At 32.9% G+C, this 69,631-nt stretch overlaps 10 protein-coding genes and 1 long non-coding RNA gene across 15 annotated transcripts in view; 3 read left to right on the plus strand and 8 right to left on the minus strand.

Moving 5' to 3' along the window:
- Window positions 1–4,069: 4,069 nt before the first annotated feature.
- LOC148202890 (uncharacterized) lies at window positions 4,070–6,103 on the minus strand. Its single transcript, XM_088108612.1, has one exon. It carries the CDS (start codon window positions 5,820–5,822, stop codon window positions 4,347–4,349), a length of 1,476 nt encoding a protein of 491 aa, XP_087964738.1. The 5' UTR covers window positions 5,823–6,103; the 3' UTR covers window positions 4,070–4,346.
- Window positions 6,104–7,659: 1,556 nt separating this feature from the next.
- Window positions 7,660–8,946, minus strand: LOC124836236 (uncharacterized). Its single transcript, XM_088108705.1, has 4 exons — window positions 8,771–8,946; window positions 8,442–8,564; window positions 8,247–8,349; window positions 7,660–8,167 (listed from the first exon to the last, which is right to left on the minus strand). Exons 1-4 carry the CDS (start codon window positions 8,863–8,865, stop codon window positions 7,925–7,927), a joined length of 564 nt encoding a protein of 187 aa, XP_087964831.1. The 5' UTR covers window positions 8,866–8,946; the 3' UTR covers window positions 7,660–7,924.
- A 1,980-nt stretch (window positions 8,947–10,926) lies between these two features.
- LOC124836235 (phosphate transporter PHO1 homolog 10-like) lies at window positions 10,927–15,712 on the plus strand. Its single transcript, XM_088110455.1, has 13 exons — window positions 10,927–11,396; window positions 11,835–12,192; window positions 12,313–12,361; window positions 12,525–12,596; window positions 12,941–13,070; window positions 13,198–13,318; window positions 13,472–13,730; window positions 13,887–13,991; window positions 14,228–14,272; window positions 14,342–14,491; window positions 14,837–15,115; window positions 15,213–15,349; window positions 15,423–15,712. The coding sequence occupies exons 1-13, from the start codon at window positions 10,928–10,930 to the stop codon at window positions 15,523–15,525; spliced, it is 2,277 nt and encodes a 758-aa protein (XP_087966581.1). The 5' UTR covers window position 10,927; the 3' UTR covers window positions 15,526–15,712.
- Window positions 15,713–16,445: 733 nt separating this feature from the next.
- LOC124836231 (uncharacterized) lies at window positions 16,446–22,728 on the minus strand. Its single transcript, XM_047311358.2, has 4 exons — window positions 22,568–22,728; window positions 22,159–22,248; window positions 20,374–20,641; window positions 16,446–17,127 (listed from the first exon to the last, which is right to left on the minus strand). The coding sequence occupies exons 1-4, from the start codon at window positions 22,608–22,610 to the stop codon at window positions 16,815–16,817; spliced, it is 714 nt and encodes a 237-aa protein (XP_047167314.1). The 5' UTR covers window positions 22,611–22,728; the 3' UTR covers window positions 16,446–16,814.
- Window positions 22,729–27,759: 5,031 nt separating this feature from the next.
- Window positions 27,760–28,518, plus strand: LOC148202891 (uncharacterized). 2 transcript variants are annotated; one of them, XR_015785235.1, is made up of 2 exons: window positions 27,760–27,897; window positions 27,978–28,518. It is a non-coding gene; the product is annotated as an uncharacterized LOC148202891 (long non-coding RNA). The 2 variants fall into 2 exon arrangements; XR_015785234.1 differs by having other exon boundaries at window positions 27,785–27,897; window positions 28,069–28,518.
- Window positions 28,519–29,797: 1,279 nt separating this feature from the next.
- On the minus strand, window positions 29,798–35,443 carry LOC124836232 (rhamnogalacturonan I rhamnosyltransferase 1-like). Of its 2 annotated transcripts, XM_088111007.1 has the most exons (9): window positions 34,957–35,443; window positions 34,543–34,857; window positions 33,565–33,632; window positions 33,397–33,485; window positions 33,149–33,311; window positions 31,817–32,106; window positions 31,214–31,418; window positions 30,794–30,951; window positions 29,798–30,483 (listed from the first exon to the last, which is right to left on the minus strand). In XM_088111007.1, the coding sequence occupies exons 2-9, from the start codon at window positions 34,811–34,813 to the stop codon at window positions 30,207–30,209; spliced, it is 1,521 nt and encodes a 506-aa protein (XP_087967133.1). In that variant the 5' UTR covers window positions 34,814–34,857; window positions 34,957–35,443; the 3' UTR covers window positions 29,798–30,206. The 2 variants fall into 2 exon arrangements, with proteins under 2 accessions (XP_087967133.1, XP_087967134.1); XM_088111008.1 differs by lacking the exons at window positions 34,543–34,857; window positions 34,957–35,443 and adding an exon at window positions 33,977–34,522.
- A 4,563-nt stretch (window positions 35,444–40,006) lies between these two features.
- LOC124836234 (transmembrane emp24 domain-containing protein p24delta7-like) lies at window positions 40,007–41,797 on the plus strand. The gene is made up of 4 exons (XM_047311360.2): window positions 40,007–40,239; window positions 40,745–40,957; window positions 41,293–41,369; window positions 41,460–41,797. Exons 1-4 carry the CDS (start codon window positions 40,015–40,017, stop codon window positions 41,602–41,604), a joined length of 660 nt encoding a protein of 219 aa, XP_047167316.2. The 5' UTR covers window positions 40,007–40,014; the 3' UTR covers window positions 41,605–41,797.
- A 907-nt stretch (window positions 41,798–42,704) lies between these two features.
- On the minus strand, window positions 42,705–49,292 carry LOC148202892 (serine/threonine-protein kinase VIK-like). 2 transcript variants are annotated; one of them, XM_088111009.1, is made up of 11 exons: window positions 48,814–49,291; window positions 48,625–48,699; window positions 48,246–48,362; window positions 47,729–47,823; window positions 47,012–47,132; window positions 46,824–46,903; window positions 44,931–44,990; window positions 44,660–44,781; window positions 44,050–44,135; window positions 43,829–43,944; window positions 42,705–43,217 (listed from the first exon to the last, which is right to left on the minus strand). In XM_088111009.1, the coding sequence occupies exons 1-11, from the start codon at window positions 49,081–49,083 to the stop codon at window positions 43,091–43,093; spliced, it is 1,269 nt and encodes a 422-aa protein (XP_087967135.1). In that variant the 5' UTR covers window positions 49,084–49,291; the 3' UTR covers window positions 42,705–43,090. The 2 variants fall into 2 exon arrangements, with proteins under 2 accessions (XP_087967135.1, XP_087967136.1); XM_088111010.1 differs by lacking the exons at window positions 46,824–46,903; window positions 47,012–47,132 and having other exon boundaries at window positions 48,814–49,292.
- A 1,514-nt stretch (window positions 49,293–50,806) lies between these two features.
- Window positions 50,807–53,016, minus strand: LOC148202893 (uncharacterized). Its single transcript, XM_088108660.1, has 5 exons — window positions 52,594–53,016; window positions 52,191–52,290; window positions 51,958–52,096; window positions 51,222–51,317; window positions 50,807–51,134 (listed from the first exon to the last, which is right to left on the minus strand). The coding sequence occupies exons 1-5, from the start codon at window positions 52,877–52,879 to the stop codon at window positions 50,997–50,999; spliced, it is 759 nt and encodes a 252-aa protein (XP_087964786.1). The 5' UTR covers window positions 52,880–53,016; the 3' UTR covers window positions 50,807–50,996.
- Window positions 53,017–54,266: 1,250 nt separating this feature from the next.
- On the minus strand, window positions 54,267–59,654 carry LOC124823961 (vesicle transport v-SNARE 12-like). Its single transcript, XM_088111012.1, has 6 exons — window positions 59,463–59,654; window positions 59,262–59,369; window positions 58,531–58,589; window positions 58,241–58,429; window positions 54,908–55,078; window positions 54,267–54,662 (listed from the first exon to the last, which is right to left on the minus strand). Exons 2-6 carry the CDS (start codon window positions 59,356–59,358, stop codon window positions 54,510–54,512), a joined length of 669 nt encoding a protein of 222 aa, XP_087967138.1. The 5' UTR covers window positions 59,359–59,369; window positions 59,463–59,654; the 3' UTR covers window positions 54,267–54,509.
- A 7,217-nt stretch (window positions 59,655–66,871) lies between these two features.
- Window positions 66,872–69,631, minus strand: part of LOC148202894 (uncharacterized) — a 5,934-nt gene continuing 3,174 nt past the window's right edge. For both annotated transcript variants that reach the window (XM_088111014.1, XM_088111013.1), the window contains 2 exons: window positions 68,581–68,635; window positions 66,872–67,498 (listed from right to left, as the gene is read on the minus strand). In XM_088111014.1, the coding sequence (XP_087967140.1) occupies window positions 67,430–67,498; window positions 68,581–68,635 (124 nt within the window). In that variant the 3' untranslated portion in view covers window positions 66,872–67,429. The remainder of the gene's footprint in view (window positions 67,499–68,580; window positions 68,636–69,631) is intronic.

The raw sequence follows: 69,631 nt of genomic DNA on the forward strand, positions 1-69,631 counted from the left end.
TGTTTTTCTTCTCTATCTATCTTCATTCATTCACTCCAAATCTGAAGAAGAATTTTCTGAGGTTGTGGTCCATCACAAATGGAAGTTTGTAAATTAAGATAAATTGAAATATGATGGTCAAATTTCAATATCTAGATAAATCGAATTACTTGATGATGGGAATCTTGAAAGATATGAGGTCTCTTTCAATGATAAAATTTATTTTATGAAGATGGTGATGTGTTGCATGATGGGATGTAGTTGTTGATTGATGATAAAGGGTGCAATGGAAATGTTAGATATAGCTTGGAAAACGGTAAAGTGTTTTTGTTTAACGAGATTACAATAATTTTTGTTGTGCATTTAAGTAAATATTTGAAAATTGTAAAAAATTAATAGGAAAGCGTGAGAATTTTTTTTAATATTTTCTTCTCTCCAATCTGAGTTATCTAAAAAAACATTTCCTTTTCTATTTAAAATATCTAAAAATTTGTTGGCTTTTGTCCATTTTTTTATCCTTTATCAACTCATCATAGTAAATTCTATATCACTAAGAAAGTCCTCATGTCTATCAAAGAAGAAATCAAATAAGAGATGAGCAATATTATGAAAGAGTATTGTGATATATAGGAAAATTGAATAATGAGTATCTAATATGCGAACATAGTTGTTAGCATACATGTGAGTAGAGTTACCTATCCCTCGGACCAACCTAGAAATTCCCTTTAACAACATTCTCCTATTTGTATAAGCACAAAAGGGAATTGTGATGTTTTTCCTTAAGAGGCTTCTCCCATGGTTAATGCAAACTACGAGTTGTTTAATGATGATGCCCTCTAGTGCATGGTGGCTTTAGGTAATTTGTCTAATTATATTATTTGGCATGCACTTGTTTATTGAGTTATATTCTTTGATGTATTTTACAAATATTTTTTGGTTACCTTAGATAACATGTATATATTGGGATCAACCATACACCATGAAACCATTACAATTGATATGATGAAGATGATGTTTGTAGATGTTCGAGAAGCTATAGTGTGAGTTTTGTTGCCTACTTAAGAGGTTGAGACAGTGGGGTAGAACCTTAACAAATTTTATCCTTTGGCCAATTAGATTAGCAAAAACAATTGTAAAGGAGGTAATTGTTCTTAGTTGTTTTAATACACATTTTTTATTGGTGTATACTAGTTTTATTTAAGTTTTTAAATATGTATACGAGGTTGGAGCACAAGGAGAGGAATATGTGAATGAATTGTTGCTACAATTGCCACAGTCACCACAACTGTCACAATAGATAATTCTAGAACAACATTGTGGATTGACAGTGAAGATCTCCAGACACCTGTAGGCTTAGAAATGCCTCTTGAAGTCACAAACAAGACATCTCACCTCTCTTTTTTTATATGTTCGATGGATGTTTTGAAGTTCTCTCTGGCATTAATATGTTATGTATAGGCTTAATTGCTTTTATGGTTCCTACATTCAAAGTTTTTTGTCTCGTTAGTATTTGCATTTAAAAACGCCTCAATTGCGTCCACATATAGCATAATTGCACCAATAATGTTTCTTCCATTAAATTGACAGAAACTGAGTTGACTCCATGATGACATAATAAAGAAATCTGTAATTTTCTTCTTTCTCCTCTACTCTTACGGCCATGCACTCAGTTTTTTCTTCTAATCCATTATATAATATTTTAAACCATTATAAAAAAAAAACTTTTCTACGTTACTAACAAAGCATAAGACACACCTATATTCAATGGTATGTGTACAACACTTTGAAAAAGACATGTGAACAATGTTTCTTAACGTAACCGAATAAACATTAAACAACACTCATCAAACTATACAAACAAATTATACATGCCATATAATTAACGATACAACATTGATCGTCTAACTATCATTCTATTCATATAATCTAGTGCATATACAACTGAATCGTCTAACTCATTCCAATAGTCTAGGAACCTCTTAAATAAAATTATATTAAGTCAATCCTATAAACAAAGAAAAATGTCACGATTTTGTGTTTATAATAGACAAAGTTGTAAAACACAACATACCATTGTGTTTCCACTCTTTTCATTACACTAAGAAAAGGAACAAACCACACCTCATGTTTCCATCTCCTCATGTTTGCATCTTTGCATTTCCACGTCAATCTACTGTCCAAACACAAACTATGCCCTGTAAATTTATAAATTTACGCATTCTTTTCCCATCAACAATACATTAATTGATCTAAATATAACATAAATTTCATTTTCATTTTCTTAGTACAATTCAAATTAAACTTCTTGTTCCAAAATCAATTGTAAATCAACATACCTAAAATAAAGTATTTCAAAAATCCTATAGTGCAAAATAGTTTGTCTGTTTTATGGATCGTTTTAATTCAGTGAATGTACATAGATGGTCATTAAATTATATTTTCGCAAAAATATTGAAATGAATTTGGATAAAAACGATAATTTGTGCAGTTAAACTTTTAAATTATCACTAAAATTGATAAATACTTTCTAAAATAATAAAAGAAAAATATTGACAGCAATGTTTAGTCCTACATAACCATTCTTTATTAACTTCTAATCCAGTGCAATAATCCTCCACACAGAATCACAAAAAAATTACTTAAATATGCTGCTGCTTCTTTTGCATTCCTTCCATAAACCAGGATAATGGACATGCTATTTGAAGAATAATTGTCTTTACATAATTTAATAATTCTTTAGTGACGGCACAAAATAAACAGAACTTTCCTTGAACAAGATAAATAATTGGTATTCTTGTTCATCAAGGAAAGGAGCATAGAACATGAACCAATCTTTAGTTTTCTTCATGCCCTTTTTGGACCAATTTATTCAGTACAGCACACCAGCAGCCTTGTTTTCACACCCACGTAGAAATATTCATTTCTTTTAAGAAACTCGATACTTTTTCTTTTTCAAATTAGTGTTTTAATCTTTATATGAATAGTACCATTGATTCCAAAGAATTATAAACTAATGACCCATCAAAGTTGTTCATTTTTTTATTCCAACAAGAGATTTGGTTTTAGTTTAATATGCTGCTTGCTGATCAACGAGAAGGGAAACAGAGTAAAGAGATGATAGAAATAATATACTTAAAGAATAATAAAAGTATAACACTGATGTGAAAAAACTATTCAGAGAAAAATTCACATCACAGGAATAGGTAAAACTAAAAATTGAAAATTGATACAAGTGGTTGTTACTATAATACAAAACTATCATAATAGTTCATCTAAATAGCAAAAGAATAAAGCTCAAACAAATCTCACAAAAATTCATTAACCATTTAAAGAACTGTTGCTGCTTCTTAAAAACATGTACCAAGACTGAAACGAATTAACAAACATCCAAAAAGATAGAGCATGCTGGGTAAAATTGGCCTCACTAGATATAAACCCAGAAAAGAATTCCAAAATGTATTAAGCAAAAACAAGAAATCAACATGAAATGACAATAACATGGCATAATGAAGCTCAAACACTTTGTTAACGTAAAGCCAAATTGAAGAATACTGGAGGAAAAGAAATCAACTTCTACTTTCCATGGCTTTGAACCAGGTAGGTTGTGTTTGTTGGGCTACATGTTCAAGAAACAACCAAGTTTACATGGTAGGTGCAACAGAATCAACATAAAGAATTACATGGGAATTTGATGTAGAGTCCAAACATGACTTTGGCCATTTAAAGGGAACAACCAACCATTAAACATTAGTTACAACTAATCATTAAGATGCATTTCATCAAAGAAAAATATGCATAACTCTAAACACACGCATACCAAAGCAGATGAAGTGGTAAACAAAGATGCAATTCTTGCATGAATGTCTAACAAATCATAACGTTGGGATTACATGATGCAAGAGCTCACCTTAAAAGACGAGGGATTATAGAATTAAGTGGTCATTCATTGAGGTGATTTGTACAGCACAGTTACTATACAGAGTTAATTCTCAAGCATGGCATTTACTAGACAGGGGCCGCATTGCAATTTTGGAAGTTCTTGAGAAGAGATTTTGTTACATCATAAACCAAATGATCCATCACAGGACAATAAAACAGAAACAGAATGTTAGATTGTGTCTTACATATTTGCTCTCCGGCATTGTATTAGGTGACAAGTTAATTTTAAGGCTTGGAGATTCCTGCTGCTCTTCAGAGCAATAAGGCTTACCATAATTACAAAAATTAGGACAAATTCAAAACTTACTGTACAACAATAAGGCTAAATACAAAACTACTCATATAAACCCAGAAAAAAAGTTCAATTCACAAAGAATAGAGACTATGTTTAAATAACTGTAAACGAAACATTGCATGCACCTAGCTTATTATACCCGGAAAACTTTCCATCTTCTAAAACTTCCAATGTCCTTCCCTTCTGAAACAGCCATTCCTATTCCAATTCTTCCTCCATTGGAAACACCTCTATAATACAATCTCCACTCATTTCCTTCAGTATCCATTTCAACTAAACATGGGGATCCAACATCCTTATCATCCCAGCAACCTTGGTCTGAAGGCCTTAAAATTGCCTCATCCTGAAGCCTCATCCATTCCTTCAATCCATCAGGAGATACAGCCATACCAATGCTCCTCCTCCCATCAGCAGCAACACCTTCATATGCCATCACATAGTTCCCGCCACTCCGGTTCCTTGTCACGTACGGGTTCATTGCTCCAAACTCATCAAAGGAGCCATCTCTACCTCCCCCCATGATTTTCCCCAACTTCACCCATCTAATTCCATCCCTTGATCTGGCAATGCCTATACCAAAATGCCCCTTTTCTACATCAAATGAGTGATAATACATCCTGAGGTCACCATTCCCATGGTAAACAACTTGTGGGGAAGAAATAAACAAAGAATCCCACTCTTTTCCAGACCCAACATCAAGCAATGCTCCACTGTGATGCTCCCCTTCAATCCTAGCCCAATGCCTCCCATCCTGACTAATAGCCAAACCAGGCAAGGACTTCAAAACCTTCCCACTACCACAACTCACATCACCATTGATTCCATCAGGGTTTTCCAAACTGAACTCCAAAGACTGATCAGAAAACTCCACCATATCAGAAACATAGCCAGTGTAGTAAAGCCAGTAAACAGCACTGGAAGCCCTAACCCTGTAACTAGACATGATAACCATCTCAGAAGGCCTGATGCCACCAGTGTCAAAACCCCACCAATCCTTGCCACAACTCATCACAAACCCCACATCAGAACTTGACCTAGCAGGCCCTCCTCCACGCTCCCAATGAACCCCATTTTTTGAAATCGCCAACCCTATCAAATCGAAAGAAGGGTGCCCTTTGGCCCTCCCATGGTACCACATGTACCATCTCTCTTCTTCGTCACTCAGAAACCTCTTCACCACTGGGGACCCAATATCTGCACTGTCCCATGCGTTTGAAGGACCCAAATCCAACACCAACCCTCTTGAGGAAGAGGAATGTGATGATTCTAAAGGTGGTGAAGAACAAAAGGCTTCACTTGCTGCTGAATCAGATTGTGATACACTTTGGGAGTTGGAAATTGAATTGGGTTCATTGTTTGACTTGTTGTGTTGCGTCTCGCTATCAGCGCTGGTGTCTGGTTTTGTGGAGCAGCGAAGGAAAGACGGGAACTTTGAGGACACCGGAGAGATGGTGATGCTGGGTTTGGCGGAACATGCCCGTGATGGAAACAAGGTTGTCGGAGGGGTTAAATGTTGGAAGATTGAAACTTTTGAAAGGGTGTTACGGAGTTGCAAAGAAGGAAGTACCATTGATGATGATGATGATGATGATGGTGATGCCAAGTCCATGGCTGTGAAACGAGCAATGTGGGCCTGTTGAATAGTTTTGCACGCGGAACACGACTTTGAGGACCAATTGAATGGACGGTGACAGGGGAAGAAGTTGAAGAGGGAATTTGAATGAGACAAAAACGGATGTGTGTTTGTGTGGTGCAAGTTTAACAAAAAGAGTGGAAAAGAAATGCAGTGAATGAGAGGGTTCTTTATTTTTATGTTAATAAATAACGAGTCATTGGTGCTGTGTTTGTAATCTCTGAAAAAATTGGGTTTGTGCTATGTTGGCAAAAGACTCAAATGGTGGTGGTGGTGTGCATTTACCCCCAAGAAAATCAGGATTTATTTTGGATGGTTCAGATGGGTTTGTCCCACTTTCCACGCATGAGGTCACCTTGTAAGGAAAGGAAAGGAAAATGGTGTTGTCTGAAATATGATCCAATTTTACACATCACAAATTCAAAGCATGGTTGGGAATGACTTTATTGGGTCTCACTTGTTTCTCTTCTTTCGGAATTGGATGCAAATTTGTGTGGTGTAGTTTTGCAGTTCCAATAAAATTTTTAAGAATTTGCATACGAAATTTAAGTTTCATTTTTCTATCACTTTATCCTCCCATTCAAAGTTTAAACACACACTAATATATATTATTTATTTCAAAAGAAAGCATAAGGATCAATGTTTTGTCCTCTGATATCATTGGATGGGGACATATGTAAGAAACTGATATATGTGCATACAAGCTACTATTTTTTTCCTTGGGGAGAGAAGGACATAAAACCAATCATTTCTCTGAGCTTCTTTTCGTTTGATTTTGCTGCAGTCCAGACATTTTGTAAAACCAGAACTGTGAAAGTTTCCACTAATAAAAGAATATCTTTACGTACAATAACATTTCTTTTATATTCTTTACCTAATATAATAATTCTTTTAAGCGGCAGAATAAACGAAAGCTTGGAAAGAGATAAAGGAATGGCATCGCTTTGCTTCCAAGAAATCAGAAACGAACAGTAAGCAATCTTTTAGTTAGTGTACGCCACCCCTTTCTGCTGTTCTATATATTTACTGACTTCACACTTTGCATAGCATCTGCATATTAATATTCTACATTTGTTTTGACCTTGTAATAACACTTCATTTTTAGTATACGACGAATTCTCGTTGAGGTTGAGATTTTTTTTCCTCGGGTGCTTCTCTGCATAGTTGATACGACTTCACCCACACTTTCACATCAACATATTGATTCTTCTGAAGATCTTCGTAATTTACGATTTTGACTGAGTTCTACTTTTTCGGTTTCCGTCTTCATTATTTCCTTTTTCAAGTACAGTTTGTTTGATACACTGTTGTCCTAAGCCGAAAGGTTCCACAGACCAACCCACTTTATATCATCTTCGATATCATAAACTAATCAAATGATTCATTTATTTAGTTTTATCTGATATAACTTATTCTACAGGTAATATATCCAAAACAATCATAAAAAGCTTTCAATGATTCAGCCATTGGAAGTTTTCTCAGGAAGCCAGTCTTCCAAATATTTTAGTGCAAAACCGACAAAGTTTTACTCACTTAGCTGCGCGCGAGATAACACTCCAAATCTTCGACCAACAATGCAACTGTTAGAACTGGAACCTCGATCTGGATGAAACCGGTGAATAGGAAGAGGAAACAAATTATACCAGATTACAATGATAAATTCATAGCTGATGATTTAAGGTTAGTCAAACTCAAATAATACTAGCAAAATTTGGTATCAATAATTGGCGCTGTAGATACTTTCAAACCCTGTGTAGCAAGTAATCAAAGTATGTTTATCAAGCAAATTCGAGTGCTGACAGTGCTAAGACACTCCAAGAAAAACCGGTTAAGGTTCAAATTCAACAAAAGAGAGAGTTCAACACAATGCAAATATTTGCTGCTCTAACAAAACTTGAGTAGCCTGGAAAAAATGACCTTCACAAGAAATTTTGTAAAGCTTTCTAGTGAAATTTATCTATTACAACAAGTAAATATTTGACCTCATATGAGGAAGAAATAGGCAGGTTTCAATGGGTGAATGATAAACATTATCGTGAGAGGCAAACATTGAATGTAGTTTAAGTTTCCCTCAAAAGTCACCAATCAGCACCAGCACGGGCACTGAATCTCTCCATTGCCTCGGCTTTCTGTTGCTTCACAATTTCGAGTATCTTTGGATTAAAGAAACGATCACGAACATATTTCCTCTCCTCGGCTTGTATCTCCTTGATAGCACTAGGATATGGGTTTGGAGGAGGTCTCTTTCCTTGAAGACGTGCAATTTCCTTCAAACGGCTATATGCTTTCTTCTTTGCTTTCTTCTCTGTCAGATATTCCATCTAAGAAAAACAATAAACTCATTGTTAGAGAAAGAAATTGTAGAGATAAGTTGTTGAGGAAGCAAAGTAGGTTACATACATCAGCTATAGCCATTGCTCGGTCCTCACTAACACCATGGTCTTTCAATTGAAGAACCCTCAAGGCAAAGATACGAGAAGGAGGAGGATCAAAAGCATGAAACCTGTGGAAACACGAATCATGTATCCGAAAGAGCAACAGAGAAAGAAGAATAGGGCGAACATAGGAAACAGAGAGAAGGAAAAAGGAGAATACTTAATGGGGTCATGGTGTTTGGATTCCGGATACTTTTTATAGAACTTCTTCACATACACATCCTCAGGAAGACTGATGGTCGGAATTTTGCCACCAACTGCAGGAAATGTTGCAGGTGGCGCCCTGGTAACACAGTCAAAAATAAAACATCAGACAAATTTGAAAGCTTTGACAAAAATAAAAAGGAATGGAGATGGTGAAATAAAGCTTGAATCGGAAAAATGAAGAATTGAATCGGAAAAATGAAGGAAAAAAAAGAAAGAGATTGATAAGATATGGAAATTAGGAAATGGAAAAGGGAAAAGATGAATCTGAATTAGAAGACTAACTGCTCCATCGCTTTCAGCCATACGGGTTCTGCCTTCGCTAGACCCTTCACCACCTTCCTCGTTCGACAAAGCAAATCTCCCCGCATAAACGACATCGTTTAGCTTCTTGGTGTTGGGTGTTGCAGTGTGGAATATGAATATAGCGAAAGACGAAGGGTTTTAGCAATGCATTGTCACTGGGTATTTGCTCCAGCAGTTAAATTGGAGTTCAATTTTATATTTTTTTAAGATTTAAATATTTTTATTCTCTGAAAAATTGCTGAATTTTCATTTACTATGTAATAACTTTTTCCTTATTTTTTAGTCTTTCAAATATTTACAAATTTTGTATTTGGTTTTTAAAAAAATATCTATTTATATTTATTATTATTATTTTTAATTTTCTTAGTAAGTTTTTGAAATATCTTTCTAAGCTTTTAATTCTTTTATTTTAACAATCAATACATATTTTTATAGTATAAGGAAATATCTTGTTAATAAATAGAATATCCTTAGAAGATTAAATAAAATTAAAGAAAAATATTTATTAGAGATTAAATCCAAAATTTCTGAATTTAACAGGAATAACAAATAAATTTAAGCTTTCATTTAATATATTACTAAAACATAATCTCATTAATTAAAACATAAAAAAACATACAAAAAATTAATAGTTAGGCTAATATTATTACTTTTTTTGAAAATCTGAATGCTAAAATACACAAATCTAAATCACAAATTAGAAATAAAAAAATAAAAAATAAAAATTATAACTTAGGAATATAAAAGTGAAATACCCAGGAAAATAGGACCATCCAAGTTTTTCATAAGAATTTCTAAATTAAAAATAATAATTTGTGTACTCACATCATTGTTGAAATACAATGCCGAAATAATCTTATTATTTAATTTATTTTCAATAGTTATATTAATACAATCTAATTCTAATTCTAATTCAAATATTTATTTTCAAGTTAACATTTGAATTGTTTAATACAATCTAATTCTAATTCAAATATTAATTTAAAACATAATTTAACACCTAAAAAATTATACTATTAAATTAAATAATTGTATTTATTTATTTTTAAAATTTAAAAACTAAAATATATCAAAATTTTAAATAAAAAATTTCAAGATACTAAAATCATATTTAATACTTTATTTATAATAAAATTTAATCTGTTCAAAGTATAAATTAAACATTTATTATCCTTTGCAACATGTCACTATCTTGAAACACAAACAATCAAGTAAGATATGTTATTTACTTTGGCCCACGTGTAAGTTCAATAGTAAAGAAGACATGCAACACTGTCTAGGAGCATTCCTTTTGCCAACACATCATCAACATTACTTCAAATTATGTTCTCCTAAAAAGTGTGGAGTATTCTTTTTTTCTTACACATACATACATAATATAAATATATAGAGAGAGAGTTTCTGTATGAGACAAAGAGCTTAAACATTTAAGTTGGCTTTGTTATAGTTTTGTTGTTGTAGCTGCTAGTCTGTGTATATTTCTGAGTTCCCTTTCTTGTAATTTTAGTGTACGAACTTGTTACATCTACTAATTATGAAGTTCTTGGTTTTCATGTGTTACTTTTTGTTCTTATCCTGACTAGATTGTAAAGTCCCTTTCATTTGCTTTCTGTTGGACACTGAAATTCTAGTATCTTGTCCTTTTATCATTATTATTAATTGTTAGTAATAGATAGGATAATGCAATGATGATTGATAGGTTAGAAGGATCAATTTGATAATCTAATTAATTATCATTATTATTATTAAGTAATAATCTTATATTAGCTTCATCAAATATCATTCTTGAATTACTGAATTTTGGAACTCATATCAATCATCAGTCTTCCTTCTTCCAGAATTAGTGTAAGAAGGGATGAATATCATATAAGTCCAGATTTTGGGTCATAATCAAACTCCAAATTCTAATGATTAAATAATTTTGGATTTCTATTTCTCATCATAGGAATGAATTGTTAGAATTGAGATGTTGATGAGAGTAGCTCTACATATCAGGAAAATCTAGGCTGCATATTGTGTTAACTCCTGTTTCAGTGTATCCTAAGATGTTTTTTCCTTGTGTATGTTACGTGTTGAATTTTCTTGTATGATCTGTTCTTTGTTATAACATATTTCAATGTTTCTTACACAGGAAAGATGACATTTAAGAAAGACTTTAAGCAACAAATGGTGCCTGAGTGGGAGAAAGAGTACATGGACTATGAGGGCCTCAAAAGAATATTGAAAGAGATGAAAAGTAGCAGACAAACTAAACACAACAGGTCATTGCAGCACAGACTGAAACTTGAAAGAGCATTCAGTGGACTTCACTTGAAAGGTAGCAATCAGCAGAGAGAGGAGGATAATGAAGAGCAGGTTATAGAAGTTAAGACATTAGAAGAAGAAGGTGGTTCCAAACAGTTATATAAGACCAACTTTCACAAGCTCCATGAAGAAGGAGGAGAAGCTGAGGCAAGACTCTTTCAGAAGCTTGATGAAGAGCTCAACAAGGTCAATGCATTTTACAAGGATCAGGTGGAAGCAGCCAACCATGAATTCAACCTTTTGAGTAAACAGATGGAGGCTTTGGTTGCTCTAAGAGTAAAGGTGAAAAGTCCTGATGCAGGTAAATTCAAAATTCAAGCAGTAGTTTCATAGTTTCTTTGGTAAATAATTATACTATTGGGTGACTTGTAAGCTTCTTGAGGAAAAATCTGAGATGTGTACATCCACCATTTTTTTTTGGTTAAATATGTTTAGTTTTTCTGAGATTAAATATGTTTTTAATCTAAGGATGTTATCAGTTCAAAAGTCTGAAACATCATTTAATCCTATATTTAATCCTAAAGGGAAAAAATATAGTATATGAAAGAATTTGAGACCACCTAAGGTCCAAAAAATATACATTCAATATATGATTTCTATGTCACCATGCAGGTGAGAATGTTTAGGATGTTTGATTCAGAAGAACTCCTTGACACTCAGTGGTGGTACTGTTAATCAGTAAAATTAAATTTAGATTCAATGTAGTGTCTAGAAGACTGAGTTTGACCTCAATTTGTAGAGTTGAAGCAGATTGTCTCCTCACCTAAAGAGACTGCTGATCAAAATCATCAGCAAAAAGATTCTATGATAGGCCCTGAAGTTGATCCTGTTCAACAAACCAACAGAAATATTCATCATCATGAGGAGCAAGCAGAAGAACACAATAATTACAACAGAAGAGATCCCTTGGAAATCCTTGAGCATGTAAAGGTTGATGATTCTCTTCAATTTCCAAAATCAACAATTAAAAAAGCTTTTACTGATTCCAGTGATAATGAATTGAGCATCAGCAAAGAGGAGCTGAAAAAAATTGAAAAGCAACTAAGACTTGTGTTTGTTGAGTTCTATCAGAAACTCCTCCATCTCAAAGACTACAGGTAAAATAAACAAACCATCAAACCATGGAACCTTATAAGTTCTAGTAAAACCAAATGGTCTTGCATTTTCTAAAAGAAGTTTTCTAATGTGCTTTGGTATTTATTAAATGGATGCGACAGTTTTATGAACCTGTCAGCATTTTCCAAGATCATGAAGACCTATGAAAAGGTTAGAAGCATACTTCCTGAGTCCTTGAGAACTTCAGTTTTCTTGGTTACATTCTTCCAAAATTTAAATTAGACTGAAGGCATTTTAAAAAGCATTTTTTTTTCTGTTCAGAAACACAATTCTGACAGTTTTTGTTTAACTTCATTTTATTTTCTTCAATAAGCGTACATCAAGAGCAGCATCTGCAGCCTACATGACAGTAGTGGATAATTCCTATCTGGGAAGTTCTGATGAGGTTGGTTTGAATCATATAACATCAATCATGATTATTTCTTCCTAGTAGTGCTTAACTAGTTAAGTTAGTCTCAAGAAGCAAAACATGCCCAAAGATCAGCACAAAATCATAATTGTTTCCTTTGCGCCTTTTCCTAATGTATAATCAATCATAAGATTGGCACATTATTGCTATAACTTATTCCTATATTTTAGAGACTGTGTCGAACTGTACATGTCAGTATCAGTGCTACTACATAGATGGTAACACATTTTAAAATGAAACTCCTACACAAAACCACAAGTTCTTTTGTTGCATTCTGTCCCAATCATCTTATAGATCCTATCTGTTTCATCTGATTTTAGGTTAATTTTCTATTGGAGAAAGTAGAGTCTACCTTCATCAGAAACTTCACACGCTCAAATCACAAAAAGGGGAGGAAGTTATTAAGGCAAAAAGCAAAAACAGAAAAACAAAACATAACATTTTTTACAGGTAAATACTAAATAACAGAATGTCTGTGGGTTAATGTTATGTAAATGTTTGAATTGAAGTATTTCTCTAAGCTATGTGTTGAGTGTTGAGTATTATTATATCGTGTACCTTGCACTTTTACTTGTAGGTTTCTTTTCTGGTTGCTTTGTTGCTCTATTGGTTGCTACTATATTTAGAATAACATCTCAGCAATTCATAAAGAAGAAGAAGGGAACATTTTACATGGAAAACATTTTCCCATTGTACAGGTGACTGCATTTTAATGAACCATTTTGCATATCTATCTATTGATATGCAGATCAGAAAATAGACTGTTGCTTTTGTTCTGTCTCCATGATATTCACGATTATTTGATCTGTTCATTTCGATATTATTTCTTAAGAGGGGAGTATTTTTTGCAGTCTTTTTGGATATATCACTCTACATATGCTTGTGTATGCTGCAAACACATATTATTGGAAGCGTTATCGGGTCAATTATCCATTCTTATTTGGCTTCAGGGCTGGAACTGAATTGGACTACAGAGAAATTTTCCTTCTGACCTCTGGTCATGCAGTGGTAGCACTGTTATGTTTCTTGATAAATTTGCAGATTGAAATGAACTCAAGTAGTCAACAGTATAAGACAGTCACTGAACTTGTTCCTCTGATCTTAGTCGTTGTAAGATTCCTAGTTTGGATTTAACCAACTAGTTGACCATTTCCAATACAATTTCTGAAGTACTTCTTGCCTTAATCATTGAAACTTACCAAAAATCACCCTCAATTGTACTCAAGCAATCCCTTCAATTTATTGAACTTTTGGTTTCTTGTGCAGCTTGTTCTTTTGATTACCTTTTGCCCTCTCAACATCATATACCGCTCAAGTCGTTTCTTCTTCATCCGGTGCTTATTTCGCTGTATATGTGCTCCTGTTTTCACGGTAATGGAAACAGAAGAATTCCATAGTCCATTTGAATGAAAAAGAAAAGTAGTCTATTTGGATATTCACTTGTATTAGAGTAGAATAAGATGAAGAAAGTGAAGAGTTGTTCCATAAACTATAGCTAACTTACATTTTAAAAATCTGATATAGTTTCTATAAATCATGTTATCCATAAACTAATTTCACTTAATGGAAAAGTTTATTTATAACACAAAACTGAGTTATCTTTGCAGGTTCGTCTTGCAGATTTCTTCTTGGCTGACCAGCTCACTAGCCAGGTAGATTCATATTCCACAGACATTAGTATGTTTCTGATATATCATTGCATGTTCTAATTTTGACTTCAGTTCCAAGCATTCAAGAGTGTGGAGCTTTACATATGCTATTATGGGCTTGGAGAACACTCAAGGAGGCAAAAGAAATGTCACACTCGTGGTATCTATAACATACAGTATTTCATCGTTGGCATCATTCCTTATTGGTTTCGGCTAGCACAGGTCCATATACAATCTTTTCTTTCCATATGCATTCTAATATCTGTGATTGTTTGTTGTGACAAATATACAAAATATCTTCTCCTTTGAAATTATAAGGTGAAGGTGAAGTGTTATGCACTTAAAGTATCATCATTGAAGATTGAAGACACCACCTATAGAGTAGCTAAAAAAGGAAAAATGATTATTTTACATACCTAAATTTTTTAATATTCATTTAATACTATCCTACCATTTTACCCTTCCCTTATATTATGTATCTGGTAAAAATGTGTTATACCGTACCATTGTTTTTAAAAAAATCATCTCAACTATACTGACAGAACTGAGCACATGATGTTTGTGCAGTGCATGCGTCAATTCTATGAAGAGGAAGACATCAACCGTGCATTCAATAGTTTAAATTATCTCTCAACAATTACTGCCATGGTCTTTCGGACAGCCTTTGAACTAAAGAAGGGAAGAAGTTGGAAGGTGTTGGCACTGGTAACTTCAGCGCTAGCAGTTCTTCAGAACACATATTGGGACATCGTTAAGGACTGGGGGCTCCTGCAAAGGCATTCAAAGAACCCCTATTTGAGAGATAAACTAATACTTCCCCATAGAAGTATCTATTTCATAGCCATGGTAACTATAAAATTTACCAGAAAGGTGTGTTCTTCTGCATATGGTTCTTGTATACATATTACATTGCTAATTCAATCTCATGTGAATTTACTCACAGGTTGTGGACGTAGTTCTTAGAATTTCATGGATGCAGTTGGTGTTTGAAATGAATTGGAGTCCCCTTCGAAAAGTGACAATAATTACAGTTACTTCCTGCCTTGAGATTGTTCGTCGTGGCATTTGGAACTTCTTCAGGTAACTTTTTTGACATAGAAAACTTCAATGGCATTGGCTTTATTAGATTGCATGACACATTGTGATGGCTCAGGTTGGAGAACGAACACTTGAACAATGTTGGAAACTACCGTGCCTTCAAATCCGTTCCTCATCCTTTCAGTTACTACGATGACGAAAAGGACAAGGATGAGTAGGGAAACAGTACCTTGTACTGCATGATTACACCCACAGTACAAAGAAACAGCGTATTTTGAATTGGATATGAAACGTTGTATCACAGAAAATTCACCATAGAAATCAAGAATTGATTTGACGTAGTTATAAAAATATATATTTACTAGGAAGTCGAGAAATTGTGAAAAATTTAAATTCCCCTCAAGTGTGTCGAATAAAGTATTGATTTTTCAAATTTAAAGATTTTTTTAGCTTTTATTTATTACGGTATTTAGAGCATACCCGGGATAGGTTATTAGAAGAAGTCGTGATACATTTAAAAATTCTTAAACACTTTAGTTACGAAATATAAAATTAAAAAGAAAAGGAAAAAAAGATGATTGGATTATTCATTTAAAAATAAATTGCGAACTTCTTTAGCGTAACAAAAAAAAGCTACTTAATTTCAGGGTTTAGGATGATCTGGCCACAATTTATTAGGGACAGCTATGCTTTTCGTTACGAAACTTCTATAATTTTAAAAAAATCATGATATCTCATTTTTTATTGTTACCTTTTATATTAGGCTTTTGGAACGTATTAAATGAACCTTTCGAATTGTATGATTTGAAAAAAATTGTGTTCCGAAACATTTTTTATTTTAAATTAAATAATCCGAAACATGTTTAATTTAATTAAGAGACGTTCTATTCATGGTTGGATTGCTTTTCCCCATGAGTCTTAAAAGCATGATATTCTAAAATGAGGTTAAAAAAACAAAAAGATTATTTTTACTCTTTCTTGTGCCTACTCAATTTGAGCAAGTGATTGAAGAAACAAGTTTTGCAATAATTACTTGTCATTTTTTGTTGGGATAAAACATCCAAACGTGAACCTGATAGGACTAAAAAGGCAACAAACAGGTGTGCAATAAGGGTTCCAAAGGAAGCAAAACCTATACTTTCACATAAAGAGAACATAACCTTTCATGAAAGCTAAATCAGAAGCGTACAAAAGAGTAAAGAAAACAAAGATTTCTCTCTCCAAGAATAGAGCATACTTGCATCTCTAGAGAGATGATAGAAACATTGTTCTTGGCTCTAAGAGGGAAGAGAAAGACTAGGCGAGAACTCGTGATATAATACAAACACAAGTGACTGGCTTCATTTCCCTTGATCACAAATTCCAAATTTAACGAATGCCTGATTGTCAGTGCCAACATGCAGGCCATTAGGAACCAATTACCAAGATACACCATCCATATTCATGGAACTAGAAATAAACATGCTAATTCACATAGAAGATGACAACACACACCCCCAGAAGAAATTCAATCTGAATCATGTCTCCTCCTCTCCTTGTCTTTCTTGTGCCTCTTCCTGTCATCTGAATCACGAGAATACCGTTTCTCATGTTTCTCACGTTTCTCTTGCTTCCTATCCTCCCGAGAATGCTTCTTCTCACGCTTTTCATGTTTCTCCTGCTTCCTCTCCTCTCGTCTTCTCTTTCTTCTATTTTCCTCTTCTGAAGCATCTTCAGTCTTCGTTGAAGGTTGATCTGGAATAGACACATTTTCCACCTCAGCTGGTGCATCATCCACTGAAAGCTTTGAAGAACCAGGTTCCTCCCAAGGGCGTGGTTCTCTACATAAGTAACAGAATATTGGTAGGGAATTCCTTGAGGATAAACATGATTGTTTTCATTTAGAAGGAAAACAAACTCCGTGTGGAGTATATCTTCAAGAGAATAAATCTGTTGAATATTCTAAAATATCAGTTTTCAAAAACGAGTGTGAAAAACTACACAAGTACACCAATCTACCATTATAGCCAATTGCAACTGCCAAAGACAACTATAACAAACTAGGACAGTAGATTGGTATTACCGTAGTAGATTATTGACCATTGTATGTGTATATTTCATACACCACAGCAATAAATGTTGAGTAAGCCTCACATTCAGTGATAGACCAGAAAAGCCAAAGAATGAAAGTGCATTTGTAGCAGGAAAACTTTCTCTACCTAAGGTCCTAGGTGATTTCACAATATACAATTCTCAATCAGCCGTTTTTTAATCTTTACCGCTGCACTGCAAAGATCATGGTTGGTTGAGCAAAATACAAAGAATGATAAGGACAAAAAGAAGAAAAAGAAATATCCAAAACACAAGTTCACTATGTTGCATGCCAGTTCTTCCAAATGTCATTGGGTTATCACTTTTTGACATGTGCTAAATAAAGCTACTAAGACCCCATCCTTTTCTACGAAATAATAAACAAAGGAGTCCCATTTTGTGATAAAAACCATGAATTACAAGGACTAGACTATTTTTGGTCCATCTGATGCTTCAACAAATATAAACTCTGATAAATAAAAATTTACACAAACGGGTGGCAGCTTATTTTCTGATAAAACCAACTAAGTAACTAGACAATTTTTTGAGGTGATGTGGTCCTAACACCATGTTATCTCATTAATAGAATGTCTTCTTCTTCTCTTGAAAATAAAGTTCATTATTTCATTCTATTTCCAAAAGAGCCCCTCTTTCATATAACTCCACATGTTTTTGGTTGGGTATAGTTTGTCCATGTCTCCAGGTTAAGATAAACTCCAGGTTAAGATAAACTCCAGGTTAAGATAAACTCTCAACCAGAGGGTTATTCTTGTCTTCAAAAAGGATATCGATGTTACTCTCCCAAGATCAAGTATTACATGACTACCAATGTCACAAGTTTTTAGCAATCTCCTTTCTTCCCTACTTCTACTCAAGATTCTAATTTTGTTCAAAATGTTATACCTGTCCCATTAATTGAGTCTTCTACTCCTATAGTCCAAAATACTATACCAAATCCTACTAAACCATTGTCACCACACAGAAACCAAATGGCTAGCCCAATACCCAACGGTGAGTCCTCTTTCGAAGGTCATTCTCCATCATCACCTGGTACCACAACTCCTGATCATGATGATTCGAGTTGGCCCATTATCATCCACAAAGGTACTTGATCTACTTGAAATCCTCACCCTATTTACATTTTTCTTAGTTATCACAACATTTCCTTCCTATTTCTCTTTTATTTCATGTGTCTCTTCTATTACTACTCCTAAAACTATGAAAGAAGCACTTGATCATCTTGGGTGGCGACAAGCCATGATTTTAGAAATGCAGGACCTTGAACACAATAAAATATGGGAGTTAGTTCCTCTTCCTTCTGGGAAAAAGACAGTAGGTTGTTGATGGGTCTACACCATTAAGGTTGGACCCAATGATGAAGTTGATCGACTTAAAGCACAATTGGTGGCTAGAGGATACACTCAAATGTATGGGCTTGACTAAGTGATACTTTTTCACTAGTAGACAAAGTGACTATTGTCAAACTCTTCGTTGCAATGGCAGCCATTTGTCAATGGCCCCTTCATCAACTAGACATTAAAAATGCTTTTTTGCATGGCAATCTTGAAGAGAAAGTTTACATGGAGCAACCTCCTAGGTTTGTTGCTCAAGGGGAGTCTGGTTTGGTTTGTAAGTTGTGCCACTCTCTCTATGGTCTCAAGCAATCTCCACATGCTTGGTTCGGGAAGTTCAGCAACATTGTTCAATCCTTTGGGCTGAAATGCAATTAGCCAGACCACTCTGTTTTCTATTGCCTTACTGGAAAATGTGTGTACTTAATAGTGTATGTCAATGATATAATGATCACAGGCAATGATGCTGGGAAAATCTCAGTTAAAGGAACACTTATGCCATCTTTTCAGACCAAGGATCTTGGAAATCTAAAATATTTTATGGGCATAGAAGTAGCCCATACAAAGGAAGGAGTTGTAATTTCTCAAATGAAATATGCTTTTGATATTCTTAAAGAGACAAATATGATTGACTGGTTTACTGTCCCATGGATCCAAATCAGAAAGGTCCAGAGGACTAGTTGGAAAACTTATTTATCTTACTATTACAAGACCATATTTGTCCTTTGCAGTTGGTGTTAAGTCAATTCATTCAAAATCCTTGTGTCAATCACTGGAATGTTGTCATTCTATTCGAAGATATCTTATAAAAGCTCCATGACAAGGACTACTTTATGAGGATAAAGGAAATAGCAAAGTTATTGGATATTGTGATGCTGATTAGGCTAGTTCTCATATAGATAGATGTTGATATTGTGTTTTTCTTCAAGAAAATATAGTCTCGTGGAAAAGTAAAAAGCAAAATGTTGTTGCACGATCATCTACTGAAGCCGAGTACAGAGGAAAGGCATTCCCGACATTTGAACTTATATGGGTTAAACAATTCTTACAAGAATTAGGTTTTTGCTACATTCAGCCAATAAAGATATATTGTGATAATCAAGTTGCTCTCCACATTGCTTCTAATCCTGTATTCTATGAGAGGACCAAACACATAGAAATTGATAGTCATTTTATTGGAGAAAATTGTTGTCCAAAGAAATTTGTATTGACTTTGTCAGATCAAATGACCAACTTGTAGATGTATTAATAAAGTTTGACACATAATTTGTATGCTCCAGTTTAAGGGCAGTGTTAGAATAAATAGTCTTAAATATGATTTATTGTACTATGTGTCGTACCTAGTAGCATGCCAGGAGCATCTTCTAGAGTTCTCTTCTTTTCTTTCATCCATTGTATCTAATGTATCTCAAACTATACTATAAATATGAAAACCTAAGAGGAGAGAACTCACTCTCTCAAATTCACCCTAAATCTTCTTTACTTTAATCTCAAGTAGGTAAAAACACATAAAAGGTTTTATATTATATTTCAAACAATGAGCTAACAAAATCAGAAACAACTGAAATAGAAAATAGCAAAAATTAAATTAAATGTGAAGACAATAATAGCTTTAAAAATGTTTTACTTTCTAAGTCACTTTACCTTGAAAAACCAAGACCTTGGACCCTTGCTGCTTCAGCATGACCTGCACCTAAGTCCTCTGCTGTAGACCCTCGCTTTACCAGTTCTGAAAACTCGTGTTTATCTAAACGATTACCTTGAGGACGGTTAGCACGCTTGGGAGCTAAGCCAAGTGCTTCCCTCATTGCCTGCTCCTCTTCTTCCTTAATTCTTTTTATCTCTTCTTTTGCAGCTTCCATTTCTGCATTTTGGGACTTTTTATCCCTGGTATACCAGAAAAGATCTTTCCCTGTTGAATCAAAGGAGGAGATTCAATGAGGCTCTTTTACGAAGATAATAACAAACTGCGCATTGCTAGAAAACTTGACCAATGAACTATACTAATCAAAGAGAAATCTATACAATAAATACAATGAAAAGTGGAGTTATCCTCAGTACAGATTCAGGACAGAGAGATGAAACCATAATCATGGTAGGTCACAAACAAAGTGAATCTTGCAATAGAGTAGCTAAAGCTCGTGTGTTCAAATAACTACAATGCTCAAAGCATCCTAACAGGACATTTCTTTGAACACTGGAAAAGCTAAAGTGTAATTAGATTTCATTGGCAATACACCGTCAATACAAAAAAGTAAGGCATCCGGAAAACAGTTAATGGGTTCCTACTTCTACTACTTCTTCCAAGTAATACAAAGTGAGAAGAAAACAGGGAAAGTTATAAAAAGCAAAGACGCAAAGAACAAAAAAATAGTGAATGTTTATATGCTCGTGTCTTGAGCCTTTTTTAAGCATCTTAGAAACAGGAAGCAGAGGAATAGTTTTTCTTTCACGTGTCTGCCTATTATCTTTCTACAGACTTCCCAGCTTCTTATAATTCAATTCAAGTAAATCAAATAGATATAAATACAATGAAAAAAATATCAGCAACACCAACATGCCATATGCTACGCTTATATACTTCCATCACACATACTAGAAATATTATGAAACAACCTAAGATCCAATACCAATGAGTTAAATAGCAGTTGTAAATATATTCCAATAAAATAAAAAGACTAAGAGGAGGAGGTAGGGAAGCACTCAGAAGAAGCTCATGTTAGAGTAAATTGGCCAAATTTTTTTATACAGAAGACAAATTGTTCTCTATTGAAAAAAGAAGCCACTTCAGTAGATTTTGAAAACCAAAGAGTGACCAATTTAATTGACTCAAACAGGAAATAAGACAAACATAAGTTTTCAACATCTGTTCAAGACTATAAACAAATATCTGTTTGAATAACCATATTGAAAAGGATATCATATGGAAACTTTGGTGGTTTTGGTAGAAATACCTCTTCTTTTTTTCTTTTCGTGATAAACAGAAAATACATATACATTGTAGAAGGTCCTCTGCTTGTAAATATATCTTAGGAGAGAGAAGGTAGAACAATAGACTTTAAATAATATAACAGAACAATGAGATATTCTTTCGATACTGTGAACTGATGTCTAACAGTATCCAACTAAAAATTAACATATAATCTGAACTATTAAATGGGAATATCAATTCGGATTTAGTTCAGCACAGAGTTTAATTATTCCATTAGTCAATTCAAAGCATAAAACTACAAATACCAATTAAAAGCATGTTATGAATCCCCAAATAATCAGAATTACAAGTCGAGGGCACCCATATCCCCCACGTATCCGGGTCTGCAAATGTAACTAACTAATGGTTTGTCACCATGCTACATGCAAGAGTATAAAAACAGCATTCAAAATTCTCAATGAACAAAATCCTGAGTTGAAATAAACAATCAATTTTACCTTTCTGCCATCTTCCAACAGGAGCCTTGATACTGTGACCGAGGTAGTTCTCCCTATGCTTATCAACTTTCACATCGTCCCAAGTGAACTCTGGTCATCAAAGGTAAAAAGCAAACATAAAATTTATATACATGCATAATCAATTAAAATTATAAACATACGTTTTATTCTTGAGAATTAATTTTGTAAACCCCAGAGTTCTAGGGTTCAATATGATCGATCAACTCATGAAAACATAAAATTAAAAAAAAAAAAAAGACAAAACCCTGATTTGTAGAAACCGCTCACCATACCAAATTCAAGAATGAATTCTTGAAATTTCAATTTAACATATTTCTAAAAGAATTCGATACCCCAAAGAGAGAGATGGAAAATAACGAGAAACAAGAGAAGAGCATAGACAACTTACGATCTCGACCGCCACGAACGCCACCTCTGGTTGGATGATACATGTCTAGGTCTAAACACACAATTCTTTCCTTCCTCTGTGATAAATTATATGCCTTGCATCTATAATCTAAGCAATGACAGAATAACTTTTAAAGCACGTTCACACAAAGTGAGGGCTTGTTTGGCTTGTATATTGAGGAGTTTTAGCTTTTCTTTTTCCTTTCTCTCCACTTTGCAAAATCTACAGTTTTATAAAAAATTTAAAAATAATAATGATAACATTTTTTTTAACATTTTAATATCATCTATGATTGAAGTAAAATTACTCCACAACTAATAATAATAATTATAAACACCTACATGAATCAATTATATAATGACAGTTAAAATATTATAAAAAAATATTATCAAATATTACTATCTTTAAAAATAATTTTTAAAATACTTTTTAAATTATTAAATTAATTTTAATACGGATAATCTTTTATTATTAAATTAATTTTAATACGGATAATCTTTTGTACACTGCATTTTTTTAGTTTAATCCTAAATTAATCTCACAAAAATAATTTTAAAATTCATAAAATTCCCAAATAAAAGACATTGAATTTTGAAAACTTTTAATCAAGTTTCTATTAATTTTTATGGTGTTTTGAAAAAAAAATCGATTAAGTCGTTAAATTTGTCCCTTTCTCAAAATATTTACGATATTTATCAAAAAAAAATTAATAAAAATTACAAAAAATTTTAAATTTTAAATTTTAAAAAATTATAAAATATATAATTATAAATTTAAAAATATAATTATGAACATAAAAATATAAAATCATAAAATTATAAAAATATAATATTTATAATTTTATAATTTTTTTAATTTTATAATTTTATATTTTATATTTTTTAATTTTTCAATTTTATATTTTATAATTTTATATTTTTTAAAAATTTTAATTTGTAATTTTATAATTTTATTTTAAATTTTATAATTTTAAAACTTTAAATAACTTTAAAAGAATTTCATTAAATACTAAAAATTAATAGAAAAGATTTTCGTCATCATAGTCTCTTATAGAAAAATAGAAAAATATTATATGACACATTCAAGTGATAGTCACGTCATAGTTAACAGGAAAATCTAACTAAAGAAATTCAATTGTAAAGTTTTAAACTTTTAAAAATTCAATAAACCATAAAAATTTAGTAGGAATTCAATTTGAAAATTCTCAAATTTATCAAGGACTCATGATATTACTTAGGATTGAATAGTCCATTAATTTTGTAAGAACCAAAAAAATTAGTTTACAGTGGGACAAGTGTTTCATGGAAAGACTGAGACTTGGAAGTGAACAAGTAGCACCGAACATTTAATAATAAAATAATGTTGATATATAAACGCTGAATTTAAAGTTGGTTTTATTATCTCAGAAACCATTATTACTCTTCAAAGCTCTGTTCTCTTTTCTCCTTTTTTTCTCTACAAATTCTCTCTAAATATCTTTCATCTCACCTCATCTGATCTACAATCAAATTGTGCGTAAGCTATTCTAGTGTCAAGGACTTCCATTCTCACCGATCAAACTTGTGTTTTGAACGGGTAAGTTTCATTTCTTCAGTTTTGTTAAAATCTGGATAATTCTGTCACATGCAAGGTAGTCCGGCTGCTTGCATGTGTTCTTCAACCTTCTTTTCCCCTTTCTAACTCCATTTTGGTCCATTGGGTGGTCTTTTCTCACCAATCGGTGAACTGTAGGTATTCATAGGAATTTCTGGTGGTAATCGAGTCTGCAATTTTTGAGCTCTCGATTTGATCATAAAGGTAAGGAAAACTAGTTAATTTAATTATGATTTATTATGTATGCATATGTTTTTTTGATGATTATGCATGTGTGTAAAAGTGAATGAATTGGTATTCGGCATTGTTGGACGTGTGCATGTGTAGATAATTTGATGTTGGCTTGATTTCTGTGTATTGCCAAGACCTGTGAACTGGTTGAGAAGTTCTCCAGAGTTATGTAGAAAGTCGAGCGCTCATTATTCAGTTTCGTAGTGATATTCGGTCTTAGTGTTGTTCGGTTTAATATTGTCATTTAGTTTTAAATGTACTCGTTTTCGACCTCGGCAGTCTTCCGGTTGGTATTATCATTCGTTCTTAGTCGTACTAGCGATCGTTCTTAGTAGTGCTCGGTCTCGTACTAGCGCTCGTTCTTGATAGTGCTCGGTCTCGTACTAGCGCTCGTTCTTGGTAGTGCTCGGTCTCGTACTAGCGATCATTCTTGGTAGTGCTCGGTCTTATACTAGCGCTTGTTCTTGGTAGTGCTCGGTCTCTTACTAGCACTCGTTCTTGTTAGTGTTCGGTCTCGTACTAGCGATCATTGTTGGTAGTGCTTGGTATTATACTAGCAGTTATGATAGAGTTAGCGTTCGGCCTAAGCTATATGTGTTCGGTATAAGTTCAAGTTTTCGACTCCTGCTTGAGTCTTACTCTCTAAATGACTATTTGGTCATGTTCGCATGTAGGGAGAGTTTCTCCCGTTCGGCATTGTCTATAGGTTGTATTGATCTTTTCTTTTCGGTCGTGCTCAAGGGTGGGGGTTGTTTTACTGTTTTGTGTGATTTTTATTTAAGGATGTTATGGATGAGGAAGTATGATAATTCTAATGTAATGTGAAGGTATGATGAGATATTTATAATATGGATATGAAAGAGAATTCCAAGGAGGAATGTCTCGGTGGTTGGTTTCAATGTGATAAAAGTATGAATATGGATAGTCTAAGCTGGCGTTCATCCTGACATTCTAATTGTCACCGAGTCTCAAGTAGAGAATGATGACGCATGTGGTGAGAATAGTAGGAGGCCTGGTTGTGTATAGCTTGGGGTTCCAGCTAACGGACTAAACTCATCTTGTAGCTTGCGGTTTCCAGCTACAGTGAGGGATGAAGGGCTAACCTCGTGTGGCGGCTTGGGTTTCCAGCTATGGTATTCGTGAGGTTTCCAGTTTACCTTTCCATGAGTGCAAGAACGACCTAGCTACATATTCATACAGTCCGGACAGTCAGAGTAAAAGTGGTCGGTTATAACATGCTTGTATGGTTTCTGTATATGTATGATTGTATTATATGTTTGTCTGAATTGTATGTTAACATAGTTAATTAAATTACACTAGCTTATCCTTATTTTCCTGTCTTGTCATGTTGCTCGTTCGGTCGTCCGCGTCCTTGCAATGATCACCATGTGGATGTGATTAGAGTGCGAAGAGGATTCTCTGGAGCAAGTGCTAAGCAAGGAGTCTTCAACCCCTTTAGGATAGGACCGTTCGGTTGATACACCTCTTGTATGACCGATCGGTCTGCTCTTATGATTTGTATCAGTGTAGGATTTTTGTAAGTTTTAAATTTATGGTTATTTTAGGATAACTATAAGCTCTTAATTATATTTTACAACTATATTTTTGGGATGTTACATCTTATAATTATCATTTACTTATAAATTAATCTTCAAATAAAAACTATATTGTTTAATATTTGATTGTAAACTTAAAATTTGAAGTGAGTTTAAAATGATACTAGTTTTTTCATCATGAAAATTTTGAATATTCATAAATAAAATAATTTTAAGATTAAGTAATCAGAATTTTAATATGAAAGTGGTAATACAACTCAACACACTTAAAACATATTATAGGATGATTGTTAAAGTAGATATATTAAGACAAATATTAAGAAAAAACAATCAGTTAACCGACTTTTTAATCTTTGATTCAATTGATAGTAATCTTATTGTTGGTGAACATGTCTCTAAAAAGGAATATTTAATAGAGTCTAGACTCTTTCTACATTTAGTAAACTGAAATACTTATTAGCAAATAAATCAAATATAAAAGAAAGTTTTATACTAATTCAATCAAGCTTAGAGGTGATATCTAGTTTTTCATTAAGCATTCTAGTTAAGAGGTTTCACTAATCTAATAAAATTTATTACAAAACAAATAACAAACAACTTCAAATTACAAGTATAAAATCTATATAGGTATCATGAGTATCAACCTTTCTAGGTGAATACAACCTCTCTAGATATCATTATTAATCTCCTTCTGAGATGAAGAATTCTCAATTGAATATTGATAAAACACTTATAAAGAAAAAGAGAACAAATAAGGCTCATAAGGGTAAACTTCACAGTATAAAAAACATTAAAGTAGCTTATCACTTTTTTCTCAAACTAGACTTTTCACTAAGGAAATTTTACAACGATTTGCTCTTTGATCTTTGAAATTTTTCATTATGATTGTTTTTGTTTAATTATTGATCAACTTGTCATCTATTTGTAGCTATCGAAAATATAATTTTTGGAGTTCTATTGAATTTGAAAATTTTTATTTCATACTAACATTAGTTGTTATCTTCTTCATATAACTCTTCATAGGGAAAGTCTTGGTAATCTTTTCAAAATGATCTCCAAATCTTGACTTCAAGTTTCAAATTATATCTTTGAATTTTTAAACTCTTCTTTCCTTCCTTGAGTCAGCGAGAACCTTGATTTAGAAACTTTAACTTTATTTCCTCAGCAACATTAAAAAAATCTTTATTGAAGAAAACTTAGACGATTTATCGTTAAGAAAATTTTGACTTGAGAAATAATTAATTTAAAAGGTCTTTTCAATAATCAATTTTAAATTATCTACAAATAATGTCATGGTTATATATATATATATATATATATATATATATATATATATATATATATATATATATATATATATATATAAGCAATATAGTAAATATGAAAATGTTGACTTAGGGTGTGTTCACTTGGGGGTGATTGAGGGAGATGATTTGGGGAAGAGTGATTGAGTGGATTTGAGGGAATTTGAGGAGAATTTTTTTTTGTCTTTATTTGAGTGGATTTGGAGGTAATTGAGAGTGAATTTAGAGGTAAAGTTTCTGAGAATTAGTATAGGATTTGATTGATATGACAGTTTTAAAAAATTTGTTTAATTGATAGAAATTAAAGATTACCAAAATGCCCCTAGATATTAAGGTGATATAAAATGATATTTGTTTATGTTATATTTATTTGTAAAAATATTTATTAAGAGTAAAAAATTAAAAATAATTAATAAAAATAATTTATAAAAATTAATTAAATTATAATTTAGTAAAATGAATTTATTAACGTTGATCTCCAAGAATTAGTCTTACTCCTTTTTTTACTCAAAAACCCTTTCGAGTTATTATCCTTTCCATTAACCCATTTTTCTTTCATTCTCTACTCCCAGTTTCGATATGATCCCGTGGTGAATTTGAAGTTGGTCCTCCACTCCTTCAAATTTCGGGCGAAGCTCTAAAAAGGGTATGTTTTCTGCCTCTTTCTTCGGCTATAGGGTTAACTTTGATGCTGCAGGTGATATTGGTTTTTATTTGGAATGAAAGGAATTAGGAATCTTTGGTGTCTATTGGAAGTTCAGGATGCTTAGATTACACCTCATACTTAGTTTACAACATTAGCAAGAATGAATTTCAGGATATTGTTCAGCAGCTTACTGGATCACCCTCCCAAGATCATCCACCTAGACCTCCACACAATCCACCGGAGCCGCAGAGCATGCAACTGTAGAAAATTAGACCTCCCCGTTAACGCCAATCAATCTGCAGAAAATTAGACCTCCCCCGCCAATCAATTGGCCTCGTATGCCCCCCGCTGCTACCCGAATACACCTATGGAGACCGAATACGCAGAGGGTAACCGAATACGCAGGAGGGTAACCGAATCCGGTTTCACATGCTTTTCTTCAGACGCCTGTAACTGGATACGCCATCTTCGAACCGAATACAGTTTCAGCGTTCTTCGTCTTCTCCAGTGAACGCAAAGTCCTCTTCTTCATCAACCTCTTCTTCATCGTGAGTGCACAGTGAAAACTGTGTATTTTAAATATGCAATGCAATTTGATTATAATTTAAGAACGTTTATTCATCGGGGAATTTTATTCAGTTACAGGAGCATTTAAGAGAAAATGCATTTGATCCCTCGAAATCTCCTCACATATGCGGATGAGTGAACATTAAATGAATCCTGCAATTCGCTTCAATTCCATCCACATAATTCAGTTCAAGTGAACGCGTAATTACCTTTCATTCCTTGCTCTCAATCTTCGTAAACAGTATGCACCCTCAAGTGAACACAGCATTAGTAATGATGACTTATCTTGAAAAGAAATAACATAAAAATGAACTTTATCCTACCATGTTATGATTCCTCTGTTCAAGTGAGATAAGTCTCGATGTTAAAATGAATCAATATAAAATTATTCTCTCTATCCTATATATCTTTAAGCTCTGAAGCTCACACGAATGGCTTTTTCATATTCCTTACTATTGACTCACCCAGTTACAAGAAATTTTGCTTTTAATTGTAACAAGAAATTATATATAGGTTTGGATGCCATGGATAAATACTTTCGAATTATAAAATCTGAAAATTAATTTTTTTCTTAAAAAGTTCAAATTCAACAATCCAAAATTTATTTTTTTCTGGAAGAAAATACTTTTAAATATAATACTGAATTGTATGATCCTTATTTGTATAATCTAAAAAATTGTATACTGTACATTTTTTAACTATAGATTGTATAATCCATAAGCCACATAATGAGGAATGCCTATGAAAAATATCAGTTTAAATACCATGAAGAAATACTTTAGAATTATAGAATCTGGAAGTTAATTTTTTCTAAAAAAATAATGAAATTCTACAATCCGAAAGATATTCTTTTCTGAAAAATAAGAATAAAATATACTTCCAAATTATAGAATAAAAAAATATTTTTTTCTAAAACAAATATTTTCATATTGTATAGTCCAAAAATCAATATTGTTTTCGGATTACAAAGTTAAAATTAACTTCAATTATACAATTACAAAAGTAAAACTTGACTTTTAAATTACTGTTCGGAACTGTATAATCCAATATAAATTTCTTAATCCTGGATTGCACAACTCACAAGATTTCTATATTCCAAAGTCCAGGAAGAACTTTAAACCAATGGAGAAAGTAACGATTTTAATATTTATAGAGTTACAAAAGAAAGTAGAAGGTGCAAAACGAAATGGCCTTGACTTAGTACTAAGTTTAGTATTATTTGCATATATTTCAACCATCTTTCCAGGCGTATTTAATATCTCCATAACTGTAGCATTTTTGTCGAAAAGGAACATCATTCATATTGTCTGACGACTTATCCAACAGAAATGTCTTCTAGGAAATAAAATTCTAATGTATTTCAGAACCATCAATACTCCAATTCATTAAAGTCATAGGTCAATTCATTAAATGATATCCTTTTAGGATACCATGATGAGTTACTCCTTCTCTTCTATCCTATTTTATGGTATACTTAATTTGAATTGTCAAATATTCATTGAATGAAACTATTAAGAGACAGAAGAAGAAAAAATTAACTAATGAAGGAAAAAAATGAACTTTTGCCAGCCACAATATAAGCTAATGCTTCTCTCTTTTCTTGTTATTTTTACTCCTTTGCTTTCATTTACTTGTTCCCTACAAAATTATTGTGATCTCACCGTATCTTTGGGCTGTAATCTTGATTCTTAACACAGCACCTGAGCAAGAATGAATGCATATTTTGGATTCCTCCTCCTAACTCATGATGATACCTTACTAGAGTTATGAGGACCTAGCAAGTCATCACAATTTGTTTCCTCACAGAGGCACTCATGAGGATTGGCATAGAAGTAGTCCTCTTCCTTTGGCTTATCTAAGATAGCTCTACGCCTAGTTGGCTGAGCAATTCTCCTCTCATGAACCACTCTCACAGCATCTGCAAACTGAATCCATGAAAGGGTTCCATTTTGATGCATATCAACTAATTCTACCACCTTTTTTCGGTCTAATAAGATGGTCTTTTTAAAACCAGAATACCTGCACATAAAAATGCTTAGAGACTTTCCAAGGATATTCATGTGAAATAAAACATAATTACTAAACAGAAAAATGATAGCAACCCACTCTTCATCAGAAAACACTAAGATTAAGTGTCTTACTTTTTATTTGATGAGTTGCACTCTGGTTTTGTAGAAAGATTGCATTATACTAGCACTTCTCTTGGTAACAATTTAGATTAATTCAGAAGGATCCCACTAAATCAGTAATGTGAAGTTCACTCATTTTAATACAGGGTGTGTTTACATTCTCCAAAACCAAACTGCAACTTGCAAGGGTAAATACATACCTGCGATGACCTTCCACTAGTTTCGCCATGTTCCCATCATAGGTAGGAACAAATGCGTTACTGGCTACTGAAACCATAAAATCCAAGGCTGCCATCTGAGATGAATGATTCTGGAACTGTCGCAACTCGTCCCAGGTTAGCAATGTTTCCTTTTTCACCTAAAATTGCGAAGAAGAAAAGTCAGATGCTTCCATGCAGAACAATTTGAAAGGGAAGAAAGGAGGATCAAAAAGAGAAAATGCACATTTAGATCAGGGCCAACAGGTCAGAGGGCTAGACTAATTTTCAACCACAGACAGAATGCACAAGGAAAAATTTGCATAATCCACAACAACCCATTAGTATTATTCTGAACCATTTTAATATCCAAAAAATAAACAGAAAGTTAGTAGGAAAAACTATAATCCAATGAAAACTCACAATTCGTGGATATACAGATCTCAATTGTGCAAGTCTGCGTTCACCACCATAAATCTCACCAGCTGCAATATAGATCTGAGTCTCCCTACCAAAACCTAAGGCTCGCAGAACTAAGGCTGCCTCCTCTGGTGTCAGAGGACATAAGCCCTGTGATCTCCGCTCCTCAGAAATGATCTCCTTTTCCTTCCACCAAGGGAAAGCATACCTGAATTACAAGAGGAATTCAATATTGTGGCTCATAGCAGAATTTATGATCATAAAAATGTTTATTTTCTCAAAGTACTCCAAATCAACATATATAATTCATGAAATATAGTATAGAATGTCTACTCTCCAATTGGAAGTTTCCTCCAACAGCACAACTAACCAGTACCTATTATCAGTCCCAAACTATAATGTTCCTATTTTTCATCTCAAAATGAATAGAAGGCATGATTAACTATTTCAAATCAATGTTAATATCTATCACAGGGAAAACAGAAAAGATGTTCAGTTGTATCCTCCCCATCATCTCTCAGATAAGAACCATCTCTCTCAATTATTGACAAAAACAAGAATGGTTAAAAATCCAATATATAAAGCCAAACAAGAAACATAAAAGACCTCAGCTGCTTGAGCTCTTCAGCTTCTTTATCAGTGCAACCATGGGTACAACCAGAGAAAGCCAACATGTCCATCTCATATCTGAGATGCAATGCCACAAAAGTTCCCTTCTCACGAAGCATCTGAATCAATTTGTGCCCCAAATTTTCAATTTGAGGAGTGAACTTAAGTGCCTGGAAATTGACACGACACCTGAGTTTCTGTAAATCAAGTGGAAGACCATTGTTTGCTAGACGGGAATCAGTTTTGTTGAAATGTAACACCTTATGTTTTCCAAAAAGTGGTAAAATCTGCAATTGGAATTAACAGCATTAGATTAAACTCACTATATATATTGGTCATAAAAAGGTAACACAATATTACAAACTAATTATTTTCTTCTATGCACTCATGGAAGCCATAGTTCTGAATTTTGATACCTACTTTGGCACTACATCAGAAGCAACCCAGTCCAATTTTTAAATAAGAAACACAAGAAAAGCAACTTAAAGTAGTACTTGTGCCTTTCTTCATATTATTTCAATTTAATTCAGAAATTAAAATGCCTGACTTCAATGATAATATATTTCTTAATATAACACAGCCAATGGTCTCCATTTTCAACAACATATAACACATCTCTTCTCCTAAATTACACACTTGCCTCTCTTGTCCTTTTCTTTTTAATGAGAACAAATGAGATATTTAGGAAGAACAGTAACCTCAGATATGAGTCATGGAAGGTTAAAACAATTTCTTAACTATTATCCCAATTTACCCTCCAGCATGGATGGGTACAGACAGTACCAATGACAAGATGAAAGAAAAATTAAAATGCACTCCTATTTATATACTACAAGTTCACACTGCATTTTAGTCTTGCTGCATCACATAACAAAATCAAGAGTAATAAAATATAGCAAAAGTAACAATTAGTAAGTATAGTATGATTTCGAACAAGAAATCCATAATAATAGACTAGGGGCAACAATAATGCCCAAGTCCCAATCAATTTGCAGGAGGACAAATCTATTGACACATAGAATTCATCGTATCTTCCATGTCTATTAAATAAGACAGTAGCAACATGCCATACAATCATAAAAGTTAAGAAAGGCTTCATGGCCTAATAAAAAAGAATTAAAAAATGATTTAGGAGGGAATGACACACTTGTATCATCATAATGCTAACAAATAAAAGAATACATGCTGTCCTAAGTTTATAAATTTCAATTGCATAAAAATAAAGGTGAAGAATCACAATCACAATATCAAAACTTAAATTGCAATATGCATAGTATATAGTTTTTGGCATTTTTCTCAAATGGCATGAAACAAATAAAATGAGCCCACCTGTTCCAAGTAATACTTTTCGTTAGACCAGCTAACAGGAGGCATCTCCAAGGTAGAGTATCCACGTTTGCCACTGAACTTTTTTGGCACTTTTTTCACTATCCGAACTTCATCTCTTAGAGAATCAATAAAATGCTTCACATCAAAAATGTCCTCAAAATTGCTGCAAAAAGAAAACTAAAAACCTTAAAATGACAAGGAGGCCAAATTACAGGATACTCATCTTTTTTTCAGAACAAAGTACATACCTAGGGTCTGCCCAAAATGATGTCTTATCAAGCTCCGGAACAACCAATGTGAGATTCAAAAACCGAGCAACTGTCACCATATCACAAATCTGAAACGTCATACCACTAAATGAGTATTTATGCTTGTCATACAATATAAAGAGAAACGGCAGAATAGGAAGTACAAACCGCAGCACGCATTTGATTCAAGCCCCCATTGCAGGAAACTCTTAGAAAACCATTACTTGTATAATTTCCTGTCAGGTTTCAGGTCAAAATTTTTTAACATATACCAAAAGGAGTTAGAAAATAGAGGTAGAACAGTTAAAATATCTTATCCAAAAAACCTACTATACCCACTCGCAATCCTTTTAACAACAAAAATACACAATAATGGAAATCAAAAGATGAGGCACACCAACAGGACACAATTTTTGTCCAGAACTCAGGACATTGTCACTAAATCCAAAACAAGCAAGCAGATTTGAATAAATTATTGTCCATTCATATAAAATAGTTATAAAAGAAGTCATATTAGAAGAACATAACATAACATAAATCTATAAATGGAGATCTTTCTGTAATATTTAGAGAAAATTACCTCTTTGGTTACAACTTAAACAGGTACATGTAAAACTACCAGGTATGAACGTATGCATATCTTAAGACCCTATGTTATTGTCATACATATTTGCTTTCCGTTTAAGTCGCTCCTGCCACCCCAAACCAAAACTGTACGGGACCACAAACCAGAATTAATGTTAAGCAGCTCTTCTTGCAGGAAATCCTCAAAATATGATGATTAAATATCAAAATCAATGTCGATGTTCAGAAATCAGTAAGATCTGTTCTAATCTTAGTTAGAAATTCTAATGCTCGCATCACAAAACCCGAATCACACCTTCATAAATACCAAATAATAATTGCTAGTTAACAGCCATAAGTCCATAAAGCATCGACGCTCCCCAGTGATTTCACCATCCACAAATCTATCACAATTGCACCTACTTTTGTAAGAACCATAGTCGCCTTTAATAACAATTAACAGATGGGTTTCATTGCTCAAACATATTATATACGTATCCAATGTCACATTACAGGTTCAAGTTATTCATTTAAGCAAACAAGAACTTAGCTGTAAGACAAGTATGCAGTAGAGAAACTAACTTCGAGGAAGAAAAGCAGGAGGCGATTGAGCAATCGCATTATCCGCTTGTATTGGAAGCTGAACTTGGGCTATGTTATATATACCATTAGTAATCCCAGAAATCAAATGTGAATGCCATAGTTCACTCACTGTCGCTAACTGAACCAGACACGTCCACAGCACAATGCTTGAGCACACACGAATGAACCAAATCCTCAAACGTGTCCTAGGAATGACAGGACCCGGAAATTTATCACACCTCACTTGTATGCCCTCTGATCTAACCTCCATTTCACAGCCACACACCTCATTGCCGCTTCATCGAACCTTAAAACCTTCACACAGTTTCCAACATTCCCACACAAACCAAATCAGCATAACACAAATAGACAACTGAATAATAAACTCATTAATGCAACCCCGTGAAGCCCTACCTCGGGCACAAACGATGCAACAAAGAGGACGAATCTTTTGCAGAAACTGAAACCGACCCAGAATTGAATTTGAAGCAGATTCTCGTGCACGAGACTCAAAACACGATCTTTTTGTTCTTCAAGAATCAATGAACAAAAATTTAACAGGAGAAAGAGGGGGGAAAGTGTTATAGAGAAGGATTGGGATAGCACGACGAGACAAAGATCCAAGAACAAGGGAGTGAAAGCAAAGGATCAAATCTCAACGACAAACAAACGGTCTTGCAATGAATTTTTTTATTCCCTTATCTGGGAAAATCGTTTTTCTTTTCCTCTCTCTCCCTCGTTTTTTCCTTGCCTTTTCTATCCCAACCACGATTTCGCCAATCTCAATGGAAGTTTCTCTCTCTTTTCCACAGAAAAAAATGTTAGCTTTCTCTTTCTCCGATTCTGATTTTCTTTCTTTACAGGAAGTTTTAAGAAGAAAAGGGGAATAACCCAAAATCAGTTACCTTTTCACAAGAAAATTATACAGACGAGATGAATGGATAAGAATCAACTAATCAAAATTAAAGACTTTCAAATCATTCTATTATACTTCTAACAACTTCTTATGGCTTCAAAATTCTCGAGCACACAAATCAATTATTTAAATAATTTTTAATTTTTAATATCTATATATACCTATTTGTTAGTATTTGAATGTATAGAATTTTTCATACTTTTATATCATTTATTTGATATTTTAAAAATGATGTACAAGTTTTCTATTAAAGCTTACAATATCTATATATACAAAACAAAATACAGTAATTTAAATACTTGCTAGATTTCATAAACTAAGCACTTGAGTCTATTCCATTTAAACACATTAAACTTAATTAACTTTTATATATATATATATATATATATATATATATATATATATATTAATATTTACTCTTTTTTAATTTACATGAATATGAATATTATTTGATTATTGATAAGTCACTTTTGGTTTATATCAGTATTCTTTATCAATTAGTTACTCTTAATTATCAATTAGTCACTTTTGGCACATTGCATGGGAAGTAAATTGAAAAATAATAAGATATTGAGTGATTAGTAAACCAATGGTAAGAATAGCTCTCTAAAGTAATTTAAGCATCCTTAAAATTGTCAAACGTTCATCAATTAAGATGAAATTGTCTTTGCTAATAAATTATGTATGCGTGTGAACATCAATTATTTAGGTTTATTGTTAGATATATACAATCATCCCAAGTAACATTAAGTATGCATGTTGTACTCTGTCATTTACTTGGATAAGTGATATAAAGTTAGAATCCAATTCAAATTTATTGGAGTTAGAACACAATTCAGAGTCATATATTATCATAGTTTCATATGAAATTAAGTGTCAATTAATGTGGGAAATATTATATAAATTTATTTTAATTGTATTCATATCATTAATTTTTTTTTTATTGATGAAACTGCTTCATATCTCTATCTTCCAGCTAACCACCAAACACACGGACACTCACGGATCTCTTTCCAGAACTCAGGTACACAAGCTTAATTCACAAATACACTTAGACAGTGTGTTCGTATCAGTGTTCAAGAGAAAAGGTTAGGACGGATTTGCGAGAGTTCATTTCAGCTGATATACAAAGATGAATTTGAGCTTATATGCGGGATATGCACGTTTTCATCATCTTGCTAATACGTTCCGATTTACGGTGATTTTAATTAAAATCTCACCTTCTACTATTTGTAAAATACCGTATAAAAATACAAACGTGAAATACCATGTAAAAATGCAAGCATTTCGATAGTAGAGGTTGGAGATAACCAAGAATGGAGGTTGGTCTACGGTGATTCAAGGTTGATGGCTGCTGCCATGTTAAAGATGAAGATGAAGAGTTGTTGAAGAGAAAGAAGGTGAATAACAAAGCTGATTGAAGAAGGAGTTGAAGAAGAGTTCTATTCGGTTCTAACAGTGTTGTATTTCATTATCATTTTTGAGTATTCGGTTCCGGTAAAAAGAACAAATACAATTGATACGTGTAATCAGTTCCCACAAACTTGTATTCAGTTCCATACACCTCCTTATTCGATTACTTGTATTCGGTTCCATACACCCCCTTATTCGATTCCACTACACCCTTTATTCTATTTCCATGGTGATTTATTCATTTCCATGAGCCTCCACACCTCTCCATGCTTTCCTCCACTTGTTGATATGTGCCATGTAGCCTTCAGCTTTTCTTCATCTCCTTATTTCTATTCTTCAAAAACAACTTTTTACTTTATTTCTTTTTTACTTCCATCTTGTATATTTTTTGCATATATATTTTACTAATAATAATAGTGGAATTTTAAATTAATTTTTATTTTTTCTCTCTTTATAATAATTTTTACAATTTTATATAATATTAACAATTATCATTTATATTACTTTTACTACTAAGGGTATTTTAGTAATCTTTAATTTCTATCAATTAAATCATTTTTTTATTTGTCACATCAATCAAATCATATCCTAATTCTCACAAATTTTACTTTCAAATTCACTCTCACTCACCTCCAAATTCACTCAAATAAATAACAATTAATTCACCCTCAAATATCCTCAAATTCATCCACTCACTCTTCCCCAAATATTTCCTTCAAAGTAAACACAACCTTATAGATAACGAAATACTATGGCATGCATTAAGATCACAAATTAATCCTATAAAAAAATCTTTAATAATAACTAATTCTAGAGATAAAAAATAATTAATAATTATATTAATTCATTTACATATTATTTTATAAATTAAAAATTATTAATATTTAATTTATTTTTTATTTTAAATAAAAATTTATAATTAATTTATGAATTAAAATTTAAATTGTTCTTTATCTATCAAAGTTTTAACCATAAAGAATTAATATCTAAATTTACAACCATTGATCAAGTTTAACAACAAAAACTAATAAATTTAAAACCCTACTTCTAAATATAGCAAATTTTCGACTATCACTCAAGTCTTACACTACCGTAAAATCAAGTTTTGATATTTATTATTTTTTAATTTTAATGTCACGTCTTAGCCAGAGTGATTAAATTGACGTTAAGATTAAAAATAGACATTCAGAAACAACAATCATACGAGAGTTTAATGTCCTTTATATTGTGTTTTCAAGAGAATCAATTTGGTTGATATCGAGTGAATGAATGTGAGAGAATTTGGAAGTGAATTGATTATTATTTTTTAAAAAGGATTTGAATGTGAGTGAGAGTAAATTTGAAAGTAAAGTTTGTAAAAATTAGTATAAAATTTAATAGATGTGACAAATAAAAAAATGATTTATTTAGTAGAAATTAAGATTATCAAAATATTCTTAGTAATAATAATAATATTATTATTGTTATTATTATCATCATCATTATTATTATTGTTATTATTTTATTATTATTATCGTTATTATTATCATTATTATTGTTATTATTATCATTATAAGGCATGTGAGACCAAATACTAACTAAATACAGGTAGTTGTAATTGAATACAGTCCTTGTAGAATCAAACAAAGGCCGATAAATGCCCCTCAAAGTGGAATCGAATTGAGCCTCTGCTATTCCAACAACGTCCTCCTCTTCCACTTCATCTGTAACCTCCATCACAACACCTTCATCTTCAACCTCTGCAATAGACAACCCTTCATCTTCAACCTCTTCAACATTCACATTAACATAGACCACAAAGATCCACTTCAATGGCTAATGAGTATGGATGCATGTATGGTTGCTTCCTCTTCATTGCAAATCTTGGACATTTGGTAATTTTACTCGTAATCATCGTAAATCCGATCTACCTTGGGAGGATTCACTTTTGCTACCATCCTTCAAATCTTCTTGATCACTCGTTTTTAAATCTTTGAAAACGAACGATAAATTTCGCAATTCCTTCCTCATCAATCAGTATACATTCTATCAAAATGAACAAAGCCTTAATGATGAATTTTACAAAATATCAACTTTTAATTGATGTCATTTCAAAATAAAATTGTACAACATTTGATGTATGTTAGTGCACTAACAGATGTTAAATATCTTTTTATTAAATGTTATTATGTAATAATTTAATTATTTAATTATTCCTTTACACAAATAAAAATCCCTTTTAATAATATATCTATATACCATATATAATTATAACATCTATATCTACATCTCCTAAACTCATTCATACAAATATATTATCTTTTCAATATATTATTTTTTTATTCCCGAATTAGAAGAAAAAGATAGGATTACGATGGAGAGAAAATATAAAAAGAATTTTTATTACTATATATATTTTACTTTATTAATATTTAAATAAATTATAAATGTTTATTTTATTATATATTTTTAAAATAAATTATAAATTTTCATTTAATAACTTTTTTCATAATTTTCTCAAAATGTAAATATATTTTCTTTTATTTCAAATTAATAAATTTTATATGTTTTTTAAATTAGTTTCATCTTATTTTATATAATATTTTTAATTATTCGGATGAAATTAAGTATTGATAATAAATATAAAAATATACACATATATATTATAATAATAAAATATAATAAATTATTATTATTATTATTATTGTTATTAATTATAACTTAGGTATATTCAAAACTTTATTTTTCTATTTGTGGATAGTTCTTTTATTATAAATATTTTTTTTTCGTTTAAAAAAGGTTAACTTTAAAAAAATTGTTAAATTGAAAAGGCAATCAATTTTTAAAATATAAAATTGATAAGAATTGATGTAAAATTGCTAAGAATTTGTTTACACTACAATATATTTTTTTATTAATATTACATATTTGTTAAACAGCACAAAGAAGGAAAGAAATACAAAGTAACCAACCACGATGAACTATGAAACAAATCTGACAAACATACTCCATTGAACGATAAACAGGGAAAGAATCAAAACTTGGCCAACTTTGTAATAATGGCACATAATATATATATATATATATATATATATATATATATATATATATATGAATTCACTGTACATGTTTCATGTTTTGTAATACCTCGTCACTGATTGTACATGAACACTATGTTTAAACTAAACCCACAACCCCATTGGTTTTTTCTTCTGATTTTTGGACTGTTTTCATATTCAGTTCAATCACTGAGGTTTGAATTGGAATCTGGTCAGACCAAATGCATAACCGAAGACATAAGGAAGAATTCAATGACAGTGGGCAATTACAGTATCATTAATCCCAATGTTCATCAACCCTTGCCTGATTCTCATACTGTCAGTGTTCGGGTATATTTACTGCTTATTTCTCAACACTCGTTTAGGTTTTTATTATACAGTAATTTTTCGTTTGATGTAATGGTTATCAGTTTTTTTTTATCTGGGGTGTACCTTTTCATTTCTATTTCACCAATGTAGTTATTTTCCATTTTCACTCGGAGTCTATAAGTTAATAAAGATTTGAAATTTTTTTATTAAAGTGGTGTAAGTTTCTTATATAAACTGAATTCATATCATTTTATTGACGCTGTTTCTTCCATGAATCTCCTTAAAAGATTCATGGAATTAGTGTGGAATATTGCTTCCGTTGAACTTGTAGTTTTGAAATGAATTCTTGAATACACTTGAAGGATCGAAAATTTGACCCACTTTTCTGAATTGGATCCAACAGAAGAATAAGAGGGTAGGAAGAAAATCAAGAAGTAGAAAATTAAACTTTTGATGCTCATTTTTAAAATTTGTGTGCCTGAATTAATAGTGGTAAATTAGAATGATGGGTTATTTGGTTTATCAGGTGGGTTCACTGGAAGGGAGCAATATTTATCACGAGAGTGATCATGTTCAGTCAGGACAGTTTTCCTTTGTGGCAAGAGAAAATGGTGATCACATAGCATGTTTCTGGGTTGGCCATCAGAAACCCCAGGTAACACTCACAATTGATCTCGATTGGAGAACAGGTGTTGCAGCAAAAGATTGGTCTAATGTTGCAAAGAAAAGCCATGTAGATGTAAGTGGGTGTTTGTATTAGTATTAAGGATGTATATTTGTTAAACACTTTCTTACACAAAACAATAGATACAAAGATGGATGTTAAATAAATTAAGACGAGTAAAAATAATCATATTTATATTTTCTCATACAGCTATTAGATATAACAATAAGAAAGGTAAATGTGAGATTAAAAAAAAGAAAGATTAGTAAAATGTAATTTAAGGATTTGTTTAAAGAAACATATAACTCAAATCCTACTGTTTATCCCCACCCTTCATCCTTGTGTAATGCAAATAGTGTGAATTTTTCAACCCTTCAATTATCATACACTGATTTGTCTCATATTTGCAGGGAATGGTTCGTCAGCTACAGATTTTACAGGAAGTTGCCTCTTCCATTCACGAGGAGACGGTTTATCTTCGAAAACAGTAAGCATGTACATTAGTTTGTACCTGAATTCTTAATTCAAATTTCAAGAGGATTTTAATGCTTCTTTTATTCACCATATTTGCTTTTAGAGAAGAAGAAATGGAACTGCACAACTGGACAACCAACACCAGGATATTGTGGCTGTGCTTGCTTTCATTTTTTGTCTGCATGTCAGTAGCAGGGTTGCAACTATGGCACTTGAAGACCTTCTTTGAGAAAAAGAAAATCTTCTGAAATTTTTTCATTTCTTTTATATTGTGCTCATAGCATACCAGGGCATCAGTTTATAGCATATACACATGTGCAGACCTCTAAGTTATGCAATATTGTTCCTTTTATTTTGTTGAAAATAGATAAATTCATAAGGAAATTATTTTGTTGAGTTTTAAAATACAGCAAAAAAATTGAATAGGTTATTATAATGTGTGCTTAAACAATGCATTTCTATTCACAGATGTGTTCAAACTATGCACTTCTATTCACAGTATAGCACTCTGGTTGAGTGATGGTGTGATCATGAAGGCTCATGGCCTAGAGTGACCTTCATTACACCTGGAAAAGGTGCAGTTCTAAGGTCTGTCCAAGTGACAGTCCCTACTGAGAAAAAGGTGTGAATAATACCACAATATTTATTTATTCTAATTTGGTCTTTAGTCAGCTAGTTGTATTAAAAGTTTATTATGCAAACCATACGTATGCCACGTACAATTCAGGTAATGAACATGTTTATAATGATTATGCAAAAATTTCCCTGGATATAACAAATTAGCATGGCTTTGGTAGTGGTAGCACATAATTTTTAATTTGTAATGTCCATCACTTGATTTTAGTTTGCAGGAGAAATTAATTTCACTTTACCTTTTTTCGTATAAAGTACTTATAAACAAATTTATCAGAAGTGAACTTATGCCCTTAGCCAAATAATTCAGCTAACAATACTCTCACATCTTAAAACATAATGATTTGGTAGCATCTGGATCTCAAAATGCTGTAAAGTTAGCCAATAATTTGGCTACAAATGCAAGAATCACCTCAACGCCCTATAAACACAAATGTCACACGGAATTATGGAATAACTAATCTAGGATAATTTAGGCGTAGGTGATATCACCATGTTCACATACAGAGATAAAACTGGATTGAGCAGCCTGCCACTTTGTCTCTCTCCTTAGAGGACCTCTTCTCATAGAGAATCAAGCTGACAGAATAGATTGGGACAGGCCCAATATTTGATGACATAGGAGGACAATTCCTAAATAAACCTTCAGAACCAATACAAGAACAACCTAAAAATTGGGAAGGAAATCTGGTAGTAGTTGGTAGAATTTAACACATGAACTCGTCAAACAATGTCCAAGAAATGAAAACTACCAATAGTTTTCAAAGATAAGAAAAATTTAAACATTAGTTAGAATTGTTATATTTTTCCTTAATAGGTTTTGTACACAACATAACTCGAACAACCGCTATTATCTGCTCACAACAATAGCTGAATGGAACTCAGCCAAGAATTTTAATGAGACAAAAAAGTAGTTGAATGTAAACACCTGCTAAAAGAATCAGCATCAACCAGTTATGCTTATCTGAGACTTAAGTTTAAAACACCGTGTATGACTCCATCTAGGTATTCCAAATTGGCTTCTTTGACAAACCCGCAGCAGATTTGGAATGGTAATAGCAGATAATCACCTGAATATCTGGAAACGAATGCTCTTATAATTCATGAAGCAAACACTCTCCAGTGATGATCTGAAGGCAAATTTTCCTTGATCTTTTCAAGCCGTTTAAGGATCTCTATGAACGAAGGTCTTTTAGTTATGTCAGAAGACCAGCACTCCTCTGTTAAACTAAGAACACACAAGGTCAAATTCCATATGATTACAAATTACAACCCTGAAGCTGTTCTAAGAAATAGTTGAATAACAGATATGAGTATTTGACTAGACTGGAATTCTGACAGCCTAATTGTACAACATTCATAACCTACTACCAAGTGATCTCAAAACGAGAGATTTCATTTTTATGCTTGTCACACTAGGACTCTAGGAGTATTACCAAGGCACCCTTAAGTGTAAGCATAGTTGTAAAATTTTCTTCCAAACACGACAGAGAAGCAGGATAAAAATAAATGTCTCACTGTTGTTCTCTTAACTTAAATCTTATTCTCATTCATTATGACTCAGATCATCACAAGCTTTAGTAACTGTTCATAAACTAAGAATATAGACGCTGGGTTGGTGTAAAAGCAAAGAAGAGGAAAAGTGGATGCTATGTTACTAGTTTCAAAGGTAAAGAATTTACGTCTGATATTGATTTCATCAGTTTAAAAAATTTTAGAAAAAATGGCAAAAAATTAAAGAATGTTATACGTCTCTGACAGACAGCAAACGGAAATGAGATACAAAAAGAGAAGAAATTGAATTTGAGAGGATGGGCGGGGAACTGGGTAATTACTTACTCTCGCAGCTCAGAGGTATAACTCTTTGAGCGAAATGAAGGCCTGTGTCCTTCTGCCACATATTTGGCTCCATCATATGGCTCATAATTTGAAAAAGGAGGTTCACCTTCAAGCATCTGACCCAAAGAAGATTTCAAGAATAGTGAATTCGAAATTTAGAACTAGCTTCAACTTTTTACCATTTTATCAAACAAAATTCTATGTCTTAAAGTGTGGAATACCTCATACAGAATCATTGCAAAGGAGAACACGTCAACCTTCTTATCATATCTCCGGTGTTTGAAAACTTCAGGAGCCATGTAGCGGTCTATTTTTTTAAACCAAAATAAAGGAGATTTCAATTTTGTGCAGAATTGTTACTAGTTTTAATTAAAAAAAATTCATACATTCCTTCAACTTTACCTCATTTTGAAATAGCCATATTAAAATTCCATTTCAGATAGATTTTTCCTAAACCTCAATTAGATAGACTCGTCCATGCATAAGCCTAATAACAACCATTCATCATATGACATGCCTATTGATTAATTCATTTGATAATCTCGGAACTCATGATTTTATTTTATTTTTTAAAATACTCTTACTTTATATTCCTTTTATTCTGCATTTTTTAATTTATGAAACTTAAAAATAAATTTAAGAAAAAAGACAGATATTATCTCATGAAAGTCATATTAACTTAATTACTGAGCAGATTGGTCTCAGCAGAGTTTGAAAGTTAAGCACTCACCTCGTTATTCAAGTTCAAGATGGATATTTCAAAACAAGGTAAAGTTCATGGAATGTCTATGCATTTTCCCTTATTAATTTGAAAGAATTTCTCATACTCACAGCTTCCAGTTTCACCAGTCATCTTGTATACATCATGAGAACTTTGGACCTTAATAAGCTTACTAAGTCCAAAATCACCAACTTTTAAATGGTCGGCACTAGAATTGACTAAAAGAACATTCCTGAAATTTTAGGGGTGAAAAAGATTTCAACTTCTAGTGCATTCTTGTATCCACATATAAATAAATTCCTATGATGTTCTAGATCATGTTAAATACTCTAAACCTTGGACAGAAAAAATGAAATCAATTTGTAAGAATAACATATTTACCTTGGCTTTAGGTCTCGATGGATGATGACATTTGGTTCATTGTGAAGATAGGCCATCCCTCTACAAACAGTATTTACAAAATATAGATTAGAAAAATAGTTAGATTCAATGAACCTGCATGCTTTCAAGTGTTTCTAGATTTCCTAACAATGTTTTATCAGCACCGTTAGGAATACATGATGCTCAGATGGGCTTAGTTATGCGCTTGACAACATTCTTGAAGCTCCTCCCTTACTCACCTCAAAAAGAATTAATCAGTTTCTTTAACAAAAATAAAAAAAATCTTAAATTTTTCTAGTGAGTTATGTGAATACAGTTTTTGTTTTAAACAAAAATGGCAAGTAAGGATAGCATTTCCTGTATCCTCATTCTCATACACAGCAAAACTGACTATGATCGAAAAAAAAAATCATGTAGAAAATTATATCAAAGGACATATATATGCTTAAAAGTGTTACTGCATGTAATTTCTTCATTACAGACACAAACCACTATTCTTATACCTTATGAAGAAACTTTGGTTCATAGTCTAAGTCAAGACAAACATTAGATCGCAGCAATGGTAGTGACAAGTAAACAAGCACTGGAACGGGGAAATCTTCTTTTATGGGGTTCCAAATCTTTGCAACCTTATCTCCAACAATGTTTAAGCTGTTTAAATACATTATATTAATAAAAGCCTGAGAGCCGATACTTTTAAGCTATAACCAATTCCATCAAAAGTGTAGTTCACTTATCAGCAAAACGAGTAAGTCAGATTTCAGAGAAAGGTGATTAAGTTATTTGACTTTAACTATTTGCATTCTTTTATAACACCGACAATGTTTGATTTTCTATTTTATATTTGTACAAGCCAAAGAAAAGTACATCTATAACATGGGTAGAATACATTGTCTAAAGCAGGAGAGGGAATATCTTCGAACATGGAAAAAAGCAGTAAACTTTCCAATCCATCACCCTGAAGCATCATAAGAACCCCCAAAGCCAGCCATAAGCAGAGTCCAATACAAATTCAAAGTTGAGAAGCAAAGAGACACCCATAAAGATATAAGACTTTTACAAGGTCACAGACATCAGTAATTCACAATATCCCATAACAATTAGATTGTAAGGCAAGACGGTAAAGCACTATTTTCTATACTGATGCTCAAGTTGTGATTTGGGAGTTCATTACAAACAATCATCTTTTATTGATTTTGATGTTGTTTGGAACCTTAGGAAATTACTTCTGGAAATTTTTTAGAAGTAGGTTTGGCAAACTTCTTTTGAAATTGGAACATCTTCCGTCCATCCATTTCAGTAGCGTAGGACAAGGCAAAAGATTAAGGTCCTGTGAAAGAGTGCTCTCCTTGCAATAGATTAAGGCCCTATGAAAGAGTGCTCTCCTTGCAATAGATTAAGGTCCTATGCAAGAGTGCTCTCCTTGCAATCCCAGGTTTTGGGTGGGGTCAAATTTAACAGTTGTTTCGGCTTCTCAGTCGCTGTCCCACGAGAATTATCCATTTAAGGAGTGATTTATAAGTTATAATTACATAAAAGATTTACAGAGAGGTTGAAAAGTGTTAGAATATTTACCCTAATTATCATGATTATATTGTGTCTAGAGTTACCCTATTTATCATGATTATATTGTGTCTAGAGTTACCCTATTTATCATGATTATATTGTGTCCAGAGTTATCCTATTTATCATGTATTCTTCTATCAATTTATTTTTATAAATAGAAGATTATGAGAGGGTTCAATAAAGCCCTCAAGAATTATTTCTTTTCAATCTTTAAGTAAAAGATCAATGGGTCAATTTCTCTCTTGTTTTGAGGTTTTCTGTTTGTTCTTTCTATAAATAAATTTAAAAAGAAAAACAAGAGAAACATCAAAGAATGACACACCATACCTAGCAATATCCAAGCCAAAGTTGATAGCTGCTGATGGACTAAGAGAACTTTTGTCTTTGAGGTACTTATGAAGATCACCCTATAAATAACGCGAAATAGTAATTTAATAAAGTTTAATCTTAAAGAACAAGATTTCGTGAGTTCAGAGCATCTGAACCTAGGTGTCTATTTATATGCATTCACGTACTCCTCTTAAATACTCAGTAATTAACATAAGGGGCTTCTTGTCTGTAACAGCTCCAAGAAATTGAACAACATTAGGATGTCGAAGTTTCACAAGTAAATTAACCTCGTGCCTGAAGTCCTGACTGTATTAAAAAGTGATCAACAAAAATAAAGGGATAAGTGACTGAAAAAGGTGCAAGATAGAAAAAATGGTCGATTTCTGAATGCACAAGCTTAATCACTAGTTTGTCTGTGTATTGCCTCCCCTCTCCTTTTTATTATTCATTATTTCATATTTTAGGGGTTTGATTATACATGAGCTTTAATGTGAACCATATTTCCCAAAGAGGTAGCTAGTTCAAACAGAACAAACATCACCGCAAGGAACAGTCTAAAAATTGAAATGGTTACCCATAGCCAGGGTTCAGAAGTAGACAGTTTTAGTTTACGAAGGACAAGTTAATTTTTTAGATAAAAAAAAAAGTAAATGTGAAAGTAAAATTTACAAAAACACGTATTTAAGAAATTTTGTGGAGAACCATATCTGCCTTCTCAGGCTCCAAATGAATTTACCTGTAGCCCCAAGTAAGCCTTGACAGAAGACAGATAATAGTAAGGTGTTTGTTTTAACACATTAATCAACCACAGACAATTAGAAGAATTTTACTGCAGCGATAACCTGTTAACTATATAGCAATCAAATCAAGACAAAATCTAGAAATTAAATAAAGGATCTTACATCACCAATCTATCATCTGACAGAGATGGAAGAATACGTTTGACGGCAACAGGCGTTCCACGCCAATGGGCTTTTAAGATCTCACCAAAAGATCCCTTCAGAAAACACACCCACAAAGATCAAACCTCAAGAGCAGATTTGGTTCATTAACAGTATAAATGCAAAGTAAAAGTAAAATGACATGAGCTGTAAAGCAATCATGTAGAAATGACAGCAAGAAACAGAGTGGATACAAAAATTAAAAAACTTAAAAAAACCAAGACAAATAATTAAAAAACATAAATGACCAGATTATCATCACGAAGATTGACAATTGAAGACTCACAACTAATTGTACTCACATACGATACAGTCTATGATGAAAACAACAATTTCATACTCACATCCAGTCTATATGATGAAGACACAATTTCATACTTACAGCTATATCACAATAAATACAGTGCAATTTCTAAAATTCACAGTAAGATTTTGATACAGTACAATGCAAATGAGATCAAGAAAATAAAGAAAACACCTTTCCAATGCAAACCGAATGAGAGAAGTCCAGCTCGGATGGGTCAACTTCCCAGTCACATTTGTTAGGCAATGGGGGAAGAACAGGGCTCTTTTCAGAATGACTTCCAGTTTGGCCCTGCGTAATCAAACATCAAACTCATACACACATCAGTATCACAAACTCATTCTTCCCTCGTTTTACTGCAATAGAAAATACATTTTTATTTTATCTTTTGGTTTGAGACAACAGGTATCATTCTCCCCGTAAGGCAACATGACTAGAACTAAAGACGATTTCATTAAGCTCGAACAATCTATGTTAGTGTCAGTTAATCGACGTGCTCACATTTATATTTTCGTTGTTACAAAATAATGTCCCTTCCATTGAATATACTTACATAAGACAAGCCTCCGTTTAACTGCAAAAGCTCAATTATCGGCAATTTTTTAGCTCCTTCTGCATCAGCCAAAGGCTTTCCAGAACAAAACAACACTAATTTATTCGTCAGAAGAAGTAAAAAAAAATTTCTCTAGTTAACGAATCTATCATAACACGACATAAATAGAGAGGGAGAGAGAGAGAGTACAGTGTTTTTCCAACGATCCAAAGCATTGACGTCAGCACCGAATTCAAGCAAGCAGTTAGCAACCTCGACCCAGCCGTGGAGCGAAGCCACATGCAGCGGCGTGCGGCTGTCGTAATCCCTAGCCTTCACCAGCGATGGATCCTCCTCAAGAAGCTTCCGCACAGCCGCGGCGTCGTTTTGGTGCGAATGCCACAGAATGAGAGACGTTCGACTCACCCGAGCCTTCTCCATCGCCGCCGTGGCGGACGATCCGCTACTGCCGGTGCTCATTGCCGGTTGCCGCCCTCTTCAATTGCTATGTTTTGATTACTACTCGCGAAATGCAACGCGGAAATCATATGCTGCAAAATTCACATGCAAATGAAATTGAAGATCAGAAAACGGTTCGCTGTAATGTGTAATGTGTTAATTTGTGGCTTTGTTTCTTCTCATTTCTAGTTTGTTGGTGTCATGTGATTGTGAAGTTTTTGGCTCTCTTATCAGTTTTATTAGTTATCCTGCGTTTACTAATTCAACTGTCAATTTTTTTTTCGAATGAGTTAATTATTGTATTCGGAATTTAAATATTATTTATTCAAGTGCATTACACTTTAGTTAATCAACTGTATCGTGATTAAATTAAATTCCGTATTCGAATTCTATTTTTAAATATTATCTTCACTTGGAAGCATTTTGTTTTTTCTGTTTTTTTTTAGGATCAGGTGTGGGGTATAGCTATGTCACCTTTCGTGCTCCTTTTACTAATTTAATATTTAGAGATAGTCAAAGTTTAATATCAAAATATATATATACTGACATAATTATATTTGAAAACATTTTCTATAATATTTTAATATTATTTTCTTGTTTTTTTTATTGATTTAGGGTTTATAATTATTATTATTAATTGTAAAATAATTTTAGATAATCACAGAGATTGTTGTTAAAAAATATTGTTATATATATATATATATATATATATATATATATATATATATATATATATTTCTTAAGTGGAGAACTTTTGTTCTCACTGCATTAAGAAATGGGTCGTGCTGATCCACCAAAGGGGATCAAATCATGCTTTCATTTTGGACTAAACAATTAATTTAGTCTGAGATTATTGTTTGTTGCTATACTATTCTATAAATTTAAGAAAAAAAAAAGTTAAATAAACTTTTGAAATAAATATTTTCTCTTTCATTTTATCATATTATGCCAAATCAAATCAAAACTATCTAATAAAAGTATTTTGGAGAACCCTTATTTTGTTTAGTGTTTTTTGTACAAAGTTCATCATAAATATTTTTGAGAAAAAAAATTATACTTTTTTAGATGCTAAAATTATATAAAAAAATGTAGAAGTTTTCTCTAATAACTTCTCTCAATTCTCATCTTTCTTTTTTTAACTTATACGTAAGTTTTAGCTTACGAAAAAATTATTTCATTTTTGTCGTTTTTCTTTTATCTCCTTTATTGAGAAACTTATCCACACATCTTTCATAAACCTAAAAAATAGGACCAGCACTCAATGTATTGCCACATGGTAGTGATAGGTAGCTTATATATAAATGAATATATAAAAACAAACCATTGATTTTATGTCAAAAGCAATCATTTTATTTTCTAAATAGTTCTGGAACTAAATAAGCTATGCTCAAAATTAATACTTCAAGAACCAGATTAGGGTTTAATCAATAGTATTTAATGTTGCAACAGTAAGCAACATCCAAGAGATTTCTTATTAACATGATCTCCATACAAGAGGTGTCTAACAACATGCTTAAGAAAATTTGCTTTAATTTTAGTTGGTTTTATGAAAAATAAAATGTTTATATAATGTATAGTTGCTTTTTTTAACAACTTTTTTTCTTTCAGGTTCATACATATTCCAAATATTTATGTTTTTCTTACATTCGGACAAAATTAATTATTTTAAAACATCTTTTCATAACTTATAATTTAACAAAAATCAATTCTCAAAATACTTTAAATTTTTAAGCAAGCACAAGCATTGGAGAACCGTAATTTTTCTTGTTACCATATGCATTGAGTATAAGCATTGAACAATCATATACATGCTATATTATTTTCAATTATATGATGAATGAATTTCTATGAATATACATATTTTGTTCCTTTGGGGGCTAAGAATATTAGCAATTAGCACAGATGCTTGCTCTCATCAAAAGGGAATATGAATTTCACATCAAATCATCTTGATCTTCAAGGGACCTTTTACGAGCTCGCAGATTGAGTTTAAGACTTTCAGGAAGAGGAGGTGTCCTCCCTCTGCGGAATAGAACTGCAAGAGCCCTCATTTTCTGGCAAAGATCAAATATCTGCAAGAACAAAGCAATTGTTGTGGTACATTGTTTCCAAGCAACAGAAAGAACAGTGACAAATGATAATTGGTCAGTTATTTGTACCGATGAGGCTTCTATCTCGGCAACACCCTCACAACCCTGACCACCTCCTTCTAGCAAGTCACAATACTTTACTGCCTCATTTTCATCTTCAAATACCTGCAACCATATTGTCACATTGTAATGGATTAAATTATCTTCCAATAGCTTGAAAATTACAATAAACCATGCAATATGTTATGGACATAAGATTGTTTCATTGCATTTAGGGACATAACTTAGATGTACTTCTTCTGCAGATATTGTTTCCGTTGTTCTTCAATCAAAATTGGGGTTTCGATTTTATGATATGTATAGGAAAAGTTGCATGGGAGATTGTGTAAGTTTTCCAGTTAGAAAATCCAATTTAAGATTTTAAATTATGGTCACTGTTTAATTTCTTGAAATCGTGAGAAATTACAAGTAAATGCAGCGGATGGGGTCACAATAGCAACAGTGGATACATCAAGACATTTAACATTGAGGTTGAGGCTTTTCAGTTGCAGATCCTTTCTTAAAACCATTCTCCAATTATAATAGGAAGAACTGCATTTTTTACATGCGTCCTGGTTTGCACTAACCAAATACCCTATAAAAAGTGGCTTCAAATTGAAGAAATCATATATATAACGATTGAATTCAAACAAAAGGTAAACACATATATCATAATATTTCGACGTTTTCGCACATTAAAAAATGTTCCCCACATGTTTGATGAATATAAATTAAATCACAATATCATGTGTAATAGAACACATACCAGTACTCCCTCTCTAACATCTTCCACAAGCATTTGAAACTTAGTAGTCCCTCCCCTCGCCTGTTTGGACTGATTTCCAATTCCAGATCCCCACTTGCCTCCTTTAGAAAACAACAATCCCAGTTCTCTTTCAACCTCACTGTCACAGGAAACAGCAAACTCAGCTACGAGAAATGCCAAACACAATAAATAAGAAAAAGCACACAACATATCCAATCTCTAGTTAACCCAACCTTCTATTTCTGCGGGTCTTCATTGTGCACAATTGATTTTCCTTTTGCGTGAGTACATACACGGCCTTCGAAGTCTCTCTCCAAGGGTTGGCATCTAAAACTGAATAAAAATCAAGGAAATATAAACAACACATTAACAACAATTTTCTTTCACCCTTTAATTTTATTTCAAGGGTAGAACAACTATGCACTTAGTCATTATGACAATCTTTACTTCAAGTTTTACTCCTTACAACTACGGTTATGCAACTGTAAATTCTAATCCCTACACATAGATAAAAGTTAATTTTGGAGGTCTAAGAATAAGGATAAATCATCCATAGATCACTACGGTTAGTCATACATTTTAGCTCTCCCAACCAATGTTTATGCAAGAAAAGGAAAGAGAAGGTGTGTGTAGTACCGTCGTAGCTGCTGGAATCGAAGGACTGCTGGAGGTTGCGGCGCATGTCGTAGGCGCGTGAGGAGACGCGTTTGACAAACTCGTTGGAGGTGCGTGGAATGGCGCCGTCCATGTGGAGAGCCCTTTCGAGGTCGTCGTCGGTGCCGTCGCCGGCGAGTGTGCAGGAGACGGACAGGTGGCGGCGGCGAGTTCGGGTTCGGGCAGAGAGGAAGCGCGGAGGGAGACGGCGGAAAGGGTGGCTGGGAGGGAGGACCATGGAGGGCGAGACGGAAGGAAGGGAATCCATGAGAATTGGAATGGATTGGATTGGAGATGAAGATGAGAGAAGAGAAATTAGGAAAGGAAGAAAAGAAAAGCAAAGGAAAAATTGGAGTTGAGTTTGTGAAATTGGGAAACAAGATTTTTTGTTAAGTGGGGTCCACGTGGATCTTACTTGTTCTAAGTTTCAGTTCATATTTCAGTTCGTGATCATTTTGTACTCTACACACACGTTCACATTCACTACTACGTGCTTCCTATCGCCGCTACTGTAACTTACACGCTATTTCAAGATCCATGTTTTTTGGTTATTCTTCCTACCAACAACTATGACTCAAAATATTTCAACCATTTTTATTCACTTAATGACATAATTATTAAAACAATTTTTAATTAATTTAAAGTCTTACTCTAATCTTCTTATTCTCGATATCAAGTTTAAGTGAATAACATTTTAACAAAAAAAATGTAATAATCAGAATATATTACCAATCCTTTTAATTAATGTTAACTTTAGTTTATCTTCTTTATATTTTAGTTTGGAAATAAAATATTTTATCCTTACTCAATTATATAGATCAAATTTTTTAATAAACTTAAATATAAACAAGCTTTAACTATTTTTTATTTTATTTAATAATATCATAAATATAGATATATTTTTTCGTCAAAGCACACTCTCTTTAATGTTTCACATAGCACATTGTATATAATATTTACGTATATTTTTTTTGGCTAATTCAGAATTTGGGTTATGGGTAATCAAATTCCCACCTTCATTTTGTCTCGATTGATATGGGATGACAAAATAAAGATAGAAATTCGGCCGATCCTTACTCGAATTCTAAACTAGCCAAAAAGTGTGTGATCACAATAAATAATATCATAAATAATATCTATGTGGGAAATTAAAAAGAAAAAGTGTGCTATTGCGAAAAATATCCGTAAACATACACTCTTAATTAGTATGTTATTTTGTTTTATCAAGTTTTAAAAATGACCCTTTAAAGAGTTCATTTTTTAAACATGATGGTTAATATAATTAAATTACATTAATTAACTTGTTCCGTTAGTGTAAAAAGTAGTTATTTTGTTTATATTTGAACAAAATGAGTGGTTTTTGATAAATAAGAGTTGTTACATATATGAATTTCGTCGCTTTATGAAATGAAATTATGTAGCATAATTTTGACATTTTCTATAAATCTTTTTGACTTATTTTAATAAGTTTAACAAAAAGAATCAGCACAAAGAGAAGGTAATAGAAGTTGCATATTCCGCAAAAAGTTTCTTTTCAGGTAAACACTTCAGCTAAGGCAATGAACAAGGCACTCGCACACGGCATTAGCACAAAGATTTGGAAATCATGAACTTCAGATATGCTACTACAAATACATCATGTCATAAAAAGAGTATACTCGAACAGACTTACTTGCATTAAGTAATTGTTCTTACAGTTCAAAAGAAAAACATAATTAAGAGCATAAAAAGCAAGGTATATCATTGAAAACTTTCCAATCTTAAAAATAACAGAGGCGAAATAATTGCAGGGATATATGATAACGCCACCTATGTCCATACATTTCCTATATACAACCAAGTACATAAAAGCATTAAACATTGCTTCCATTCTGTCATATCTTTTATGATTTTATAAGCTAATGAGATAGCTTGTAAAAAAGAATAACAACTATAGCAAAAACAAGAGCTCCAATCACAGATGCAACGATCCATTTGTTCCTAGTTATTCTCCGTGACATGGTAGTTAAAACCTTCTTACTCTTGTCAATAGCATCATCTACCCCATGAAGCTGCAACGCAAGGAAACATGACCATCAACCAATAATCATCACAACTTCTCATTGCATTTGTTAAGTTGAAGGAGGTTCATAATCTTGTTCCCCAAATAAGTGTCATGATTGGTTTTAATACTTCTCAGATAATAAAGATCATCTCATGATTCTTTCCTAGTTCATGAAAAAAGGACTAAAACAACCTAAAGTTCACATAATCAGAATTCAACTTAAAAAAAAATAGCTTATACATGTCAACGTACCCTTTTATGGGAGTTCAATAGAGTCTCTCGCTGACTGTGCAAATCCTGGAGGATGGAAACACCAAGTTCTTCAGTCTCCAGTAAGGTTCTATGGCTCTCCCTTATTCTGTCACTGGAGTGGTTTAATCTCTCCACAGACATAGTTAATCTTTCTCTCTGATCAGCAGAAGCCTGCAATGTTATCCATATTTCCCAACCAAAAAATAGAATAACATCAGAACCGTTTACATGGCTTACAGGTGGAACCAACTGCAAAAGCCTACTAATTTCGTAATTCCGAAAGCAAAAATATGCATCTAAGCTGCACTCTCAGTATATATAAAACAGAGCCCAAGATATGCATATGCACACGTCTGCAACCTTATTTGCAAGAAACAAGCAAACCTATTCTCATCACAAGCATAACACTCTCAATGACTATTAGGGGTGGCAAAACAAACCATTTATCCATCACTCATCCTATCCATCCACAAGAAAATCCATCAAATTCATCCATTACAAAAATATAAAAAATTGGTTTATATCAAATTAGTTTTATGGGATGATTAAGGAATCATCTCTATAAATACAATCAAAATCAATACACCTAATTTTTTTCATGATTAAATCTATCTTAAATTAAGTTTTGCCAAAAGTTTTCAAAAATGTTTTTTTTTAAAATTTGTTTTACAAACTTTATTTTTTAATTTGTTTTAAAAATTTATTTAATCCATCCAGGAAAAAAATGTCAATGGATGGATGAATTTGACTTTTATTAAATGGATCATATCTTTTATTAAATTTTTAATGGATCAAAATGGATTGATGGACTTTTTTTTTTCATCTGGTCCATTAATCTGAAATAAAATAGATCCTATACATCCAATTTGTCAACCCTACTAACCAGATATATATGACATGCTTAATAATAACAACAACAATAATACTTTATTAATGTCATAATTCACAGGTTGTTAACAAGAATTCTACTATAAATACTCAAGTAATAGTAGCCTGCAATTAAACTGGCAAAGGTAACTGATCAAACTGACAAAACACAGCTATTTCTTCAAACATCAACGGGTGTTAAGGAACTAATTGGATAGCAAATTAAAGAGGCTACAGACAAAACATTAAATACCCCAACATGAACTACTAAAAAAGGGAAACATAACAGTGAAAATAAGTAGTAAACCAGAGGCGAAAATTAGAGTGCAATTATGAAAATATTCGATCAATGGTTAATTAGTCAGCGTAGGGTACTTACAGAAACTATTTATTAGAAGGGCCCGTTTTGATTCGTTACCAACCTGGGACAGTTTTGGCCATTGACAAGGTCAATCCAGCTGCCAAAGTAGCTAGTTCAGTACCACTACAGCATTTATATTTTTTTAAAAAAATTGGATTAGTCATCCATGTGACATGCATGGCACGTTACATAGACTATCTGTCCAATTTAAAAGAATATGTGAACACTGATGTGACACTGAACTTGCTGCTTTGACTAGCGAATTGATCTGGTAAACAGTAAAAAACATCACACTTTGGTAATATGTTTTAAAACAGCCTCCTTTTAGTAAATAGTTTCTAAAAGTCTCCTACTTTGGTCAATCATCTTTCAATCAATCAAAAGATCACTTGTTTTAGAGCTTTAATGATAGCTACGACATAAACCAACCTTCCCAAAATCTTAAGCTATTATGTGAAGACTCTAAAATGACAAACTATGTTATATTCCAAGCATGTCCCTCCATGCAAAAGCCTTTGGGCTTGAAGTGTAGACAATGCACAGGTCCACCTATCTCATGCTGTAATTATACAAGCAATCAACAAATAAAAAATGTTGAAACGAAAGAATGATGACAGCACTGTACCTATATTTTATACATAAGACGTAGAATCCATCCCATAAATTTAGGACATCATTTCCCTAATGATAACAAATATCTGAAAAATGTTTCCTGCAATATCTTAGCAGACCCCCTCAAATTAAGATCTAAACTAGTAACAAATATCCTCTTTAAATAAAAGAAATCAAACTACATAATTTGAGATTTGAAAATGAAGGGACTGTGACGATTCTTTCAGACTATAGAAGGGCCAACTGATACTTTTGGTAAAGTCATGTGAGTAGATTGATGTCTCTGATCTCATAGTGTATGACTTGAAACAAAAGAGAAAATCTATAAGAACAATGACATAATAGGGGATTGGTTGCAATGACAAAAAATTATTCAAATCATGCTTATAGTATGAATGGCAAAGTAGATAACACCTGAGACAGAAACACGAGTGCAAGAGCACGACCAATGAAAAATGTTATCAGAACAAAGAACAAAACAAGGATTAAAAAAGGAAGAAAAGGTGGCTGAAAATGTGTTTGAAACATGGCAATAGAATGCGTAGCAAAACAATTGTCTGAAACACACTAGTAATATCGTAATATGCAAGGTGGAGGCTAAGATGGCAAAAGATATGGTTGGAATGAATAACACAGCTGGAAGACAGCTGAACTTGTAGGAATCAATAACTTAACAAAGGGGATTTAAAATGTCACAAGATGTTGGAGGTTGACACAGCATGGAAGATGATTAATTTGCAAGAATAATCATGAGATTAAAGTAGAACTCAGAATTTTAAGAAGCATAGCAATGAAACAATGATGGGTAGGTCAAAGGACTGTATTGCTCTAATACAATGTTGAAATTTAAGAATAGTGTTTATTCCAGGATAACAGTCATATATTCATATACAGGGCTAAGAGAATCAAGCTCATAAGTTTAGGGATTAGAATCAAGGACAAAAATCAATCTACCTGCAGAAATAATAGAATAACAGAAAGATGGTATAATTTCCCTGATCACATTTAATAGACAATTTCTCTAATTATAACAAATATCTCAATAAAAACATTGTCATTTGAAACACCTTAAAGGTAATACAGTTACTATCATGAACCAATTATTCCAAAAGTTTAAGTTGGTATCTGAAGACACACTAATGATTATTCTTAGAAAGTGGGATAGGCCTAACTCAACCCTCCAAATTTGATCATATCTCTAGCCAGTATGGGATCTCCTATAGTTTTACATTATATTTCTAACATATTCCTTCAGGTTTGAAGCAAAGATAATGCAACTATCTCATGCTGAAACTAAACTTTTTTTATCAAACTCTAGACAACTTGGTCGTAAAAGCTTTGATACCATGTCAAGGAAGGACTAACTATCCAAAAAGTTTAAACTGTTAATGAAGATATTTCATATCTCTAACCAACAAAGCCATAAACTATTTTCACTATCCTTTTAAGAAAAGGATGCCATAAAGTAATACAATCTAGGGTTCCAAATCTACCGAATGAGTATCTGCCATGCCAGCCTCCAACAATTCTTCACGGGCAGCCTCATCAGAATTAGGTGATGTTAGCCTTTTAAATTCCTTTTTCAAGTTGCTTAGATCAGATTTGTACTCCCTCAACTTCGCAAGAAGCATTGCCTTTGCGCTTGGCTGCAAACTTCTTGCCTCAAGGTCCATTTTCCGAATCTGAAGAAGGAGAAGAGTGATATAGAAAATGAATCTCAGATAATTAATACCAATAAATAAAAATAAAGCACGAACACATAAGAAAACATTCATCTTAGTACCAGGACATCAGCGTCATCCAGTCCTGCTTTGATCTCAGAAAACTTCTGCAGCTTCTGTTCTGAATAGTGTTGATTAAAAAATCAGTAAATAAAATTTAACATTAAATAATAAGCCATCATACATCTTCATGTTACATAAGCAGAATCCAGAAAACGTCTGGCTCGAAGCACAGTAGATAAAATCCTCCAAAAGTTTTTCTAAGTTTTCACTTTCATCAAGTAACGTAAACACTATTATCAACAAAAGAAACACGTGAACCATCGATGTCACCAGGGATCACCGTTTAGGACAACAGCAACAAGCAAACATCTGAGAAATCTAAGAACATGACTAGTCTCGGTAGTATAATTAGCCTAACTGACCAACAATATAGTAAACTTCATCGAATCACATAGAAGTCGCACAAAAATCATTGAACACGATAAAACAACGACTTTTACTAGCTTTGACCAAATCTTGACACTTAAACAATCAAGCACAACAAATTTTGAATAATAAACCCTAGTTTCCCTTCTCATAGCCATGGTTTATGAGGGGTTCAGCTAAGAGAAAATTCATTTCCCAACACACGAACTCTTGAGCCAGATATGCATCCTATGATGCGTTCCGAGCTAATCACAGCAAGAAAGCAACAGGGGCAGTTCAAGACACCAAACGCAACACAGAAATAAGCGATAAACGAAAAAAAGGGGTGAATTAAACGACAATAAAATTAGGATTTTGAAGGCACCTTGATCAGAAACAAGCGAGGTTGAACTACATTTGCGGGAGAGATTAGCAGAGAGCTCACAGTACTGGCGCTCGTACCCTTCGAAAACCTCACTCATCTTGCCACGCCCTTTGATCGAAAAGATGAAGAAATTAAAATTGAAAATTGGAAAACAGAAATAGAAACTGCATGAATGCAAAGTGATGGATGATTCAATTTTACCCTAATTTGAATGGGAAAGGGTGCGAGGGATCTGAACAAGATTGAGGCTTTGGGTGTGTTGTTGGTGTTAACAGTGAAATATCTTCGTGGAAGATGTGAGGTGAGAAGGAGCAAGACCAAACAACTTTCCCTTTGCACTGAATGAACTGTAATTTCACCAACCGCAGGGAAGGATCACCTGCGGTTCGGTTCGAACGCTTTGGTATGGATGATACAAGTCAATAGTCAATTTTTGGTTTTACCAAAGCTTCTAGAAGTGAAACTAAATTTTTCTTTAAACTTCTTTTTCCTAAATTGAATTAAGAAAATAATTTTTTTACACCGGTTGATAATTTATTTTTAAGAGTATTTGTTCATTAAAAAATTAGTTTTTATATTTATAAGAAAAGAGAGATTAAAGAATAAAATAATAAATGTAAAATATGTGTAAAAATTTGTTACTTTGTCAAAATAATATTATTTTTTATTTGGAAAATGTAGATTGATAAAATAAAATTTTACAGCTTCTGATTTTTATGTATTAAGGAAATCACATTCTATCATTAGTGATAAAAGAGAAAAACATTGAAAAAATCTTAATAATAGTGAAAAATAAGTTTAACTTAATGAATTCTATGAATTAAAAATCATAAAACATTAATTTATTTTTACTTATATATTATATTTAAAACTTAGTCATCATTATATTTAACGTGTTATTATAAATACTTTACCATATTGTTATTAATTCAAGCAATGACACACATCAGCTATATTTGTATAGCATTAAGAATATTTTTATCTTTATATGGATTCACCGTTTAAAAATAGATGGTTAACAATATTAGCAAAATATAATACTATCGTCATCTTTATTTAGTCAAAAACTAAGGAAAATGACACTTGAACAACCATTTTTGACAACATTTAGACACGCGCACACGTGTCAAAATCTGAGTGGTCCATTTTCATTTAATTTTTCCAACTGGACCACTCAGATTTTGACACGTGTGCGCGTGTCTAAATGTTGTAAAAAATGGTTGTTCAAGTATCATTTTCCAAAAACTAATACGGTTATTAAAGTGTCTCTCCTTTAGTGAACAATATTTAGCATCCTTCTCCTATTTATTTCGTGAATTGTAAAGATAAATAATCTATCTATTTTTTCTATGAAAAAATACATAAAATTTTGAAAAGGAAAATATATCAAGAAACCATATATTTGACCATATTAATTAAGGACCGCCATATTCCAACAACGCATATTTAACACTGTTTTGACAACGCCACGTGTCGTTGTTTGATTGGTTTGTTTTAAAAATAAAATTTTTTTAAAACCTACGAAACGGAAGTCCGTAACCCTTATTTTTACTGAAATTCCGAAAATAGCCCTTTCTCTGTTCCATTGGAAACGAAGGTGCGTTCTCTTGGAAGGTCGAAGGTCGCGTTTCGTGGCGCTTCACTTTGCTCTGTCGTTCGTCTTCGAAGCTTCCATCTTCGCTGTCGTTGTCTCGCTCTCTCGCTCTATCATTTTTACTTTGTGTTAATCTCACTTATAATGACAAAAGTAGTGATTGAAAAATGAATGCAGCATTATAATAAGAATTTGAAAAGTACGAGACCATTTTCAGTAAAATTAATGGTAATTAATGGGAAGGAGTTGATCAAATTCTGAGTGGGGAGATGGGTGTTGGTCATTGATGTAAACGCAAGAAGTGTGGAGTGACCCGTGATGAGTAGGGGGACGAAGTAGTGCAAGGGATGAGTCAGAGTGTTGAAAAAATTGTCTGGTAATCGTTTACAGAATCCTGGTAAACGATTACCCGAGAGAAAATTGGATTTTGTACATAAAGTCCAACACAAGTAGTCAGCCAGGTGAACAGGGGTCACCATTGGAAAAAAAGCTCAGTTTTAGGCAGTTCTGCAGGCGGATCAACTCATCAAGTTCCCGTTGAAATAGGATCCGCACAAGGAAAAGCACTTGCCATTCGTTGGTTATTGGGGGCATCCCGAAAACGTCCGGGTCGAAATATGGCTTTCAAATTAAGTTCCGAATTAGTGGATGCTGCCAAAGGTAGTGGCGATGCCATACGCAAAAAGGAAGAGACTCATAGAATGGCAGAGGCAAATAGAGCTTTTGCACATTTTCGTTAATCCATGAACAGGATCTATATAGACACGTAGACCCATGAATCCATACATCTCGATCGAAAAAGAATCGAAATTGATGAATATATCTCTCGAAACAAACGAAAAGGAAACGAAAAACAAAACATAAATCATGGATCAATTAAGCCCAGCTCAGTTTTAGGCAGTTCTGCACCTCTGAGGCTGGTCCAGGTGTTTCAATGGTGGGAGAGGGTGGTTGGTGATGTGATGTGTGTCCAAGGAGTGTGGGGTGACCCCTCATCAGTTGGAGGAGCAACCTCTGCAAGGGATGAGTGAGGGTGTTGAAAAAAGGGTCTGGTAATCATTTACAGCATCCCTGTAAACGATTACCCGAGACAAAACTGGATTTTGTACAGAAAGTCCAACACAGGTACTCAGTCAGGTGAACTAGGGTCACCATTGGCCAAAAAGGTGAGTTTTAAGCACTTTTGCACTTTTCTTAGGCTGGTCCTGGTGTTTCAATGGTGGGAAGTGATGTTTTGGCACCCCATGATGGAGGAAAAAAACAATGTTTATGAGATGAGCAACTTGGGTGAGATAACATGCTGTCAACTTTGACCTTTGCTGGCTATTTTACTGATAACTTTTCCCACCGACCTGCAAATGATGTGATTCTTTTTTTATTAGAAACTAGACTCAAAAATCTTTCCAATGACTACTAATTTGTATTTTTTGGACATCTGAGTTGGTACAGTTTATTCTTTCAAGTTAGCGTTCCATATATTTTTGCCAACTCTGACCTTTGCTTGTTCTTTTGCTCATAACTTTCTCCACCGAACTCCAAATGAGTTGATTCTTGTTTTGTTGGAATCTATACTCAAAGACCTTTCAAATTATGCCTTAGAAATCAAGTTTACACCTTTTTTGACACTGTAATCGATTACAAGGACACTGTAAACGATTACCATAGTGTTTTTTCTGCAGATTGGGTCTGCACTTGTCCAACTTGGTCCCTTTAGTAAGAATGGCTTCTTTCCCACTTCTTGGGGTCACCTCCCATCACCTACCACCCTCTACCACCAGTCAAACACCAACACCAAGTAAATACAAGTGGACTTGTGCTTTAAATTAACAGTTTTTGCCAATGATCACCCAGGACACTACAACTGACTACTTCAGTTCAACTTTCTGTACAAAACAGTGATTTCTCTCGTGTAATCGTTTACGAGGCCACTGTAAACGATTACGACAATGTTTTTTCTGCAGATTAGCTCTGCACTTGTCCAACTTGGTACCCTCAGTAAGAATGACTTCTTCCCCACTTCTTGGGGTCATCAAACATAACCTCCCAACCAGTAATGACCCTTAAATTCACTTGTATGGTTTTTTGGTCAACAAATCCCTTGCAGAGCTTGCTCCTCCAACTGATGAGGGGTCACCCCACAGTCCTTGGACTCACATCACATCACCAACCACCCTCTCCCACCACTGAAACACCTGGACCAGCCTCAGACAGGTGCAGAAGTGCCTAAAACTCAGCTTTTTTTCCAATGGTGACCCTTGTTCACCTGACTGACTACCTGTGTTGGACTTTCTGTACAAAATCCAGTTTTGTCTCGGGTAATCGTTTACACGGATGCTGTAAACGATTACCAAACCCTTTTTTGAACACTCTGAGTCATCCCTTGCAGAGCTTGCTCCTCCAACTAATGAGGGGTCACCCCACACTCCTTGGACTCACATCACATCACCAACCACCCTCTCCCACCACTGAAACACCTGGACCAGCCTCAGACAGGTGCACAACTGCCTAAAACTGAGCTTTTTTTCCAATGGTGACCCCTGTTCACCTGGCTGACTACCTGTGTTGGACTTTATGTACAAAATCCAATTTTCTCTCGGGTAATCGTTTACCAGGATTCTGTAAACGATTACCGGACCATTTTTTCAACACTCTGACTCATCCCTTGCACTACTTCGTCCCCCTACTCATCACGGGTCACTCCACACTTCTTGCGTTTACATCAATGACCAACACCCATCTCCCCACTCAGAATTTGATCAACTCCTTTCCATTAATTACCATTAATTTTACTGAAAATGGTCTCGTACTTTTCAAATTCTTATTATAATGCTGCGTTCATTTTTCAATCACTACTTTTGCCATTATAAGTGAGATTAACACAAAGTAAAAATGATAGAGCGAGAGAGCGAGACAACGACAGCGAAGATGGAAGCTTCGAAGACGAACGACAGAGCGAGAGAGCGAGACACAATATGGAAGGGTTGAACGAACTTCTTTCCCACCCTAAACCGCCCAAACCCAATTCTTTAAATTTTACCCTGGAAATCCCAAAATACCCCTCGCCCCGTAACCCTTTCTCTGTTTTATTTTCAAATTATTTATCCAATACAGAGCTGACACGTGGCGTTGTTAAATGTGTGTCAAAATTTCATTGTCCAAATAACATTTTCCATTAATTAATTAGTATGATGCTATTCCAAATTAACTGGCATTAAGTTCGAGTATTGGATACGTAAAATTATTCAAATAGAAAGTCTTGAGTGCATCTAAAAAAATGTTATGTGACTTATTAAAAGAATATATCTAATAATATTCTATAAGATACCATACATCATAAATATTTTTTGCATGTTAATTTTTGAAACTTGTTATCCGTTTGAACTTTTTCATATCTTCATCCATGTTTCTTTTATACATTTTTATTGTTCATTATATAACATAGCACTTGATATAAGAATAAATATTTAAAGTGAATATCAAAGAGTGTGTAAACTTCTTTCGAAAGCTTTAAATTTACAATATCTTCGTGTGTGTATATATATATATATATATATATATATATATATATATATATATATATATATATATATATATATATATATATATATATATATATATATATATATATATATATTATAATAAATATAATGAAGATAAGGGAATCGCATAAGACATTTTTAAGAACTAGTTTTATAAAATGCACCTAATAATAAATCCTGTTAAAGATAATTTATTCTAACATTCTTTCTAAAATTAGAGGATACAAATTGTATCTACCAAGTTTAGAATAAATAAATTTAATTTGAAGACCTTTCAATGATTTTGTTAATACATTTGCAAGTTGATCATTTAATCCAACAAACTTTGTGTATATTTCTTTGGCCAATAATTCTTCTCTAATAAAATGACAATTTATATCAATGTGCTTAGGTTTATCATGAAACAATATATTGGAAGCAAAATGGAGACACACGATGAGGTAAAAGAATAATGCGACGAGGGTTCTGAGTAAAACGACACAAATGAGATAAAAGAATAATATAGTAAATAAATTGGATTAGGGTTCTGAGTAGAACGAATACCTTTGCAAATAGCAATAGGCAAACTAGAATCCTTAATATTAGGAGTCGTAGTGAGGGATGATGATGGTGAGGGACTTGACGAAGAGGACTCATAGTGTGGTATTTGACTAGACATTAAAGTAGAAGGTTATGGACTAGGAGAACTAGGCAGATGTGAGGAACTTGAAGTATTAAAAGATGGAACAATGATTGGAATTGTATCCATAAAGGATTCAACAAAAGGCATAAGCAAGACTCGTTGGACAAAGATTACATCTTATATAGAGGAAGGGAAGAAAAGTGTTTCTTCAAAAAAAGGTGACAATTACAAACATGTAATATTTCTTAGTATCAAGAAAATAACATCAATACCCTTATTGAAAACAAAAACATTCTAAGAAGACACATATGATGGCTTGGGTTGAAATTATGTACAAAACATACACAATCAAAGACTCAAGTGTCTGAAATAGAGGTTCATTTGGAAACACAATAAAAAATGGAACTTTATTATTCAAAGACGAAAAAGACATTTTATTAATAAAATAACATGCAAAAAGAATGACAGCACCCCAATGATGGACAAGAACATTGACACCAGAAAACAATGTACTTTCAGTTTCAACTAAGTGTCTATTCTTTTGTTCTATTATACCATTTTTTTTAAGTGTATAAGAACATGCAGATTAATATAAAATGCCATATCAATTTAAAAAAGTGAAAAAACCAGAAGAAAAGTATTCTCAGACATTATCACTCCTTAAGACCATGATCATTTTCCCAAATTAGTTCTTGATTTCATTAAGGGATAAACCTAAATACGTCGAGAATATTTATCAATAAAATTGAAAAAACAATGAAACTCAAAGGAAAAAACCTAACTCTATAGAATAGACAAAGTAGCATTTTGTTTCACTTCCTTTTGAAAAAGACCAAACATGCTTACCTAATTAACATGATTCATTCTAAAACTTGAAATTTACCAAACTCGAGAATCATCCTTTTTAATTTTGATAAACTTAGATGACCTAAGCAATAATGCAAAGCTTAAGAGATTGGAAAGCTAAACAAGATACAAATGGTCTTGTACCAAGATAATAGAACCCTCCAAATTCATATCCTTCACCAATCAATATCCTATAACACAATCTTGTATAACAAAGGAATTGGTATCAAAAGTTATAAAACAATTCAAAGATATAGTTGTGACTTAAAGAAATTAGGTGAAAAAGACAATTAAGAATAAGAACATTCTTGAGGTTTGAGAGGAAGAAAGGGAAATTTGACCAACTCCTTGAAAAGTAATGGTAGTCAATGAAGAGTCAAGAAAAACATTAAACAATGTCAAACAATGATGAACAACAAACAATGTCAAATAACAACAGAAAACAACTGAAATAATCCTTATAAAAACAAAATACAAACCAACAAAACATAATCGATCAACTTTGATACCAACTTAAAAAGAAAATAGAGATTTAAAGTGAATATTTATTCTTATCTCGAGGTGCTGTTTTTATACATTTTTATTGTTCATTACATAACATAACTTTCAAAAGTTTATTATTTTATACAATATTGTTAATACATGTTCAGCCATTTTGAAGCCTTTTACAAATTAGTCCCGATTAAGGAAAATGAAGGAGATATGGAAGGAATGGTATGGTGATGATGAAATTAGCATAGCAAAGGAAGCTGGAATTAAAGCTTGCACAAAAACATACAACAACCGTGACACAGTGAAAGGATGGTGATGTTTTAGACCTCAGTGAAAGGAGAGACAAAATGTGAACTAAAAAGGATCCAAATGGAAGATGAAAACCCAATCCCTATAAGCTTAAATTGATGTAAAAATTAGCGAGCAAGAGGGAGGTTTGGTTTGGTCATTCCCTCCTAATTTGACTTGCCATTGCATATTCAAAGGAAAAGTGTAGGCTAGTGTTGTGTGATTGACATTGAGTGAAGGACCATGTAAGATGATATAAATGCCCTTAATATCTCATACACTCTTACACAGACAAATTGCAAACTGCATAAAGCAACACCTCTTTGGTAACTCACATTATACCCTCTCATTTAATGCAACTCAAGCCTACCTCCCACTTTTCTCCCTTTTTTTCCCATTATCACGCCAATCTCAAAGACATTCGACATGACCCTTCTTCTATTTATAACTCTCATCACTTTTATCTTATCCTTCTTTCTGATAAGCCTGATTTGCTGACCCAAAAATACAAAAACTGAAGCCTGATATTGAAAATCCCCTAGACCTCGCCTTGAAAAATTACATGAAGGCTGAGGCATCACAATGGTACTATATAACTACAAAGAAAAAAGGGTAGCTAGAAAACCTAATACATTTAATGTATCTTTCATGTACTTGGTACAAGATCACATAAAGAGATTTAAGATTGAGGTGGATAAATATCAATCTGTTTTTGTTCAGCATTTCTTCTTTGCATCGTTGAATGACGGCTAAAGACATGAGCAACTTGGTATATATTTGGTAAATATCAAAATATCCGCTCTGATAAGGATTTCTCAGCTGGAAGTTGAAGTAATTCTCGAATCCCTTCACAAACCTGCATTGTAAGAGTTTAAAGTTCATGAAACTCTACAATAAAATAATTTTTATTGGATAGAAATAGATAACAATTTTCCTAAAATATCTTGATGGAAAATTCAATCCTTGGTTACTAGAATTATCTTAACAGCACCCAGCATCTTTTTTATAAAAAAAGCCATCACTTAACTTGGGCAAATCCACTCAACTCAGTCAAACCTAAATGGTCAACACAAAAACAGACAGACCGAAGTAGGTTGAGTCCAGTCCATTAAAAATTAGCTCACTTCTCAGATGTGCTAATCCTATGAATTGACAATAAGACCCATAACTTGGGGACAGTAAGGGGAAATTTTACCGTGCATATTACTTTTCTCAATATCTAAACACTTAATTCAACATTTCCTAGTCGAACAATATAAATATATTTAGCAAAATAGGACAGCAAACAATAATTCCTTGGTAGACTTCAACTTGATCCTCAACCATGTTAGACTCTACTGTTTATATGTTTATGCCCCATGACTGGAAAATTCACAATAACCTATGTCTAAATTCACAACTGATTATAATATTATTTTGAGAATTAATCAAACGTAGTCAAAGAACAATACACAAGTGGTAATAAAAATTTCCTTGGTAGACTTCAACTTGATAATTAATCTAACGTAGTCAAACGAGTGGTAATAAAAATTTAAGCACAGCAACACATTACCACTGGTATTCAAAACAAAACCATGCATTTTGTTTCAATTAACATATTTGGTAATGTAGATTACATTTTAATGTCCATAGTTAATTCTATTGGTATGCACCAGTTCATGCTAGAGCAAACCCCCTATGAGGTGGGGTACCTTTTCCTTTCTTAGTGAGTTGACCCAAAAATTGGTCATAACCTACATGCCATGTAGGCTTTTGGCCTCAAGGGCATTAGACCCTTTGAGGGTTCTTCAGCTTGAGCTTCCTATCTGTCTCATGTGGTCTTAGGCTGTGTACGATATGCAAGCTAATATTGAAAGCTTTGACAAGTAGTACGTAATTAACTAATTACCACCACTTACGCAAGAATAATTATAAGAAGCAAAGGAATTAAGGACATACAAGCTTGATTTGGGCTTTAATTGATGCAATCAACCGGGTGTACTCTTCTATCTGCCTGCAACATAAGCATGCCTTAAATATCAACATGCAACATTATTTTCAGGTTTCAACCTTAAAATGAAAAGGATATTGTTGAATATAGAAAAAAACTAGGTGTAGGGTTAATGTCCCTGGTATCTAAAGTACACATAGTGTAATATATTTATAATGGAGACTGATACAAGTATATATGACAACAACCAAACATAAATATGGTAAATAGAAGATAGTTTACAAACAATATATACCAATATCACACAATATAAAATGCCTATGTTTCCCTAATTAACAATAGAGGCTATGTTTTCCTAATTAACATTAAACACTATATCTAACAAAAATAAAACTACCTGACCATGTTTAGACAGATAGGCAAAGAAGAACGAAATGAAGATAACTTTGACCCTCATGGCCAAAAGATAAAAAATAGATCAAAAAGTTCGAGGCCTTATCACAATTCCAGGACTAAACGCATTAAATTTAAACTAGGATCTATTAACTGTTTCCATAATGATTTTTAACAAAACTTTTGTAGTTGTATTTTGACATCTAATCTCATAATGGAACAAAGCACCAAGTAGCTGTTGTCCTATCACTTAGAATTGATGGACTAATATCATATTACCCAAAATGCTTAAGCACACATTTTTATAACGTTAATGAAGCCTTCTAAACAATCTTCTCTTTCTATATTAGTGAAATTTGTTTAGTGTTATGACCCACAAACCATCCTGAAAGTTCACTAACCTAAGTTACACATACATCAATCATCAGCTCTCAGCCTGTCCATGTCCAAAACACATGCAAGGGAAGTGAGATTAAAAAGGAAAACCACAGAAAATTTTTCTAATGTCAATCATATGAAAGATAAGAATCCTACATAAGTATAGAATACAATCATTTACTACCCCTCTTAGCCAAAGAAATAACAAAGCACAACTAAAGAAAACAAAGTGTTTCAGTTCATTTTTGAAAAATGCATGTACATGGATGAATCAAACTCAAGAGAATA

Source organism: Vigna umbellata, chromosome 3 (assembly GCF_029865625.1).
Source record: "Vigna umbellata cultivar VRB3 chromosome 3, Vumbellata_1.0, whole genome shotgun sequence".
NCBI lineage: Eukaryota > Viridiplantae > Streptophyta > Magnoliopsida > Fabales > Fabaceae > Vigna > Vigna umbellata.

Excerpts from the sequence above, each read along its gene's own strand:
- LOC148202890 (XM_088108612.1), bottom strand. The coding sequence starts at position 5,822 with ATGGACTTGGCATCACCATCATCATCATCATCATCATCAATGGTACTT.
- LOC124836236 (XM_088108705.1), bottom strand. The coding sequence starts at position 8,865 with ATGTCGTTTATGCGGGGAGATTTGCTTTGTCGAACGAGGAAGGTGGTG. Across the intron at positions 8,565-8,770 it reads TGGCTGAAAGCGATGGAGCA|GGCGCCACCTGCAACATTTC; the intron begins GTTAGTCTTCTA and ends CTGTGTTACCAG. Across the intron at positions 8,168-8,246 it reads GAGCAATGGCTATAGCTGAT|ATGGAATATCTGACAGAGAA; the intron begins GTATGTAACCTA and ends TGTTTTTCTTAG.
- LOC124836235 (XM_088110455.1), top strand. The coding sequence starts at position 10,928 with ATGACATTTAAGAAAGACTTTAAGCAACAAATGGTGCCTGAGTGGGAG. Across the intron at positions 11,397-11,834 it reads GGTGAAAAGTCCTGATGCAG|AGTTGAAGCAGATTGTCTCC; the intron begins GTAAATTCAAAA and ends CTCAATTTGTAG. Across the intron at positions 13,731-13,886 it reads TTCCTCTGATCTTAGTCGTT|CTTGTTCTTTTGATTACCTT; the intron begins GTAAGATTCCTA and ends TTTCTTGTGCAG.
- LOC124836231 (XM_047311358.2), bottom strand. The coding sequence starts at position 22,610 with ATGTATCATCCAACCAGAGGTGGCGTTCGTGGCGGTCGAGATC. Across the intron at positions 22,249-22,567 it reads CGTTCGTGGCGGTCGAGATC|AGTTCACTTGGGACGATGTG; the intron begins GTAAGTTGTCTA and ends TTTGATGACCAG. Across the intron at positions 20,642-22,158 it reads TGTTGGAAGATGGCAGAAAG|GGAAAGATCTTTTCTGGTAT; the intron begins GTAAAATTGATT and ends TTGATTCAACAG.
- LOC124836232 (XM_088111007.1), bottom strand. The coding sequence starts at position 34,813 with ATGGAGGTTAGATCAGAGGGCATACAAGTGAGGTGTGATAAATTTCCG. Across the intron at positions 33,486-33,564 it reads TGAATCAAATGCGTGCTGCG|ATTTGTGATATGGTGACAGT; the intron begins GTTTGTACTTCC and ends ATGACGTTTCAG. Across the intron at positions 30,484-30,793 it reads CTAGTGGAAGGTCATCGCAG|GTATTCTGGTTTTAAAAAGA; the intron begins GTATGTATTTAC and ends TTTTATGTGCAG.
- LOC124836234 (XM_047311360.2), top strand. The coding sequence starts at position 40,015 with ATGAACACTATGTTTAAACTAAACCCACAACCCCATTGGTTTTTTCTT. Across the intron at positions 40,240-40,744 it reads CTCATACTGTCAGTGTTCGG|GTGGGTTCACTGGAAGGGAG; the intron begins GTATATTTACTG and ends TTGGTTTATCAG. Across the intron at positions 40,958-41,292 it reads CAAAGAAAAGCCATGTAGAT|GGAATGGTTCGTCAGCTACA; the intron begins GTAAGTGGGTGT and ends TCATATTTGCAG.
- LOC148202892 (XM_088111009.1), bottom strand. The coding sequence starts at position 49,083 with ATGAGCACCGGCAGTAGCGGATCGTCCGCCACGGCGGCGATGGAGAAG. Across the intron at positions 48,700-48,813 it reads TGGATCGTTGGAAAAACACT|CCTTTGGCTGATGCAGAAGG; the intron begins GTACTCTCTCTC and ends TGTTCTGGAAAG. Across the intron at positions 48,363-48,624 it reads TAAACGGAGGCTTGTCTTAT|GGCCAAACTGGAAGTCATTC; the intron begins GTAAGTATATTC and ends TTGATTACGCAG.
- LOC148202893 (XM_088108660.1), bottom strand. The coding sequence starts at position 52,879 with ATGGATTCCCTTCCTTCCGTCTCGCCCTCCATGGTCCTCCCTCCCAGC. Across the intron at positions 52,291-52,593 it reads CGATTCCAGCAGCTACGACG|TTTTAGATGCCAACCCTTGG; the intron begins GTACTACACACA and ends ATTTTTATTCAG. Across the intron at positions 51,318-51,957 it reads ATGTTAGAGAGGGAGTACTG|GTATTTGAAGATGAAAATGA; the intron begins GTATGTGTTCTA and ends ATATGGTTGCAG.
- LOC124823961 (XM_088111012.1), bottom strand. The coding sequence starts at position 59,358 with ATGAGTGAGGTTTTCGAAGGGTACGAGCGCCAGTACTGTGAGCTCTCT. Across the intron at positions 58,430-58,530 it reads TGGATGACGCTGATGTCCTG|ATTCGGAAAATGGACCTTGA; the intron begins GTACTAAGATGA and ends CTCCTTCTTCAG. Across the intron at positions 55,079-58,240 it reads GCATGGCAGATACTCATTCG|GCTTCTGCTGATCAGAGAGA; the intron begins GTAGATTTGGAA and ends ATAACATTGCAG.